Genomic DNA, 72,089 nt, shown 5'->3' with positions numbered 1-72,089 from the left:
CTAATCATTAGGTCCATGAATATGGCCGGTGCATTCGTTAACCCAAATGGCATAACAAGAAATTCATAGTGGCCATACCTCGTTCTGAAAGCTGTCTTAGGTAAGTCCAATTCCTTAACTCTCAACTGATAGTAGCCGAACCTCAAGTCTATCTTAGAGAACATGGTGGCTCCTCTCAACTGGTCGAACAAATTATCGATCCTTGGAAAAGGATACTTATTCTTGATAGTTACCTTGTTCAGTCAGCGATAATCTATACATAGCCTCATCGAACCATCTTTCTTCTTTACAAACAATACGGGGGCATGCCAAGGTGAAAAGCTTGGCCTTGCGAAACCTTTATCCATCAACTCTTGCAACTGTGCTTTTAACTCTTTCAGCTCGGTTGGCGCCATCCTGTATAGAGCAATAGAAATGAGAGCTGTTCCTGGCACCAATTTGATACTAAACTCTATCTCTCTTTCAGGAGGTAATCCGGGTAATTCTTCAGGGAACACGTCAGGATATTCACATACTATTGGCACAGACTCAATCTTCAACTCCATTTTCTTAGTGTTCAATACAAAAGCAAGGTAGGCTTCGTACCCTTTTTTCATATATTTCTAAGCAACCATTGTCGTGATTACAACCGACGGCGTACCCAATTCTTTTGAATCAACCCATAAAATCTCACCATTTAGGCATTTCAGTTCAATATACTTGCTACAACAGTTTACAATTACATCGTGCAGGGCTAACCAATCCATACCAAGTATTATATCAAACTCATCAAATGGTAACAACATAAGGTTAGCCGGAAAGCATTGATTCTGAATCGTCAAAGGACAATTCTTATAGACTTTATCAACCAGGACTGATTTGCCTAGTGGGTTCAACACTCTAATAAAAATTCCGTAAGTTCAATGGGTATGTTCATACTAGACACCAATCTCATGCAAATCTACGAATGTGTCGACCCCGGATCAATTAAAGCAACAACACATGTATTAAAAAGAGAAAAAGTACCCGTGATGACATCAGGAGCAGAAGCTTCCTCTCGAGCGCGTATTGCATACATTCTTACCGGGGCTCGAGCCACTAATTTTGCAATGTATTTGGCCACAAATTGACTGCAACTAGCACTTCCAGGATACCTCGGAGGTCTACCTCGTGCAATAGGAGTACTCAACTTCGGGGCTATATCCACTCCTTTATTAGTTCGCTCTGGGCAGTCTTTGAGGAAGTGGTCAAGAGAACCACATCTGAAGCATGCATCGCTTTTCATCCGGCACTCTCCGAAGTGAAATTTGTTGTAGCTCTTACACTTCGGCTTTTGTTCATCTACACTCCCTACACTAGTCACCATCGGGGAGGAAGACTTTTGATTACGTCGTTTGTAGCCTCTCGCTCTACCTGAATATCCTACCGATAAAGTGGAGTGTTCATGCTGGCTCCTTGACTTTTTTGTGGAAAACGAGAGTGTCTTACCGTTGGACCTCTTGCTTGAAACTTGAGCCTCTCTCTTTGTTTGCTTTCTTTCATTATTGATCTCCTCGGCCTTCTTGGCTCGATCAAATAAGCGGTGAACTCCCATATTTCTAGAATCTCAATCAATAGCTTAATTTCCTCATTCAAACCTTCCTCGAAACGTTTACACATTTCTGACTCGGTTTGAACCCATTCAATTGTACATTACTTAGCCTTACAAACTCCCTTTCGTATTCTGCTAGTCTTATTTCCTTGTTTGAGTTCCAGTAACTCCTTTCGCTTCGAGTCTAAGAACCTTTGACAGATGTATTTCTTCCTAAACTCTACTTGGAAAAATTCCCAAGTGATGTTTTCCTTTGGCACCACTGAAGATACGGTCTTCCACCAATAGTATACAGTACCCTTAAGGAGAGACACGACACATTTTAAGTACTCTTCAGGTGTGTACGATAATTCATATAATACTCGTATAGTATTCTCGAGCCAGAACTCAGCTTTTTCAGCATCATTGTCGATCTTATCTCTAAATTCCTCAGCCCCATACTTTCTAAGTTTGTCCACAGGGGCTTTACTAATTTTTACAGGTGCCATACCTCGTGGCAAATCCTCATCAGGTTGGTTAGGGGGCGGGGGAGGTTGTGGTATGTTGGGGCGATTCCTCAAATAATCCCGAAACCATTCGTCCATCATGTCAAAGAAGATGGCTCGGGCCTCTTCCCAGCCTTCAGACATAAGCCTTCTTCTACTACTAGAGACAACTCATTGTACGGAAGCTGGAGCATGGCTTTCGGCTCCCTCGGACTCATCTTGTGCTTGATTGGAAGACATTTACTATATTCAAAAACAATTTAAACAGTTAGGAGATGTCATACTATTAATATTTGAATAATGACTTGTATAGCGAAACTCAATACTCTCTACCGTAGTCCTAGAACTGACTAAACCTTAGCTCTAATACCACTAAGTGTAACACCCCTCACCTGTATTGTAACACCCCAAACCAGGCCCAGACGTTACGGCTAAATCCAACGTGTCATATTGGAACGTTACTAGTGAAGTCAAGTTTTATTTTAAATTTTTTTTCTTAGTGTTTAAGAATAAATTCGTTTTAAGTTAAAGTGAATGGAAGCTGTGCACCAGGTAAGATGTCAAAAAAGAGGAGCTGAGTCTATTAGACTGCTTAAGTACCAAGCTCTCCACGGATCCACTCCTAGACATGCACACAACCATTGCCACATGTTAACTGAATGTTTGTTTAGGACAACTGATTCTTTTAAAACCATTCGAGTAAGATTATTAAATTTGAAAACGTTTCCGTTGCGGAAGCTTTGTCTTGTTTCACGATATTTTGAAATCAGGTAATTCTTTTTCCTTCTTTTGAAAATGCGCCCTAGAGCTATTCAATTTCAAACATTTAAAAAAATATCATTACTAAGCTAACAAAACATATTAAAAGTAATTAAAAATAATTAAAGCGGCCTTATTACAACTTAAAACCCAAAGCAATTAAAGTAAATAAAACTAATCAAGTCATAAGGAGAAAATGTAGCTTGTAAAACATGTGGCCACTCCGAATCCCTCACAGCTCCAAGTCCACTATGGTTGAGAGTTACCTGTATGGATAAAATTTAGGGGTGAGTTTGGAAAACTCAGTGTGTAAAGTATCCCAACCAGAGCCCAAATCAGTTCAAGCTTTACTGGGCCTAAGCCCTATTTAGAAATCCGAGTTAACTGGGCCTTAGCCCATATCAATATTAATCTGGGCCATAGCCCCTTACAATATCAGAGTATACTGGGCCTAGCCCATATCAGTATCAATCTGGGTGGTAGCCCTATTACAAGTCGAGATATATTGGGCCTTGCCCATATCAACACAGTTGGCCCAAAACAAAACAGTCTCATATGATTAATGCATGATAACCCCATCCAACCCTGCACTTGCCTCCATCCATCCCTACACTTCCTGTGGGGAATAAATCACCCACATCAACCCTACACTTACAGTGTTAGCACAAAGTTGCAAAGACTAACTATAATCCGCATGACAAAAGTCGCTTATATCGAAATATGTGGCACAATCACGAGCGGGTTCTTCCTCCATAACATAACCCGGATCCCATGCAATGATATACATGTCATGGCATACAACAAATGTAATCAGAATATCATGCATTTCAGTCAAAATTAACCCTAGGGGTATAACGGTCATTTTACACCTAGGGGTAAAATGGTAATTTTCATACTTAGGGGTATTTTAGTAAAATTTACTATTCTAGAGTTTACACACATATTATAACTATTAACGCATTGAAAGAAACACTTACCGAGCGTTTTTATCGAATTAGGCCTGTTGGCCCACTACCCCATTTTCGACCCATTAAGCCCAAATATACCGAAGTGCACAAAATTGCGCACTCTGCACTCTTACCGCTTATGATTACCAAAATTAACAAACAAACCACCTCACGAGCACTCGCACGCTCGCAAGTTCACAAATGCTGACTTTTCGGCATTTCAGCTTTTCGGCTTTTTCCGATCTAGTCTATGAGTGGGTGTCGTTTACACACCTGATCTGTAACGATACGCTGGCGAGATCCACACACGCTTTGCCTATAATCGAGTTACTAAACGTCAGTCTACATATCAAAAACAACTACGTACTAGTCTCCTTACCATATTCAGCAACATTGCCTTAGACCTTAAAGTTCTTACCTTTCTGCCGAAATATGGACTAGATCTAGATATCCAATCTGAATCAGTCTTCAAACCCTCCACAGCACGCCCCCTTGTCCACGCTAATGCTTACACAATGAAAAAGAAAGAGGCGCCAACACCCTTAGTCCAAACGTTAGCCACCCTTAAGGGGTTTCGGCTTTTATCTTAAATCATAAATAATTAATGGAAGTTATTCAAAAAACTTACCAATCATTGTTCGGCCCAGAAAAGTGCTCCTATCTATGATCTTAACTCCAATCCACCGTTGTTACGAGAAGAAGTAGATTCAAGTAGCCAAAGGTTCGGCTTCCTATACTACGGGTATGAAGGTTTTCGGCTTTTTAAGGAAGAAAAGAGGAGAGATTCGGCTATGATAAAATTTGACTATTTGAGAAATAATGAAGAAAGAAAAATAAGAGAAGAGACAGAGAGAGTAGAGTATGGGTTCAGCTATGAGGGAAAAAAGAAAAGATGAAAGAAAAGAAAAGAAAATATGAATGAAAGAGAAAGAAAAGAAAAGAAAATATGAATGAAAGAGAGGGGAGAAGGGAAATAATATTCGACAAGGGTAAAAATAAAAAACACCTAGACCTAGCCGAATTGCCTATACTAAAGACCCTTGGCTGGCCAACTCTTGCCCCTCAAGAGTCCAACATTCGGCCAATACCAATTCTTTGATCAGCTCCTAAATTTCCTCCCTTATCTTATCCTTACCCAATCCCCTGATCAGCTCAAACTCCCCCACCGATTAGCAACATCCTTATCCACCCCTTGCATCATTTCAGCATGCTGCTAGGAGAGTTCGGATCAGACTCCAACTCCTTCCCCACGTGAGCAGCAAAAACACAAGCCTTCTGTTCGCGAGGTGAGACTCAAACCCCAGACCTCCGTCCACCCTTGCGCCTTCGCCTATGCTGCTGGCCACTGCACCACGCTTCTTTCTTTACTAATATTTAGTCACAATTAATTTTAACCTTACCTGCTGAAGCTCCGGTCCGCTTAAAAATAAAAGGGAAATTTCGCCTTCCACGTCACTCGAACCTGCGACCTCCAGAACACTCAGCCACACTGCTTGCCGCTGCGACACAACCTCATTTTTGTTATAATACGACTGCATTTACTTATAAGCCTTATTCGATTCAGTCACGGGCTACTTAAAAAAATAAAACAAGTTTCGCTGTCCCTTGCATTCAAACTCGCGACCACTGGGTCTCCTTAGCGCGCTGCTGCCACTGCGCCAAGGGCGCTCTTTGTGTTAAACTTTACTCACAACCTCTTTTAAGGCCTATCTTTATGCCACCTGATTACTAAAAAACCAAACGTTGCACGCGCCGTGCCTCGAACCCCATCCTCCCTTCCTGCTGCCTAGCGCCCCTAGCCACTGGGCCAGGCACTTCATTTGTGTCCAATCCCATTAAACCACTTATAAGGCCTCTCGCCCAGATCCCTTTAAGAATAAAAAATGCTCAAATTTTGCCAAAGCCACAGGTTGAGCCCAGGACTTTTCCCACACTATAAATCTCTCATAATTTATTTAATTACTAACTAAACATACCAAATAATAATAATAATAAATTAAATTATCCTATTTATTCGGGCCGTCTCCTACCCAAACCCAGACTCAAGGCCCAGTACTTTCAGGCTCAAAAATCAGGGCGTTACAACTCTACTCCCCTTAAAGAAATTTCGTCCTCGAAATTATAAACTATCAACTAACCATTTTACTCAAGTCAAACCACTATGCTTCTACTGCGCACTCTAGCTCTAATCGTAAATTAAATAAATAATACACCATGAGAGAAGTACGTACTAGCATCTGCTTCCGGAGCGTGTCCGTCCTCACGACGATATGCTGCATAGACCAAAGCTGGTTGTCTCGCCTCAGCATGTCCCATACCCCTGTCTGGTGGTCCACAACCATGACCCATTCCATTGCTACGGCCTCTTGCTGGCTGCTGACCACCCCTTAGCGGCTGTATATTACCCGTACTAGTAGTTTGTCCATAATCTGATCTCCGATAACACTCTCTGAAACGATGCTCCATCGATCCGCATCTTAAACAGGCTCCAATCTTTTTCCAGCATTCGCCATAATGGCTTTTCCAGCAATCAACACAAGGTTGCAATCTAACAGCAGCAATAGGGGATTCAGCTCAGACCGGCCCATCTGCCCTGGCACTTTTCCTATGCCTCTGATCAGAATTGGAGGGCTTTAAATCTATTTTGTTTTTACTCCTTTTCTCTTCCCAGCTCTGGCGCTCTGGCGCTCTGGCACTCAGCGCGCTTCACATCCTCAACTATCTTAGCTTTCTCTACCAATGCCGCAAAATCTCGCTCCCTCAGTGGAGCTATTAAACTCGTAGACTATACCGGAGGCCATCCTCGAACCGAACACAATGTTCATACTTTGTTGCTACTATTCCATGGGCATATCAGCTAAGTCGCAAAAACTCTGCCTCATACTCAGCCACAGACCGATCCCCTTGAGTTAAGTTTAAGAATTCCTTCCTCCGAGCATCTACATAACTTGCCCCAACGTACTTCCCTTGAAATGCAAATTTAAAGAATTCCTAGGTAATCCACTCAAGTTGGGTGCCCTCTTTTACATTCAACCACCACTGGTAAGCTTCCTCCCTAAGTAGTGATATCGCCCCTTTCAGCTTTTGTTCAGCCGTGCAATCCAGGTCATCCATTATTCTCTCCGTGGCTTCCAACCAGTACTCAGCCACATTCGAGGCTACTCTAGAAATGCCCCTAAAGACTTCTGCTCCATTCGATTGGAGATGTTCCGAAAATGACCCACGGCCTCCGGTACCAGTGTTGAGTCTAGCGACCCTCTCTAGAATACGAAGCATGGCTTGGGACAGTGCGTCATCCCCAGCCGTACGATCATACGGTCCTGTCCCACTATCCGTCGTAGGCGATGCCAGTGTCTCACTAGCGTCCACCACAGGTATAGTATCAGAAGCAAAGGACTCAGCTCGAGCCCCTTTACGGCCTTTACCACGGCCTCTTGTACCCCGTCCACGAGTACCACATGTGTTCATCGTATCTATCGAATTGTCTGTATTAAGAGTTTTATGCACAGATAGAGTTTTAGAGTTTACTTTCGTAAATCTCAGCCTAGCTACAGTTTCAATCTTATAGTCTCAATATAGCTCTAACTACAATGTCATAGCAGAGTCTCAGTAATATGACAGATACTTAGTAAAGTTCAGAAAAGGTACTTACAGACTTGACACCAGGGATTTAGTGTGCCACTTCTTCAGAAATCATAAATTCAAATTTATTCTTTGTACACTTTGAAACAAAATTTAAAAGAATTTCCTAACATTTCCACAAAATCGATTTCAGTGTTTTTCCATGGACTAGATTTCAAAATTTTATGAAAAATGTTCAGACCCGATCCACAGCCGAGTTGTTGTAACCGGGCTCTGATACCACTAAATGTAACACCCCAAACAAGGCCTGGACGTTACAGTCGAATCCAACGTGTCACGTTGGAACGTTACAAATGAAGTCAAGTTTTATTTTAAAAAAATATCTTAGTGTTTAAGAATAAATTTGTTTTAAGTTAAAGTGAATGGAAGTTGTGCACCAGGTAAAATGCCGGCAAAGAGGGGGTGAGTCTATTAGACTGCTTAAGTACCAAGCTCTCCACGGATCCACTCCTAGACATGCACACAACCATTGCCACACGTCAACTGAATGTTTGTTTAGGACAACTGATTCGTTTAAAACCATTCGAGTAAGATTATTAAATTTGAAAACGTTTCCGTTGCGGAAGCTTTGTCTTGCTTCACGATATTTTGAAATCAGGTAATTCTTTTTCCTTCTTTTGAAAATGTACCCTAGAGCTATTCAATTTCAAACATTTAAAACAATATCATAACTAAGCTAACAAAACATATTAAAAGCAATTAAAAATAATTAAAGCGGCCTTATTACAACTTAAAACCCAAAGCAATTAAAGTGAATAAAACTAATCAAGTCATAAGGAGAAAATGTAGCTTGCAAAACATGTGGCCACTCCGAATCCCTCACAACTCCAAGTCCACTATGGTTGAGAGTTACCTGCATGGATAAAATTTAGGGATGAGTTTGGAAAACTCAGTGTGTAAAATATCCCAACCAGAGCCCAAATCAGTTCAAGCTTTACTGGGCCTAAGCCCTATTCAAATCGAGTTAAGCGAACCTTAGCCCATATCAATATTAATGGGCCATAGCCCTTACAATATCGAGTATCTTGGGCCTAGCCCATATCAAGATCAATCGGGTAGTAGCCCTATTACAAGTCGAGATATATTGGGCCTTGCCCATATCAACACAGTTGGCCCATAACAAAACAGTCTCATATGATTAATGCATGATAACCCCATCCAACCCTGCACTTGCCTCCGTCCAACCCTACACTTCCTATGGGGAATAAATCACCCACGCCATCCCTACACTTACAGTGTTAGCACAAGTTGCGGCACTAACTATAATCCGCAGCAAAGCTGCTTATATCAGAATATATGGCACAACCACCAGAACGGGTTCTTCCTCCATAACATAACCCAGATCCCATGCAACAGATATATATGTCATGGCATACAACAAACAAAATCAGAATATCATGCATTTCAGTCAAAATTAACCCTAGGGGTTAACGGTCATTTTGCACCTAGGGATAAAATGGTAATTTTTATACTTAGGGGTATTTTAGTAAAATTTACTATTCTAGAGTTTACACACATATTATAACCATTAACGCATTAACAGAAACACTTACCGAGCGTTTTTACCGAATTGGGCCCGTTGGCCCACTACCCCATTTTCAGCCCATTAAGCCCAAATATACCGAAGTGCACGAAATTGCGCACTCTACACTCTTACCGCTTATGATTACCAAAATTAACAAATAAACCACCTCATGAGCACTCGCACGCTTGCAAGTTCACAAATGTCGACTTTTCGACATTTCGGCTTTTCGGTTTTTGCCGATCTAGTCTATGAGTGGGTGTCGTTTACCACCTGATTTGTGACGATATGCTGGCGAGATCCACACATTTGTTGCCTACAATCGAGTTACTAAACGTGAGTCTATATATCAAAAACAACTACGTATTAGTCCTCTTACCATATTCGGCCAACATTGCTTTAGACCTTAAAGTTCTTACCTTTCTGCCGAAATATGGACTAGATCTAGAGATCCAATCTGAATCTGTCTTCAAACCCTCCACAGCACGCCCCCTTGTCCATGCTAATGCTTACACAATGAAAAAGAAATAGGCGCCAACACCCTTAGTCCAAATGTTAGCCACCCTTAAGGGGTTTCGGCTTTTATCTTAAGTCATTAATAATTAACGGAAATTATTCGAAAAACTTACCAATCATTGTTCGGCCCAGAAAAGTGCTCCTATCTATGATCTTAACTCCAATCCACCGTTGTTACGAGAAGAAGTAGATTCAAGTAGCCAAAGGTTCAGCTTCCTATACTACGGCTATAAAGGTTTTCGACTTTTTAAGGAAGAAAAGAGCAGAGATTCAGCTATGATAAAATTCAGCTATGATAAAATTCAGCTATTTGAGAAATAATGAAGAAAAAAAAATAAGAGAAGAGACAGAGAGAGTAGAGAGTAGAGTATGGGTTCGGCTATAAGGGAAAAAAGAAAAGATGAAAGAAAAGAAAAGAAAATATGAATGAAAGAGAGGGGAGAAGGGAAATAATATCTGACAAGGGTAAAAATAAAAAACACCTAGACCTAGCCGAATTGCCTAACTAAAGACCCTTGGCCGGCCAACTCTTGCCCCTCAAGAGTCCAACATTCGGCCAACACCAAGTCCTTGATCAGCTCCTAAATTTCCTCCCTTATCTCATCCTTACCCAATCCCCTGATCAACTCAAACTCCTCCACCGATTAGCAACATACTTATCCACCCCTTGCATCGTTTCAGCATTCTGCCAGGAGAGTCCGGATCAGACTCCAACTCCTTCCCCACGTGAACAGCAAAAACACAAGCCTTCTGTGCGCGAGGTGAGACTCAAACCCCAGACCTCCGTCCATCCTTACGCCTTCGCCCGTGCTGCTGGCCACTGCACCACGCTTCTTTCTTTACTAATATACGGTCACAATTAATTTTAAACCTTACCTGCTGAAGCTCCGGTCCGCTTAAAAATAAAAAGAAAATTTTGCCTTCCACGTCACTCGAACCTGCGACCTCCAGAACACTCAGCAACACTGCTTGCCGCTGCGACACAACCTCATTTTTGTTATAATACGACTGCATTTACTTATAAGCCTTATTCGATTCAGTCACGGGCTACTTAAAAAAATAAAACAAGTTTCGCTGTCCCTTGCATTCGAACTCGCGACCACTGGGTCTCCTTAGCGCGCTGCTACCACTGCGCCAAGGGCGCTCTTTGTGTTAAACTTTACTCACAACCTCTTTTAAGGCCTATCTTTATGCAACCTGATTACTAAAAACCAAGCGTTTGCTGCAGTGCCTCGAACCCCATCCTCCCTTCCTGCTGCCTAGCGCCCCTAGCCACTGGGCCAGGCACTTCATTTGTGTCCAATCCCAGCCCAAACCACTTATAAGACCTATTGCCCAGATCCCTTTAAGAATAAAAAAAATGCTCAAATTTTGCGAGCCACAGGTTGAGCCGGGACTTTTCCCACACTATAAATCCCTCATAACTTATTTAATTACTAACTAAACATACCAAATAATAATAATAATAAATTAAATCATCCCATTTATTTGGCCCGTCTCCTACCCGAACCCAGACTCAAGGCCCAGTACTTTCAGGCCCAAAAATCGGGGCGTTACATGTATCCAACACCGGGATAGGGTTCGAGGCATTACCGGACTTAAAATTTTACCAATATATCAAACCGGGTCACTAAATTTTGCCTAAAATTAAAACTTTTCAAACACATACATACCGTCCTTATACTGGCCTTCAAGGCCTAAAACATGCGTTAGGGTGGTTAGGGAAAAAACCGAGAACATTCAATAAATTTTGGACAACTTAATAAATTCTCTTGCTTTAGCGAGTAACACGCCCTTGTGGGTTGGGTCGTGTAGTCACATACGCCCGTATGGCTTGGGATATGCCCGTGCCCTCAGCCCGTGTAACTCTCTGTTTATGATGTCAGGACACATTTAGGGGCACATGGCCAAGACACACGCTCGTGTGTCTAGCCCGTGCTTGAAACTGACTTAAAATTTTATGTGCAGGGGACACACGGCCATAGCACACGCCCATGGGAACGATCCGTGTGTCACACACAGCCTAGACACATGCCCATGTGTCTATTCGTGTGGACCTTGTAAGGCTATTTTTCAAGCCCTTAGTCACCCTCTATCAACCAATCACACTTATAGGTTACCTTAATAGATAATAAAGCCAGATTACACACTTATATATAATTTTGATAAACCTCGTTGCATGTAAACCTCATATCATCGATTTTATACATGCCAGGTTAATTCCGTTTTTGTATTAAGGGTTCCCATCCCTCATTTACACATTTAAGATTGGCTCATTCTTGTAACTCATTGCCAATTATAGCCAAACCATCCTATGCAAACATAAGCATACATAAATTTGTAGGCCAAAGCCTACTTCAAAATAAACCAATTCTCATGGCCAAATACAAGGAGATATGTAAAATTTTACAAGCCTTCATATGGGCAATTCAAATGACACATATCACAAAATGAACAAAGCCCTATACATGCCATTGAACAAAATAAAAGTACCTATATGCCAAAGCTGGACTAGTTGATAGAGTGTTGACTCTCCAACCGTCTTCCAATCTTTATGAGTCCTTGAGCTCTGTAAGACAGGGTAAAGAGAGGGTTAAGCATTTACATGCTTAGTACGCTCGAATAACTGGAAAGTAAACTTGTCGATTAATTAGCATACAACAATATTAAGTAATAGAACCAACAAAACTAAAATGGTTTCCCTATCACATGCACTCAATCAACAAGTTAGTTACAATAATAATGTAACATGTAATTTGTCTTAGATGAGCTCATCATCCAACATTTTCGTTTTTATCTCTCATGTTAATCCCGTTGAGTTTCTTGGAAATCTTGATGGATTTTCCATTTACCATCAAGTCATGAGAGCAATCATCTCATGTACGCACTCCTGCGAACCTCACATCTTACGGCGGGATTACCAGTCCAAGCTAAATCCCCCGCATCATAAACTCATAAGGTGAAGTCAGGATTACCATTCCAGGCTAAATCCCTTATAGTGACAAACACCCTAAATGAGCTCAGATCTGAATTACCAATCTAGGCTAAATTCAAACCCTAATCGGATTACCCATCCGGGCTAAATCCTCAATACACACATATTCTTCGAGAGGCTCGATCACTCAAGGAACACCCGTTCGGGCTGGATGCTTTCTATATTTGAGATCAACGGATTACCCGTCTGGATTAAATTCTTTCTGCAGCACATGCAGGATCTCAAGCCATATGTAAACATGGTTCATCTATCAAACTTCCTTTTCAACCTCAACCGGGACAATTACCAACATGTTATTATTAAGAATGCATTTCATAGATTGTCATGTCATCATCAAATACAATTATCATACATTCATAAATCATGCAATTAAGCATACAATGAGTTTACTTTGATTTATTCGAACTTACCTGGTATTCGTCTCGATATCGTGTTTTGGTTATTCCAAAACCTTTCGTTTTCCTCGATCGACCTCCGAAATTTATTCCTCGGGGTCTATAACAATAAAAATAAATCATTAACACTCACATTATACTTTTTGAGTCTTAATTTCACCCCGGTCTAAATAACCGTGTTACCCCTAACCATTCATATTTTTACGATTTAGTCCCTAGGCTCGTATAATGAAATGCATGCAATTTCTACCTTACCTAAGCCTAGCTGAATGTTTTTCCCTCTTATGGCAGCCCACATTTTTAGGGGTTTTTCATGAAAATCACTTAGGAAAAGATGTTTAACAGACATTCAACTTTCATATTCCTCCATAAACCATCAAAATACAAGTAACTCATGCATGGGTAAATTTCCAATCATGAACCCTAGCATGAAATATGGGTAAAAATAGAGAGAGTAAGCCATCAAGATTTCAAAAATACGAAGAACATTAAAAACGAGGCTTGGGAGCACTTACTATTGAGCTTGAAAATGTTAAAAACCCTAGCTATGGTGGCTTGAGAATTTCAGCTGGAAAAGGGAGAAGAATGGTTGATTTTTGCCTTCTTTTTCCCATTTTCTTTCATTAAAATGCCAAATGACCAAAAAACCCTTAAGCCATTTATTTAAAATTTCATCCATACAAGCCCATTTTTGTCCAAAACCTTAGAAATTGGGAAAATTGCTCTTCAAGGCCTTCTAATTTATAATCTAAATCAATTTCATACAGATTTATTCTAGAATCTAAGTTTTGAAATTTATTCAATTTGGTCCTTATTTCCCAATTGGACTCCTTACTCAAAGAATTTCTTCATGAAACTTTAACACACCCATATTCTCATATTCTAAACCTCATAATAATTATAAAATAAATATTTCAATGTTGTATTTGTGATCCCGAAACCACTATTCGACTAGGCCCTATTTCGGGATGTTACAATGAATGTTTGATGATAGTTATACAAGTTTTATTAAGTGATTTTTTGTGAAAATGAAAATTAGGGATTAAATTGTAAAATATGGAAAATTGGAGGTTAAAATGTGAAATAAATGAAAAATATGGGCTGTGAGGGACCCAATTGTAATTCAGCTAGCATGGGTTTTGGTTAAATTGCATGAATTTGTGTTTTTATGAAATAAGGACTAAATTGTTAAAGTTCTGAAACATGAGGGGAAAATATGTAAAAGTGCTTTAAAGTGAATTTTGAACTAAATTGAATAGGGAGACAATTAAATAAGTTAATTTTGATTACATTTAGATCAAGAAAAGTGAAAATCAAATCTAGATCGAAGAAAAAACAAAGTTCTCGAGTAATCGACCAATTTAGCCGTTTTTACATCCGAAGTAAGTTTGTATGCGATAAATTTCATTATAAATGTATTTTAAATGTTTTGATATTGCATAAATTGTGATTATGAGACTACAGATATGTTTGACAATGATTCAACGACATTATAGCATTTAAAATCCCTGCTGAACATTAGCAATAGATTTAGATACTAGTGACATGTCATTAGGGGATTATTGTGATTATGAGATCCAGGTGCTGGTCCTGTACATCCTACCGGTGGCTGAGTATACCGACATGTGTTGCAGTTACTTGACAGCTTGTGTGAGCAGCACCGTATAGTTACATCTTGACCCACAACTTATGTGAGCAAGGCCTGTTGATAGCTCTAGTGTGAGCAGTATATGTGATACAAGATTAAGATAGTTTCGGCTATATATCTGGCACTTCAGGTGCGAGTTTCCCATGTATCTAATAGTATTCCAAATGGTTCAACGGGTAAATGAAAGACGTGATTGTGTATGAGATTGATACGAGATGGTACAGGTATGTACATGAACCGTATAAGCTTAAATTGAAGAAGTTGTGAAGTTATATATAAGATTATGATTGAAAATGTGAAAGGTTTGTTAGTTACATGAATTACACATTGATAAGTTCAAACTGATGATTTGAATATTCATGTTTAGATTGATTTTATTTCATGCGAGCTTACTAAGCTATAAAGCTTACTTTGTTTATTTTTCCATGTTTTATAGTGACTTCAATGCTAGCTCGGACTCGGGGATTGTTGGAGAAATCGTCACACTATCCAACTATCAAATTGGTACTTTTGAGCTTGTGTTTTGGTCATATGGCATGTATAGGGACTTCTGTCATTTTTGTTATGTGTTGGTAATGAATTTATCCATTTCACTTGGCTTGTAAAGGTATATGTTTTGGTTTGTATATATATCCATGAGTGATGGCTCATTTTGTGTAATTTTGTATGTTTGAATTATGTTTATATATATATGTCTATGTCTTGTGAAATGTGTTGAATGATGGTTGGGTGACGCTCAATGGTAATAGGCATTATGAGTATCAAATGGTTAATTTGTGGATATTAATTTGCTTGTGAAATTAGGCTAAATGATGCATATTTGGAAGTGTATATTTAATTGAATTGTATATGTGATTTTGGTCTAAATGGTATGGTATATTTTGTGTCTTGTGTGTATTGAGAAAGGTGGTATAGATTATGCATGAATTAAGCTTGAATTGGTTGGTTAAAATGTCATAGTATGCTATGTTTTGGTGCTATTTGGGTTGATGTAGGTGTGCATAAGATAGGGTGGCAAAATGGTTTGGTAAATAGCCTATTTTTGTCCACACGGGCAGAGACACGGGAGTGTGTCTCAGCTGTGTATGATACACGGTTATGTTACACAGTCATGTGTCCCCTAGTGTTGAAATTAAAAATCAATTCAATATGCTCCACACGGTCTCACACACGGGCGTGCAACTTGGCCATGTGGCATAAGTCAGTATACCCTACAGGTTTGGCATGGCCTAGCACACAGCCTAGCATACGGGTGTGTATGCAATTTTTAGGGCACATGGGCTAGCCACACGTGTGTGTGTGTGTATTGGCCGTGTGACCCAAGTCAAAGAGTTACACGGGGCCAAACATGGGCTGAGACATGGCCATGTGATCCCATTTCGAATGTCTACACGGCCTGTAACACAGGCGTGTTTATTGGCTGTGTGAGACACACGACCGGGCCACATGAGCATGTGTCCCTTGTTTTTGAGAAAATTTCTTAAGTGTTTAAAAAGTTCCCAAAGTTATTGGTTTGGTCCCAAACCACTCCTAATGTATGTTTTGGCTTCATAGACTCGTATTAGGGACAAAATGTTTAGTTGTGAATGAATTGTATATGAATTGACTAAATGTATGTGAAATGTATGTTTAAATGTGTTGTAAGTCCGGTAATGCTCTGTAACCCTATTCTGGCATTGAATAGGGTGAGGGGGTGTTACATTTAGCCTAAGTTGATTTTAAGCCAAATTCATGTCCCAATCTATCTCTTGGTTGTTGTTATTCATAAAAATAAAAGAGAAACCAAAAACCAACCATAAGTACAACAAGAAGAAACCATCTAAAATAAGTCCTTCCCATTAAAATTTTCCCTTTCTAATTGAATTGATGCTCTATTTGCTTTAAAGCTGGTTGACGCTCTAAGTATGTCTACGAGTGAATTGGTATCCAAAGTTTAATGTTTCATGAAATTCGTTTACTATGTTATTTTATTGGTTGTGTTCAATGTTTCTATAAGCCTTTCAGAAAAAGAAGAAACTCTTGTATGGGTTTGGTTAATTCATTTACCTTCACTATGCTTTTGCCTTTACATGTCACCTACAAAGTGTTTTTCTTCTTCTTATTATTATACTTCGATTAGGGTTAATTTATATAATATTAATTGAATTTGGAGTTCCTTTTAATGTTAAGATATGGGATTATCTTAATTTGGATTAGATATAGAATTAGTCTTGATGTTGGTTAGATTGATAAGTAGAGATGGTTAATTTGCATATTAGATTTAATATGATTATCAATTAATTTTATTAGTTAATTTCGACAATCAATGTTGATGTTTGATTTTGATAATTTAAGCTTATATTTAGTTTGCTTAGGATTAACTTTTATTTGATTAATTGGTAACTTAGTTTTAGTTTTAATAACTTTTAGTTTTAATAACTTCTTACGTTTAGTTTTAGTTTCAATAACTTCTTACATTTAATTCTATATTGAGGTATGAGAATTGTTGAAAACAAATGACATTAAAGATTGATCGCTTCTAAGAAACAAGTATTAGAGAACTAATTCTCATAGATTTCTCTATATTGTAATTAGTTGTAACCTCATTAGTTGTAACCCCCTAATTCTAGGACAGTTCATATTTATGTTCCCCAATTTGTTTGTGTATACTTATATTCCTTCTTAATCAATTAAAAATCAAGCCATTGTTTTCAATATTCTATTTTATAGTCTCAACATGGTATCAAGAGCCTAATCTTTTTGGACATATATATATTTTCAGAAAAACCACAATCAGCATCCTTAAATAATATATATATATCATTCTTCAACGGCTACGAAACAACCTTACCAATCATGCCCCACCACTACACTTTCATCTCCTGATCAACACTAACCTAAACCTTATTTGGGTCATTGTCAAGCTTGTGACATTCAAGGACACACTTCCAAATGATGCTCGATGTTTCAACTAGTCACTTACCAACAATCCCCAAAACTTCATCCTCAAGGCTCTCAGGGATAGTGGCCCATCCCACCATATTACATTTGACTTGAACAATCTTTCTTAATATAACTTATATCAAGGATCTGATGATGTTATGTCCTGCCCTTCACATCACCCACACTATTTCTACCACCATACCTACTTCCCCTCACACCTTTACTTTACAAAATGTCCTTTGTGCCCCTTCTATGAAAAAGAACTTAATTTCAATTTATCAATTTTGCACTAATAATCATGTTTCTGTTCACCTTCTACTAGGATCTAAACATGAGAGCAATCCTTTTGAGGGGTGGACCTAAGGATGGAACATATAACTGGCCAACCACATCTCTTTCAGTTTCCTCTTGACTGGTGCTTGCCTTTTCCAATGTTAAGACCACTTCGTTAGAGTGGCACTCTAGACTAGGTCATCCATCATTCCCTATTATATAAAATATTGTTTCCAATTTTTCTTTACCATTATTTAGTCCATTGTCTTATTTCACACATTTTAATGCATTCTCATATAATAAAAAGTCATAAAATTCCATTTTCTTCTTCTACCTTAACCTCATCCCATTCTCTTGAACTTCTCTTTTCTGATTTATAGACCTCTCATGTTTATTCTGTTGATAGTTTTTAGTATTATGTTATTTTTTTTATCATTATACTTAATATGTTTGGTATTATCCACTTAAGCTTAAATCTCATGTTTATGATGTCTTCGTGCACTTCAAGGCATTAGTTGAAAACCAATTTAAACATTAAATTGTTACTCTCTATTTAGATAATGGTGGCGAATACCAAGCTCTTAAAAATTTTCTCTCCACCAATGGTATGTCTTATCGTACTACACCACCCCTTACACCTGAACATAATGGTCTTTCTAAATGGCAACATCATCATATTGTTGAAACTAGTTTATCTCTTCTCACTCTTGCATCCATGCCTCTAACTTATTAGACTTATGCCTTTGTCACTATTGTATATCTTATCAATCATATGCCCACACCCACACTACATCTTTTATCTCTTTTTGAAATACTCTTTGGGTCTTTACTCAACTACACTAAAGTTCGAGTGTTTGGTTGCTTATGTTATCTGTGGCTTCGTCTTTATTATCAACATAAACTTGATTCTCGTTCCATACCTTGTGTTTTTCTCAGTTACCCTTCTACACAAAGTCTAAATATCTATCTTGATCTATCCACTTCTAAAACATATATTTCTCGTCACGTCAGATTTCTTGAAAACTCATTTCCTTTTACTACTCACTAGTCCCATCTATCTCGTACCACTCCAGATATCATTTCCAAATGGCTTCCCTCAATCCAAATTCTCCCCATTTCACGTGGCTCTCTCAATATGTCTTCACAAACGGATTTCTTGTGTCAACATCCATCATCACATGCCCAAACAGTTATCGACCCCCTTACCAGTTGGTTGCTCACCTCAATTCTCAAATCTCTCTTTACCTGGACACAATTTGATTAACAGTTTACCACTTGTACCCTACAATTTTGAAACTTCCTCTACTTCAACCACAACTCAACCCACCCATCAAAATACTCATCTCATAACCACTAGAGCGAAAAACAACACCCATAAACCCCTAACCAAGATGACTCTCACTATTATCCTTCCTCAATTATCAAGCACTGTTCTGTATACTGTTAACCAAACCCGAAAAGATCCCAAATAAGGATAAGCTATGAATGATGAGTTTGATGTTCTTGTTCAAAATAGAACCTGAGACCTTGTTCCATTCTCTTTTCTACAAAACCTTATTGGTTATAAGTGGATCTTTTGTATTAAACGACTTGCTGATGGTTTGTTCACAAGTACAAAGCTAGACTAGTTGCCAAAGGTTTTCATCAGCGACCTAGTGTGGATTATCATGACACATTTAGTCCAGTTGTCAGGCCAACAACAATACGCCTTGTTCTAAGCCTGGCAATCAGTGAGGTTGGCAATTGCAATAGCTAGATGTTAATAATGCTTTTCTTCAAGGTCAATTTCTGAAGATGTCTACATGGCCATGCCTTCTGGATTTTTTGATCGAGACAACCTAACACATGTATGAAAATTAAAGAAGGCTATATATGGAATCAAGCAGGCCACACGGGCTTGGTACCTTGAACTTCGCCAATTTCTCATTGCATTTAGGTTCACAAACTGTAACAACCCGAGTTGGGGCTAGTCGGAATAATGGTCTCGAGACCATAAATTCTAAGTTAGGGAATTTATTTTATTGTTATTTTGGAGTCATAGCATGTTTATATTAATGTATGGAAAATTTGGTGAAGTAATTTTAACGTTTGCGAGTCCAATTGTACAAAAGGACTAATCGCATAAAGTGTAAAAGTCTTAAATTGATAGGTAAGGGTGTCAAGTTTGCCATGTATCATAAATTGGGGGTCTTTAGGTGATGGCTGGTCATGAGACAAGGAAAATCAAAATAGTCAAATATTAGGTGAAGTTGTTGGCTTATTTTGACCAAAAAGAAATAAAATATAAGAAAAATGATATCATCCTATTTTCCATTTATTCTCCACCGATTTTTCAGCCATTGTTAGGGGTTTTGAGCTTCAAAAATTTCATCAACTTGCTCCTCTTGCAAGTAAGTGATTTTTATGGTTTCTCTTGAATATTTTTGTACTTTTGAGACCCTCGAAGCATGAGCTTTCAAATGAGGGTACTATTTTGCAAAATGATTAAGAGTTTAGGGTTTTCCATGAAAGGATTGGTAATTTTTCTGAGTTTTTTGTGGAATAAAATGAGTCTTGGGTGTCTTATAACCAACTTTTGTGAAAGGTGTTAGCATGAAAACACCTAAAATGACCATTTTGCACAAGTTGTAAAATAGATGTTAAATATGTGAAATAGTGAGAATTTTGGGTTGCTATAAGAGTAAAAAGGATTCGGCTAAGCTTAAGATGTGAAGAAATTCGATAAAAATCAATTTTCGGACTTAGGGGTAAAATGGTCATTTTGTAAAAGTCTAGGGGCAAATTGGTCATCTTGCCCAATTATGAATTGTAGAGGGCCTAGATTGATAAAGTGACTAAATAAGTTCATTTTGCTATTATAGATCAAGAAATACTGAATCCGAACCTAGACTGCGGGAAAGCCAAGTAAATCGGTTAAATCGACTAGTCGCCACATTTTGTAACCTAAGGTAAGTTGTATGTGAATAATACAACTACAATGTTAATGTATGTGTTGAATTGTACTTGAGATTAATATAGCATGAATTGCTTGATTTTGGAATTGAGAAAGCATTATGGTAATAAAGATAGTAGAGTTCTCGAATGAACCTTAAGAAATAAATCGGATATTCAAGCTATGACGTTTGGGCCACTTGTGTGAGCTAGTGTAAGACATTTTTGGGACATGTATTGGCCACATTACGAGAGGTGTAAGACCATGTTTGGGACATGGCATTGGCCTCGAGACTTAAGCTAGTATAAGACATGTCTAGGACATACATCGGCTACGAGATGTGTCAGTGTAAGACCATGTCTGGGACATGGCATCGGCACAGATATACTAGAACTTGTGTAAGACCATGTCTGGGACATGGTGTCGATGTCTGACCCCATATTAGAGGCTAAATGAGTATCCGATAATGTTCCAAATGGTTCAATGGTGAAAGTATAATTTAAAGTTAACTAGGAAAGTATAACCGTGTTGTGAGTGGTACAGGTACCTATATGATATGTATGAAATGTGAGCTTAATATATGTTATAGGAGGTGTAATGAATATTGATGAGTAATTTTTTCTTATGCCATTTGTGTATTATGATACTTGTTTATGAATGGTAAAGATATGTTGTATATTTATTTATGTGCAACTTACTAAGCTTTATGCTTACTCCCTCTCCTTTTCCATTTTCTTATAGTGCCGCCTATCTAGCTCAAGGATCAACAGAAGTCAGAGATATCGATCACATTATCAATCAAAGGTTTCAATATAGTTTGATTTATATTTTTTAATATGGCATGTATATGGCTTAGATTTTTCTATTTTTTATGTCATTGAAAACTGGCCAAATGTGTTGGCTTGGGTTGGGAACCCTTCATTTTGTATTAAGCCTCGAATAATGGTTAATATTCATTTTGATTTATATACAAGGATGTTAGCTTCATAGATGAGTAAAATGCACAAATGGAATGTTGTTTATTGTGGCTGATTTGGTCGCATGGGATAGTCTTATCTTGATTGTGGTTGCTATTATGCAGGTTGTGTAAGTAAGGGTGGCAAATAGACTTGGTAAATAGCTTTATATTGTCCATACAGGTAGACACATAGGTGTGTGTTTAGGCCGTGTGTGACACACGGTCTGCCCCATGGGCATGTGGTCCAGTCGTGTGTCCCCTGCATGTGAAAATTTCAAGTCAGTATACATGATAGTAAACACATGGGCAGAGACACGACCGTGTGTCTCAGCCGTGTGATAGACACAGCCTAGCACATGGGCATGTACCTTGGTTGTGTGGCATTTTGGGGATGCTGACGTCAGAAACAGAATGTCCATGTTTTTACACACGGGCGTGTCATGGCCGTGTGAAGCGCATGGGCTAGGGACACGGGCGTGTGCCAGGCCATTTGAAAACCCCTGTAGGTGTGCATTTAGAATTAATTTCTACAAGAGTGGAGGACACCGGAGTGTCCCTATATTGCCTAGGCTGTGTGACCCACACGATCCATCAACATGACCATGTTGAAATGGCCACACGGGCATGTTGCCCTTCTACATAGGCGTGTACCCTGTTTCAAAGTCAAATTTTCTATAGAGGGTTGAAGGACCTCAGATTGATCCTGAATAGTTCCCAATGGTCGATTAGGGGCTCGTAGGCCCATAGCAAGAGGTTTAAAGTAGAAATTGAAAATGTTTTAAATTGGACGAATCGGGTGACTTGTGAACGTTTGGGTGTATGAGATCGAGTTAAGTAATGCCTCGTATTCCACTCCGGCGTGGGTTACAGGTATGGGGTGTTCACAAACTTTCACGCAAACACTTATTTATTCATACTTCACTATGGTGCCACTACTATATATCTACTTGTTTATGTAGATGACATTATTATCACAAGTACCGACACTAATGTTGTTTAATGCTACATTGGTCTCTTGGCATAACATTTTTCAATCAAGGATCTTGGTGCCTTGTTCAATTTTCTTGGAATTGAGGTTCTCACCACTCCGTCTGGTCTATTGCTTACTCAAAAGCACTACATCACTGATATTCTTGCTCAAACAAAAATGTCTGGTGCACACCCTGTTGCTACACCACATGCTACCAATGGAAATCTCACACTTCATTCAGGTACAACACTGACTAACTACAAAGAATATAGAACCATTGTTGGTAGTCTAAAATATTTTTGCCTCACTCACTCAGACATAACGTATGATGTAAACAAGCTATCCCAATTCATGTATCACCCAACATTTGAACATTGGAATGTTGCAAAACGACTTCTTCGGTATCTATGCATCACACTGACTTATGGATTATTTCTTCATAAACAAAATGAACTTTCCCTTCATGCCTTCTCAGATATAGTTTGGGCTGGCAATAAAAACAATTATACCTCTACAAGTGCCTATATTATCTATTTTGGTCGTCATCCTATTTCTTGGTCATCTATAAAACAATGCACAGTTGCTCGGTCATCCACAAAGGTTGAGTATCAATCAGTTGCTACTACTACTTTAGAAATCAATTGGATTTGTTCTCTTTCACAGAACTTAGAGTCACTCTTCCTACATATCATGCTATTTATTGTGATAATATTGGTGCCACCTACCTCTACTCTAATCTAGTCTTACATTCACGCATGAAACATGTGAAATTTTCCTATCACTTTATTCGGGATCAAGTTCAATCAGGCACTCTTTGTGTTGCACATGTTTCCTCAGCAGATCAACTTTGTCGATGCTCTTACCAAACTGCTTCCACAGAAACACTTCTAAGAATTAAGGGTCAATATTGGTGTCTCCTTTGGAGCTCCATCTTGAGGGGGCATATCAAAGAATTAATTCCCACAAATTTTCTCTATATTGTAATTAGTTGTAATCCCCTAATTCTAGTTTTAATCCCATTAGTTGTAGTCCCCTGATTCTAGGATAATTCCTATTTATGTTGCCCAATCAGTTGCTACTACTACTTTAGAAATCAATTGGATTTGTTCTCTTTCACAGAACTTAGAGTCACTCTTCCTACATATCATGTTATTTATTGTGATAATATTGGTGCCACCTACCTCTACTCTAATCTAGTCTTACATTCACGCATGAAACATGTGAAATTTTCCTATCACTTTATTCGGGATCAAGTTCAATCAGGCACTCTTTGTGTTGCACATGTTTCCTCAGCAGATCAACTTGTCGATGCTCTTACCAAACTGCTTCCACAAAAACACTTCTAAGAATTAAGGGTCAAGATTGGTGTCTCCTTTGGAGCTCCATCTTGAGGGGGCATATCAAAGAATTAATTCCCACAAATTTTCTCTATATTGTAATTAGTTGTAATCCCCTAATTCTAGTTTTAATCCCATTAGTTGTAGTCCCCTAATTCTAGGATAATTCCTATTTATGTTGCCCAATTTGTCTATATATATTCCTTCTTAATCAATGGAAAATCAAGCCATTGTTTCCAAAATTCTACTCTAATAGTCTCAACAAGTGCTTAGAATTACGGTTTGTGATCCTTATGTTTTAAATTATTTAATGTTGTAGTTAAATTATTAGCTCAATAATTTTGATTTTATGATATTAAATTGCATAAGATATGCATTATAATTGCTTGGTAAAACTTATCAAAAATCTTTTAGATATAGTCTGCATGTTGTAGACTATAGGGATACCAACATTGTTATATTGTGTTGTAATGACCCGTATTTTGTCAATGTCGAAAAAGCTAGTTTTGGAATCAAATCTGTTAAACCAAGCTGTTCAAAATTTTTATCGATCAATTACAAAGCGAGTATGGAATTAAGAAATAAAAATATTGATAATTAAATTAGAAATAAAATTATTTAGTAATGAATTAAATAGAACATTAAAATTAGTAATGGACTAAATCATATAATGATCAAAAGAAGTGGAAATTGATTTAAATTTTGTGGGGTTTAAATGAAAATTACACCAAGGATTGGTGGATAATTTTTACATGATTAATATTAAGTTAGTAGCCTAAATTAATTCAGGCGATCTATAGCAATTAAGTTATTTTAGATGAAGAATGGCCATTGATTTTTATTTTTATTAATTAATTTTAATTAGTATATATACATAAGTTATAATGGAAAGAAAGATTAATATCATCTTCCTCATCATTAGTGTCGTACCTAAGAGATGAAAGAACAAGAAAAAAAAAGTTGTTTTCATTCTTCTTAGTGCCGTTCCATATTTTACAAGGTAAGTGAACTTATTTTGTCAAAAAATTTTCATAGATTTTAAACTAATGAAGGTTGGAATGTTTAACCAAATAGTTAAATTTTATTATTATGAAAGCGAGCTTAAGTTACCATGATAAAAAAAAATATAGAGAAATTGAGTTTGAAATCATAACATGTTTGAATGTTGAGCTTGGTTTATGAGAAAAGCATGCTAAAGATGAATTGTGTTAAATAGAAATAAAGGTTAATTAAGTTAAGTTATATGGTTAATGATGGATTTTTAGGAACCTATTTGAAAAAAGTGAGAATTTTTGGGTTGAATGTTAATGGTTAAGCTTGGTTTAAGTAAGAGCATGTTAGTAGCTAGTGGATATTGTTGAGATAATTTTGAGTAAGCCTTATCTAAGGAAATCATTATTATGTTGTTAGGGACCAAATTGAATAGAATGAAAGCTTTTGGAAAGTAATGCTATGAATAGATAGATTGAGATCCCTAAAGCATAAATGTAACAACCCGTCTTTAGTCAAATCAGAACAATAGTTTCGAGAACATAAATCTGAAGTCAGAATAATTATTTTATTATTATTTTAATATTTCCAACGTGATAATATGTTTGTGTGAAATTTTTGTTAAGAAATTTTATCGTTTGAATGCTCAATTTGGCAAAAAGGACAAAATCACGTAAAGTGCAAAAGTGATGTTCTATTAGCTAAAGGTGTCAAATAGCTATGGAATATTAAAGTAAAGGTCCTTAAGTAATAATTAGACCATTATAAATGTTAGTGACATTTATGGACTTATATTAAGTGATTTTAGTGAACATTAATAAAGGTTAAATAAGTAATTTGATAATTTAATGTAAAATAAATAAATAAATAACCATTTTATCATTTTTTATCATCCTTATCAACCAAAATTTGAAGAAAAGAAAAGCCATAACTAGGTTTATATAGCTCATTAAGGTACGATTTTTGTCCTGTTTTTAATGATTTCTATGTTTTTGAGATCATTGCAGCTTACTCTAGTTAGCCCAGGGACTATTTTGCTAAACTGTTAAAGATTTTAGATGTTTCCATTGAATACATGAGTATTTTGATGTTTAATGATAGATTATGAATGTTTGATGATAGTTATACAAGTTTTGTTAAGTGATTTTTAGTGAAAATGTAAATTAAGGTTTAAATTGTGAAATGTGGAAACTTTGTGGTTAAAATGTGAAATAAATGAAAAATATAGGCTGCTAGGGACCTAATTGAAATTCGGCTAGCATGGTTTTGTGTGGAATTGTATGAATTTGTGATTTTACGAAATAAGGACTAAATTGTAAAAGTTGTGAAATATTAGGGGAAAAAGTGTAAAAGTGCTTTAATTTGAATTTTGGATTAATTGAATAGTGAGATAATTAAATAAGCTAAATTTGATATTATATAGATCAAGAAAAGCAAAGTTCAGATTTTGATTGGGGGAAAAATAAAGTATCGGACTAGTTAGTTCATTCCATCGTTTTTGTGAATCGAGGTAAGTTCGTATGTAATAAGCTTCGTTATAAATGTATTTTAAATGCTTTGATATTGCATAAACTGTGAATATAAGACTATGGACATGTTCAACAATTATTCGACAATGATTCGTTATTGGAAATCCCGGTTGAACCTTAGGAATAGATTATGATAAAAATGACATGTCATTAGGGGTTGTTGTGATATTGTGATCCGAGTGCTGGTCCTATACGTCCTACCAGTGGCTAAGTATGCAGGAATGTGTTGCGATTACTTGGTAGCTTGTGTGAGTGGCACTGTGTAGCTACGTCTTGACCTACAGCTTGTGTGAGCAGGCCCGTTGATAGCTCGAGAATGAGCGTATATGTGATATGAGATCGAGATAGCATTTGCTATGTATGTGGCACTTTGGTGCGAGTTTCCCGTGTATCTGATAGTATTTTGAATGGTTCAACGGGTAAATGAAAGATGTGGTTGATTATGAGATTGATACGAGATGGTACAGCTATGTACATGAACCGTATAAGCTTTAAATCGAAGAAATTATAAAGTTCACGTATAATCTTATGATTGAAAATATGAAAGGTTTGTTAGTTAATTTGAGTTACATGTTAATATGTTCAAATTGTTGAATTGTGCATTTATGATTAGTTTGAGTTTATTTTATACGAGTTTACAAAGCTATAAAGCTTATTTTGTTTTATTTTGTTGTGTTTTATAGTGACTTCAAAGCTAGCTCGGATTCAGGGATCGTCGGAGATTACGTCACATTATCCTACTATCACTTTGATACTTTTGAGTTTATGTTTTGGTTATATGGCATGTATAGGATTATGGTTATTTTGGTTATGGGTTGATAATGATTTTGGTCATTTGATATGGCTTGTAAATGTTAAATGTATTGGTTTGTATATATATAGTCATGGAAGTTGACTTAACTTGATTAGTTTGGTTATGTATATATAGGTGTGCATATAGCCTATGTTATGCGAATAAGGTTGGTGTTGTGATGTTTATTGGTAGTTGGTATTGTAAATGTCAAGTGGTTGATATTAGAGAACATACATGTTTGTGAAATTGAGCACATTGATGCATATTTGGAAGTGTATAATTAGTTAAATTGTAAATGTGATTTTTAGTGTAAATGGTATGGTATATTTTGTGATTTGTGTGTATTGAGAAAGGTGGTATATAATATGCATGAATTAGGCTTGAATTGGTTGGTTTAAATGCCAAATTATGCTATGTTATGTGCCAATCGGGTTGATGAAGGTTTGCATAAGTTGGGTGGCAACATGGCTTGGTAAATAGCCTATTTGTTTCCACACGGGCAAAGAGACGAGCATGTGTCTCAGCAGTGTATGATACACGGATATGTTACATGGTTGTGTGTCCCCTAGTGTTGAATTATAAATCAAGTTAGTATGCCTAACACGGCTTGGCACACGGGCGTGTGTGGCAATTTTTAGGACATACAAACGTGTGTGTTGGCCATGTAACCCAAGTTAGAGAGTTACACAGGGTCAGACACGGGCTGGGACACGGTCATATGTTTCCATTTCAAATGTCCACACGGCTGGTGACACGGTATGTCTTTGGCAGTGTGAGACACACAGTCGGGCCACACAGGCATGTGTCCCCTGTTTTATGCAAAAAAAAAAAAATTAAGTGTTTTAAAAGTTTCTAAAGTTATCTGTTTAGTCCCGAACCACCCCGAATGCATGATTTGGACCTTGTAGGCTTGTATTAGGAACAATATGATTGGTTGTGAATGAATGGTATTTGAATTGATTAAATATATGAAATATGTATGTTTTAATGTGTGATAAGCTTAGTAATGCTCTGTAACCCTATTCCGGCGTTGAATACTGGTGAGGGGTGTTACAATAAAGATGAAGTCATATTTTGATTCAATCAAGTAAATAACGAGTTACAGACATTTCAGATATACAAATTAAAAAGGGACGTAATTGTAAAATAGTCATTTATGTTTGATTATTTGATTATGTTTTGATTAGTTGTGAGGCTAATACCATTTCGTAAACAAATTATCAAATGTAGCTAATGGTGAGGTCGGAATTTTGAGGGCCAAGGCAAAAGCGGGCAATAAATAATGAAATTGATTTGTGCTTGCATAATATGTTTTCATTGTATTTTTATATTTTGTTAAATAATTAACTTAAGGAAAAATAAAAATATAATTGATTTCATGTATATGAACTTAAGATTTGAGGATGATTGATATAAGTTGGAGTATACTTAGTTAAATACAAATGGTGAATTATTAGGTATGTGTATAAGAATTGGATATGTATATAACTATGTCTATAATTCTAATATCTATGCTTTGATTTGAATTGATATGGCAATTAATATGTGTAATGGCCCATTTTTGCCTGGCCCATTTCAGTATTTAAAATAATAAACCCCCAAAAAATAAAAATAAAACAAAGTCCAAGTCCAGTACAAAATTACAAACATATAATTTGGCCCAATCGGAATGGCCCAATCGGAATGGTCCATTACTTGAAAAGATTTAAGGTCCATCTATAAGCTTGACTCATATGGAAATATAATCTTTAAAGATATGCAATCTTAGATATGATATGCAATCTTAGATATGATACAATCTTAGATATGATATGCAATCTTAGATATGATATGCAATCTTGAAGATATGATCTTGTAATATTGAAGGTTTAATTTGTAGATATCCTTTAATCTTAACCGTTGATGTAATTGATCTGTACCGTTGGATTTGGAGAGACTCAACTATAAATAGAGGCCTCTCCCTTCATTGTAAATCACTTGAGTTTTGGGAAGCAATAAGAATTCTTGAGAGCATTCACTCAAATTTCTCTTCCTCTTGCGTTCTTACTCTCTGTGGTTTGTTCTTATTTTATTCTTCGTCTATTTTAGTTTTTCAACCTTTTTTTTTATTTTAATTTCTTCATTTTTCAAATATGTATATTTATTCCTATCTTTTATACATTTGATTATGTATTTTATATATTATAATATTTAACCTTTTATATAGTTTATTTTCAAATATATATTTTCTATGCATGTATATATATTATATTATCATTTCATGTATTTTGAACTATTGTATTATATTTTTATAATTTGTAAATGTTCTATTTATTCTTTTTTTTTAGTGTATGTCATTTATCTTATTTGTGCATAGTTTTATTTTTTTTATATGCTATGTTTAATTATTTCTTTTATGTGCTATTTTATGATATATATTGTTGTATAACTTTTGCATGTATTATGTTTTTCTTTTAGTTTACTCATGTTTTTATTTGTTTATTATCTTATATTTACCCTAGTATGATTTTTTTCATTAAACGTATGTTCATGTTATTTAGTTTTGTCTTAATGATATTATTTATGTTTGTATGGAAATGTTAGAATATTTTGTACATCTATGCTTCATGATGCATTAATATGTCATCCTAAAACGTCATTTAAAATAATATTCCAAGGTTTTTTTAAAATAAAAATAAAAGGCAATACTTGATGTTTGGAAACTTCGAGAAAGGTAGTGCCCTAACTTACTGGGCTGCGACTTTTCTCGTTGAATTCGAATAGTCAAGCACCCTTCTAAGTGATTTTGAGTTTTCAAAACTTAAACAATTATTTCGAGATTTCAAAACATAGTGTCCTAACTTACTGGATATGGTGTTTTGTTGTTTCGAGATAGAAATTTTCGAAAGACGAGCTTAGTTTTGAAGGTTTTAAAATGTTGCGTCCTAACTTACTGGATGTGATGTTTTGACTCGTTTGAAATAAGTGAGCCTTAATTTTCAAAATTGAGACATTCTAATTAAAAGAGGTTTGCATCTTAAAACTTTCAAATTTCCGACATTAAAAACACTTGATAATCAATTAGGTACCAATTTTTTGGCGTTACGAGGGTGCTAACCCTTCCTCGTACGTGACCGACTCCCGAATCCATTTTCTCGACTTTCGTAGACCAAAATTAATGTTTTAAAACAAAACATTTTATAAGGTGATCCAATCACACCTAAAAAGATTGGTGGCGACTCCCGTTTTCGTTTTTTTTAAAGTCGATTCCCATTTTCCAAAACTCGATTTAAAAATGGTTTCGACAATATGCATGAGATGCATGGCTAGGTTTCGATATTTAAAAGATGAAATGCACCCTAAGTTTTGGTGGTTAAATAGGATTTGTTTAAGTTAACTATTTATGTATGTGAGAAACTGTGCTATTATGATAAGTTATATGAATTCATAAGATATTAAAGTAAAATGGTGTAGCTTTGACAAGTTTATGTGATGAAAATTAAAAATGATACATGTTATGATGGTATTCAATTTTGAATGTTACTATGCATTAATAAATGAATATGTTTTGTATGACATAATTAAGTGATATGGTTATTCGTAAATGTTATTAAATTTTATAATGAAAAGGTGAGATTGTGATGCTACTCTCTTTGTAATGTGATTTGATTATAAATGAAAAAAAAAATACTCTATTAATGGTGTCGGCTAGAGATATAGATATAGTTGGTGTACAGTTATATTTGCTTCTATGCACAGGTTTCGGATAAGCTTTTAGTAGATCGCAGTTCTAAAACATCCAAGGTTAGTAGTTCAACTTAACTCTGATAAAGTTTGTACTCCTTTTGTATGTAAATTTATAATTAATAACATGTACCTAGGTTGAGTCTCGTAAATTAGTTTTTATTTGATGGTTTTGGTATGTTTTGATAGGTTACGAATAAAAGGTCTTATTTGATAAATTTTCAATGCTTAAATAGTAAGTTAATATGATGCTTATAAGTGATAGCTTATGTAATTAACCTTGTCAGGCTTGATGAATTAAATGTCATACTTGGGAAGCGTGTGATCATGTTTAGTATGTTAAAATTGATGCAAATATATTTGGTAATAAGTTGGTATAATTTAGGTATGAAATTAGTTGCAAGTTAAATGCATTAAAATGTTCATATTAAGTCCTTCTACGTTAGTGTCTCGAAACAACAAGATCATGTATCGAGACCATAAGAAAATTTTTTACCATATGGCACACGTTATAGGCTTAGGTTTTGAGACTACATAAACAAGTCTCGAGCCAACATGGCTTAAGTCTCAAGACAGAGTGGTCTCTATTTCGAGACAAGAATACATTAAAGCTAAATTAGAAAATGAGGGGAAAGGCGTCTTGAGACCAGTCTTGAGACATGAACCCTAATGTCTCGAGACAATACCACATCGAAGTAAATATAGTGAAACATGGGAAGCCTGTTTAAAGACATGAAATTTTCTATCTCGAGACATATTGTTGAATTATGGTATTTAGAATTTGGATCTAAATCCTAACTTCGTATTTGACCTTGATGAATTAAATGTCATACTTGGGAAGCGTGTGATCATGTTTAGTATGTTAAAATTGATGAAAATATATTTGGTAATAAGTTGGTATAATTTAGGTATGAAATTAGTTGCAAGATGCATGCATTAAAATGTTCATATTAAGTCCTTCTACGTTAGTGTCTCGAAACAACAAGATCATGTATCGAGACCATAAGAAAATTTTTTACCATATGGCACACGTTATAGGCTTAGGTTTTGAGACTACATAAACAAGTCTCGAGCCAACATGGCTTAAGTCTCAAGACAGAGTGGTCTCTATTTCGAGACAAGAATACATTAAAGCTAAATTAGAAAATGAGGGGAAAGGCGTCTTGAGACCAGTCTTGAGACATGAACCCTAATGTCTCGAGACAATACCACATCGAAGTAAATATAATGAAACATGGGAAGCCTGTTTAAAGACATGAAATTTTCTATCTCGAGACATATTGTTGAATTATGGTATTTAGAATTTGGATCTAAATCCTAACTTCGTATTTGACCTTGTACAACCCCTAAATACTTTAAATGAGATCAATTGACTTTCATGGATGATAAACTGTAATATATACATATTTTTACCCCATGCTTGGCATATTTATGAATTATTTTTCCTTGGTTTTAGTGAATTTGATGCTACTAATCCTTTAATTTCAAGTTTTATACTCAGGAGAGCTTAGGATAGCAATAGGAGCGAGAAACGGGCCAAAAATAGACAAATTGGGCTTAAATCAGTGTTTCACACGGCCTAGGCACTTCCACACGGGTGATCCTCACACGGGCAGGCCACACGCCCGTTTGTCATGGCTGTGTCGACTAGAAACCAACTTAGAATTACACACGGTTTGAGCACTTGCACATGGGCATGGCACACGGCCATGTCCCTGTCAAGCCCAAGTCTAGTTCTACTCGGAAAAGGTCACTTTTGAAGGTTTGGAAGCACTCTAAAGCCTATATAAACACCCTAGAAAAGGATTAAAGGGACACACAAAGTTGGAGGTAGAAAATACTCGCGAATAGCCATCAGAATCACCTCGGAGCCAGGATCTACATCAAGACTGAAGATTTCCATCCAATTTCCTAGAAGTTCTTTGGGTTTTTTTTATGTTTTGTTGTTTTCCAAACTTTGAGATGTTTTCCATTATTATTATGAACTAAAATCCCTAAATACCTAAGGGAGATGAACCCTATGACGAATCTTATTACTATTTGAATTATATGATAAAGACTTATTTTTATTCTTAATTGTGAGTTCTAAATTCTTGTTTTAATATTCCAGGGTATTAATTCGGGTTTTGATGTGCTTAATCAATAGAGTAAAAGTCCCTATTTAAGGGTAGATCATCCATAATTAAGCGGAGTTGAATGCAATCCTAGAGATAGGACGACATAAATCTGCCGGATTAGAGTCAAATCTAATAAGGGAATCCATAGACCGAGTTAATGTGACAATAAGGGTTTTAATTAGAAAGAGATTTCTATTAATCAACCTAAAGTCAGTTGTTCTTACTCTCAGAGAGATATTAACATAAATTAGGGATTTCTACTGATTAATTTAAGTGAATAAATTGTCTAATTCAAAAGTAATAAGTGAAGTCTAGGTGGATTCTTCCTTGGGTATTGCCTTCTCCATCGGTTTTTCCCAAAGTATTTTCCAAACTTCATCTTTGTCGTAATCTTAGTTAATTAGATAAATAGTTTTAGTTTAAAAACACACTTTGATTCTTAGGCTAGATAATAAAAAGATAGTAATTACTAGTACTTTTAGTCCTCGTGGATATGATATTTCCGGTCTCACCATAACTATACTACTATTTGATAGGTGCGCTTGCCTTAAGTCGAATTTTTAGATAGTTTAACGACCATCAATGGAATATCTTATGTGATGGATTGGAATTAAATGTGATTTATTAGATTGAATGTCATGTTTCTTAGTAAATTGATATCGAATAGGTTTTAGGGATCCGATGAGTAAGTTAGATGTGGAGAGTCATATGTATGGATTGTTTTATGCATCCAGGAGTATTGTTATTGTTGCGCTTTGCACATTTGGTCTAATGGTTGGCTAAGTTACACATAACATGCACTGGAATATTTCTATTGTTTATTAAATGTTATGCACTTCATTAGTCATTTGTTTTTCAGTTGGATAATAATGTGTCCAAATGCCTTTCCACGTAGTGTTACTTGAGCCAATAGTTATTTTCTTATTTTTTTATGATTGTATTATGCTTTTGAAAATTTTTATTAAATATGACTTTCACTTTTCGAATTATTGCATAAATATATAGTTGTTCGTGATTAGAACACTTTTAATTCTAACTATATGAATTGGTAGCTTGAAATGTATCGAATCGTCACTAAGAAAACCACGGGTTCGTGTTTTTAATTCCATGACCATGTAATAATTACATCGAAGAGTTTGTAAAAGGGTAACATTGCAAAGAGTCTTCGCAACCCATATTCTATTAAGACATTTCTTCTTACTTTTGGCCTTGGCATGTACTTAAAACCATATGATTAATTGGTAATTTTTATGTTGATTAAACATTTGGTTTGAGGCATATGATCCTTATTGGATGTTTGAACTGAATGATTACTTTATTTTAAGCTTTTAATTATGAATTTTGTAATTGGATTTGTTAAAATGAAATGGTTGATTAATTGCTTTGAATGATTGAATGTTTGTGCCACTCCAACGACCACTATGACATTCTGGATTCGACCAGGTTTCCAATCATGTTTGGGGTGTTACAATTTCTTTACTTAGGGACTTAATTATATCATCAACTATTGATTTTAGGGATAATTTCAAACCCCCCACTATTGCGAACAACCACACCTTTCTTAACGGCTCTCGATGAACCTTTTTCCACTTCACTAATCTCCTTTACGATAAAACCAATGATGAAGGGCCCCCTACTACAACGGTCCTTCATCACCTTCCCCTAGCTTTTGCTCTATAATTGTCAACAAATAAGGGTCTTGGTTTTCATCCACCTAAATAACATAATGCTAATCCTTATTAAGTGATGAAAATAATCTCTGAGCTTTAAAGTGCAGTCGACTTAACTCCTCACTAGCAAAAATGCCTTCCTTTAATAACAATTGACTTCAACCTTGGCCTATCATCATAAGCTCCTCATCAGTCAGTTTCGCTCCTTTTATAGATATTTGGCTTGGACCCTGGCCCACATTCTCAAGCTTAACATTAATTTTAGTAAAGATCATTCCATCTTTAGGCTTAGCAATATTCATTTCATAGTTCTTGGCCAACTCACTTTAAAGGCCCCATTATTGTTCCTTATGGCTTCTTTATTCGTCAACTTACAAATTTATTTATTTACTCCATCTTCTGTAATATTCTCGATAAGATTTGCAATAACTATAAATCTTGATTCTCATAATTAATGCAACCATCCATTGATCTAGCATCATTGGGTCCTCTAATTGACCTCCATGGGCACCTCTCCACAAATATCCAAGGTCTATAATTCTTGTTTTAAAGTTGGATATCGACGTTGACCTTCAATCCCATTGCCATTATTGATTATTATGATAACCTCGCATCTATCCTTTCTGTAACACCCCGAATTTTAGGGTTAGAATTTTTTGGGTTTTGTGGTTAGGGTCAGTGAGAAGGAAGCGCTAATCTGTTTAGTGGCACTAATTTTGGGAAACTTTACCACAGTAAGTTGAAATTATTTGTATTTCAGGAAATATTTTACGAAAATGAACTGTCTGAGACTCCGATGCTGGTCCAGGTGGGAATTTGAAACCATAAGATTAGAAATGTAGATTCTTATACTTATTTTGTGTTTGTTTTCTGAAAGTGTAGATATCCTAAGTTAGCCACAGGACTGATATGGATTCTGAAAGTAAGCAAGGTCGCGAGGAGCCATCTGTTTCTCCGAGACGTGTGTTTATTTAAAAGTTAGAGGACAGTGCAATTCTGCCAACTTTGAATAGCGATAACCCAGAGCTTGGTATGGAGGCATTGACTCGGGTAGTGAGGGAAGTATTAGAGAAGCTGTTCAAGGCTAGGATGAGGCAGACTAGTGAAACATTTCAAGCTAGGTGCGAAGATTGTGAAAAGAAATGAGACCGTAGTCCTCCGAGGTTGGAATCTCGTTCTGTGAAGCATGTTAGAACGCATTTAAGTGGCAATGGTGGTTTTTCGAAGGGTGCTGGTAGTGGTGCGATCACTTCGTTTTGTGAGCACTGTGAGAAATGTCATTTGGGTAAGTGTTAGAAGAAGGCGAGAGCATGTTTTCGATGCGGGTCCATCGAACATCGAATTTAAGAGTGTCCTCGACGATTTTGAAACAGTATGGTGTTGAATGTTTTGACATTTAGATTAAAGTATTAAAATTGTGGGTGATAGGACAATTGTGTATCTGCCTTAGTAGTTAAGTGTTCTGGGTGTGTGTATGAGATCTTAGGTTTGATTTGGTTCTGTTCAGGCTAGAGAGCACAGCGAAAGCGTGGTGGTGGTTGTGTTGTGCCATTGTTCTATTAGTTGGAAATTTCGGGGACAAATTTTTTTTAAAGAGGGGTGCGTTGTAACACCTCGAATTTTGGGGTTAGAAGTTTTTGGGTTTTGTAGTTAAGGTCAGTGAGAAGGGAGTGCTAATCTATTTAGTGGCACGTTCAAGCGACAGAATCAGCCTATTGGTCTGGTGGTTGTGTGGGTGATAGTTTGACCCTTGGTTCGAGACCTTTTGGGAGGGTTTTGGAAAAGTTTTAATTTTTTTTATGTTTTGTTGGTTAAATGGTGGTTTTATTTGAAGCTAAATTATTTAATCATTTTTATTTTATTTTATTATTTTTATTTTATTCCTTTCTCGTTTTTCTGCACATTTTTTCCCCTCTCCCTCTCTTGGTTTTTCTTTTCTTCTTTTTTTTTTTTTTTTGGAAAAGGGTTGTGTGGTGGTTTCGGCGAAGCTTCATTTTTCATGGTCATCAGGTCGACATCTGAACATTTTCGTTTGCAAAACAGGTGTGGGAATTCAAATCTTGTCAACTTTTATTTTTGTGAATTATTGTTTCGACAAATTCTCAATTGTGCTTTAAACTGTCAACTTTGGGTTTAGTTGCTGAAAAAGGTTTGGGAAATACAACATATCCCAACCCTCTTATGTCATTGCGAAGGTTGGGGCTGTTACGAAGGCTGAAACGGTATTTTTTGGCTTGTTCCGAAGTGGTTTCGTGGCCATGGGGGTTTCCACACGGGCATGTTTCAGTTCACACGGTCGTATGCTTTAGGGAATTAGGTTTTCGGGGCTGAATTGGATGCCACACGGTCGTGTGGCCGATTTGAGGATTTTGTCAATTTTCACACGGCCGTGTCCCTCGAGTACACAGGCATATGTGATTGGGAATTGGGATTGTGTGATTTGGGTGCCACATGGCCTGGCCACATGGTCGTATGGCTAATTTGGAGATTTAGGGATCCCACACGGGCATGTGTTTTGGACACACGGCCGTGTCTGATGGGTACACGGGCATGTGAGACCCTCACACCACCATGTCAGCCGTGTCTATCCCCACGGTCATGTACCTCTCTTCACATGGTCGTGTGCCTCAGTCACACGGGCGTATGCCCCTCCTCAAACGGGCTTTTGATCTCCCACATAGCCTAGGCATTACGACACGGCCAGAGCACAGGGGCGTGTGGTTTTAAGACACTTATATTGGTTCTGTGTGCAATTCTAATCTGAATATATGTTTGTGTGTGCTCTGACCCTTAGCTAAGTTTAGTGAGAGTGTTCAAAACTCGATATCTGTGATGATTATGTGTGATGTATGATTTTGAATCTGGTCTGTGGGGTGTGTTGCATATCTGTTCCGTCTGACTGACTATGTAAGTGTCTCTGTTCTCTGAATTTGTGTGCATGCATACACTTGCATAAAGTTAAGAATTTTTTGGTGGGTTTGTGAAGAGAAGGGAGTCTGATTCTGATCTGATCTGGCAGTTCTATTGCAATTTACTCGTACAGTGATTTATCGCATTGTACTGCATGTGCATCAGCTTTGTTGCGTACGGTTATTTGTTCTGGCAGTTAATACTACAACTTGTCTGTACAGCAGATTACCATATTTCACTATACGACACATACTCCAGCATTGTTGTGTATTGTTATTTGAGTGGCTTCGTCCACATATATGGTGTGTAGGGTTAGATGGGCCCTCGAGGTCCTATGTGGTGTGTTTCGGTTGGATGAGCTTAAACAGCTCTTATGGGGTGTGATAGGGGGACGGAGAGGTATTTTGGCTGGATGGGTGGGTTTTATTTGACGGCATTTCATCCATGTCTATTTGTATGTTCTGGGTGCTTGACTGTTTGCCTGTGCTATGTCTGTCTGTTAGTTAATTGATGTGAGTGCGATTTCTGTTCTATTGGGACGTTAGTTCCAAGTTTCTTTCTGACACGATTTTTATCTGTAAATCTAACGCAATACTGATTTGAAATCTGAATATGTGTGTTTAGTCTTGTTTCGGTCTCACACTGAGCTCGAGTAGCTTACCCCCTCTTAGTGTTTCCTTTTCAGGTATCTTCTCAGAATTTTAATGCTGGACTCGTTTTGTACGGAGGTCTCAGACAATCTTGGTGAAAATTCAGTATGAGTTATATTTTCAGATCTATTTGTCATTCAATTTCGAAATGTAAAGTTTATAATACTGTGGTACAAATTCCGATTTAAGTTTTATTCGATTTATTCTAAGTTTTATTTCGCTTATATATATACGATATTAACTGTAATTTTTCTGACTGGTTATCAAACGATGAAATATCATAATTTGACATATCGGTTGTTTTGTAATATTTACCTACGATCACTTCGGTAATGAATGTGACATCTGGATTTGATCCAAACTTTTAGGCCGGGTTTAAGGTGTTACAATTTCTATGACCATAGCGATCACATTAAAAAAATGTTAGGCAAGACTAACTCATTAAAGATTCCCATCAATTCTAATTTTTGAAATTAATGGACCATGAAAATCGATAAAACAACCCTCTTTTAAAAAAAAAAAACTCTAGATTCACTATGAGTATTATAGTCAATTCTAATAACCTTTCCAATAGTGTCACCAAGCACTTTGAGGATACATTGCTCTGGACAAACCTGGTAACCAGATACACATCATAACCTGATGTGAATGCAGTTGAGTAATCAAGAATGATGTACACTAAGGTTGCAACATTAGATATTAACTAAAGACAATTTAGGGACCTTCCGAAAGCACTTTCGTATAATCAGCTTTTGATGTAAACTTTGCTTAGTAATAATCATCTTTAAGTCCATTAATTGAAATTGTTGAGTTGGCTTCCAAAAAGCATAACATTTGTTCAACAAGGCATTATACTTGATTACCTGCTTAAGAGTTTAACAATGACTATCCAGGACAGGCTCTTCTTCATTAGATTTTGAGCCCAATCAAAGAACTTTATAGATGGAATTCCATCTTCAAAACTAGTTAACACATCTCCATCCGAAATTTCGATATCATTGTAATCAATAGACTCATCCATTGTTTATAGCATACTTTAAGACCTAAGTAATTTCTCCTTAAATGACATCTTAGGGCTTCTGGAATCCTTTGAGGCCATCATATCATCGTTAGGGAGATCTTCCTCCCTTAGTCTAACTTTCTTTATGACTCTCCTCCCATTTAGAAGCATAGAGCATAAGCATTTTTTTTTAATGTTTATAATCTACAAATAAATCTTTGAAGAACATATATAAGCAGATAAAACTTAAAATTCTTTACTAATTTTATTCATATAAATAAATTTATTTTTTTAAATGAAAATTTTCTTTTAAATCTCTCCTACAAACACATAGTAAAAGGATAATGGCCTCTCCTAACATATAAGTAAGAGAATAATGTACTTCAATGCACTCGAACCCACATCTTCCTACATTGACAACAATACTCGTGTCAATCGAGCTAATATTCAATTGACTTATAATAGTTTTAGATACAAACTAAACACTAAAACTCAAAAAAAAAAAAAAAAACCTAACTGTTATTATTATTATTGTTGTTGTTGTTGGTTCAAATAAAGAAACGTAACTGTCAAAGAGAAGGAAACAGAAGAACATGCAATTGACAGACACAGAATAGAGCAAAAGTCACCAAAAAGAAACAAGTAAAGGGAGGAAAATGAGCAGCGGAGCAGGAAAAACCGTGTGTGTAACCGGAGCCTCTGGCTACATCGCGTCATGGCTTGTTAAGCAGCTTCTACTTCGTGGTTACACTGTCAAAGCCTCTGTTCGTGACCCAAGTCTGTTCCTTTTTCATGCTTTTTTTTTTTTCGTTGCGTTACTCATTGTTGCTCTTACTTACAAGTGATATTTCATTAGATGATCCAAGGAAGACACAACACTTGCTTGGACTTGAGGGTGCTGAGAGCAGGCTCATGTTGTTCAAAGCAGATCTATTGGAACAAGGTTCCTTTGATTCTGTGGTTGAAGGTTGTGTAGGTGTTTTCCACACTGCATCTCCCGTCTATCACCATGTCCTTGACCCACAGGTTGACCTTCCCTTCTTGATCTACATTGAATATACCCCTTCTCTTTCCACCCTATATACAATCAAGGTTATGAATTTTGTTTATCATGATATCAGGCAGAATTACTCGATCCCGCTGTGAAAGGAACACTGAATGTTTTGAGCTCATGCGCTAAGACCCCTTCCGTTAAACGAGTGGTATTGACATCTTCTATAGCTGCAGTCGCATATAACGGAAAACCTCGAACTCCCGATGTTGTGGTTGACGAGAATTGGTTTAGCGATCCTGATTACTGTAAGGACTTAAAGGTGCGTATGTCTTCAATCCCATCTGCTGAATGTTTTGTGTTTTCTTTTACAACTTCAACCTGATATATTGAAATAATTATGGAAATTTGAGCAAGAAAAGGATTGTATTCTGATAATATTTGTTTAGTTGTTGAACAAACAAGGATAAGATCATGAAGAATCAAGATAAGTTTCTCAGAATCTCACATTTGGTTTCATAATATCTTAATCCATGCTTGATGATTGGTGGTCCAACTTGTATCGAATATGAACTTTTTCCAGTTCGTGAACTCTTAAAGCCTATATGCTTGCTCCATCGTATTGCAAGAATGGGTGCCAATCCTATCATTACTGCAGATTTCGAATCTCAGATATTTGAGTTTGGTACACGTTATGGAACAATTTTTGCAAGGTTGCATAACCGGCTAGTTGTTGCCTTGTTGCTGCTATAATTTGCATTTCATTTCTATGTTTGTGAACTATACAATTTGTTCATGCTACAGCCCCTAACATTTAAGTGAATGATAAGATTGTATATGTAAATTAATGCTGAAAATTTGTCCTCTTTTTACTTAATGTTTCTTTTTTGTTATAATTTCTTTTTTAATTCAGCTATGGTACGTAGTCTCAAAAACAATGGCCGAGGATTCTGCCTGGAAATTTTCAAAGGAGAAGGGCATTGACATGGTTGCGTTAAACCCTGCAATGGTGATTGGCCCTCTTTTACAGCCAACACTTAACACCAGTGCTGCAGCAATTTTAAAATTGATTAAAGGTATTTTAGGCCACTATTTCTTTCTCCATTTAGACATTGTCATTCACGTCATATATGGCGGTAAGTATTTTCTACCTCAGTGATGGAGAAAATAAATTTAAAAAAGGAAAACTACAGAGACAACTTTTGTTTACGATCTTTCTGTTGTTTCATTGTGCAGGAGCAGAAACTTTTCCCAATGCAACTCTTGGTTGGGTGAATGTTCAGGATGTTGCAACTGCACATATACAGGCATTTGAGATTCCATCAGCAAGTGGCAGATATTGTTTAGTTGAGAGAGTTGTACATCACTCAGAAATTGTCAACATCTTACACCACCTCTATCCTTCTTTGCAACTTCCACAAAAGTATGTTATTAACTTCCGATCGAATCCGGGAGTGGTGTCAAGTCTGAACACTTGATATCAACCCGCCATGATTTGCTATTTCTATTTTTTAATCTAAAATGATATCTTATCTGTTATGTTACATGGTGGGGGTTGGGATGTATACTTAAGCAGTGGTGATTTGATAATAAAAAATAAAAAAATTTTGACAGATGTGCGGGTGATAAGCCGTATGTGCCAACATATCAGGTGTCAAAGGAAAAAGCAAAAACCTTGGGTATAGAATTCATTCCTTTGGATGTCAGCCTCAAGGAAACAGTTGAAAGCTTGAAGGAGAAGGGATTTGTCCATTTGACCTCTCTTTATTAGCTTCTTCTACACGCTATTATAATACATATATTAGGGTTGTTTCTGGTTTTGATGTCACACTTTTCTTGTTTTCGTTTTACTTGAATGGAGAATTGTGGAAAGAACTGATATAATCAGCTATATTTTCCAGGTTCAATCCTGTCTAGTTTTATAGTTCAGTGTTTTGAAATTACCTTACAATTGCTCTGGAAAAACCTGGTAACTGGATACGCATCAGAACCTGATGTGAATACCATTGAGTAGTCAAGAATGGTTGCAACATTAGATATTGACTAAAGATAATCCGGGGAACTTCTGAAAACACTTTCATATAATTCTCTTTTGATCTAAACTTTATTTAGTAATAATCATTCTTTAAGTCCATTAATTGAAATTGTTGAGTTGACTTCGAAAGAGCATAGCTTTTTCTTCAATAAGAAACTAAACCTGATTTCTTAGCTAAAAGTTTAACAATGACTGTCCTCCATTAGATCATGAACCCAATCAGGAAACTATATGAATGGAATTTCATCTTCAGAACTAGTTAACATATCACTATTTAAAAGTTTGATATCATTGTAATCAATAAAATCACCTATTGTCTATGACATACTTGAAGACCTAACTAATTTCTCTTTAAATCATATTTAAGGGTTTTGGAATCCTCTAAGACCATTATATCATGGTTAGAGAGATCTTCCACCTTCACCCTAACTTTCTTTATGACTCTCCTCCCAATTAATTGCATAGAAGGAGTGCCTTGATTCCTACTTTTGCATAATGACACAAAGAGCATAGGTTTCTTTTTTTTTTATATAATCTACCAATAATCTTTGAAGAATATATATAAGCTAATAAAATTTAAAATTCTTTATTATTTTTATTGTACAAATAAATTTTTTATTTTAATTTTAAACCTTTTAATTTAAATGAGAATTTCCTCCGCAACCTCTCGTCCAAACACACTCTAAAAAAATTTAAATATATATAATAAAAAAAAAAAAGAAAAACCTTGAAGCCTTACTCATAGGATGGGCCTAGAAGGCTAGGCCCAATGCAATAAATAATGGGCTGTGATACAACATTTCTTATCAAATATAGTAAAAATGACAAAAATTAATTTGGTTTACTGTTGAGATTAAGTTTAAATTGGATATAATTTCCTACCCTTGTTAGTAAAAGATTAAATTAGAGCGCAGGCAGTGAACATTTTTATATAATAAAGTTGATACTAAATTAAATAATGTGACATTTATTGAAATATATATGACTTCTATTATCTAGATTCGGCCCAATCTGACAAAAGATTCCAAGCAAATGTGATCTCTACATTTGTTTGATGGAAGAAACTCCACACTAAAATAAAGAGAAGGAAACAAAGATAAGAATATGCAATTGACAGCCACAGAATAGAGCAAAAATCACCAAAAATAAAAAAGAAATATTAGTAAAGGGAGGAAAATGAGCAGCGGTGCAGGAAAAACCGTGTGTGTAACCGGAGCCTCTGGCTACATCGCTTCATGGCTTGTGAAGCAGCTTCTACTTCGTGGTTACACTGTCAAAGCCTCTGTTCGTGACCCAAGTCTGCTCCTTTTTCATGCTTTTTTTTTTCGTTGCTTTACTCATTGTTGCTCTTACTTACAAGTGATATTTCATTAGATGATCCAAGGAAGACACAACACTTGCTTGGACTTGAGGGTGCTGAGAGCAGGCTCATGTTGTTAAAAGCAGACCTATTGGAACAAGGTTCCTTTGATCCTGTGGTTGAAGGTTGTGTAGGTGTTTTCCACACTGCATCTCCATTCTATCACGATGTCCTTGACCCAGAGGTTGACCTTACATCCTTGATCTACATTGAATATACCCCTTCTCTTTCCACCCTATATACAATCAAGGTTATGAATTTTGTTTATCATGATATCAGGCAGAGTTACTTGATCCCGCTGTGAAAGGAACACTGAATGTTCTGAGCTCATGCGCTAAGACCCCTTCCGTTAAACGAGTGGTATTGACATCTTCTATAGCTGCAGTCGCATATAACGGAAAACCTCGAACTCCCGATGTTGTGGTTGACGAGAATTGGTTTAGCGATCCTGATTACTGTAAGGACTTAAAGGTGCGTATGTCTTCAATCCCATCTGCTGAATGTTTTGTGTTATCTTTTACAACTTGAACCTGTTATATTGAAATAATTATGGAAATTTGAGCAAGAAAAGGATTGTATACTGATGCCAATAGTTTTGTTGTTGAACAAATAAGAATACGATCATGAAGAATCAAGATAAGTTTTTCAGAATTTCACAATTGGTTTCATAAGATCTTAATCCATGCTTGATGATTGGTGGTCCAACTTGTATCGAATATGAACTTTATCCAGTTTATGAACTCTTAAACCTATATTTACTAGAATGGATGCCAATCCTATCATTTCTGCAGAGTTCGAGTCTCAGATATTTGAGTTTGAGTACACGTTATGGAACAATTTTTGCAAGGTTGCATAACCGGCTAGTTGTTGCCTTGTTGCTGCTATAAGTTGCATTACATTTCTATGTTTGTGAACTATACAATTTGTCCATGCTACAGCCCCTAACATTTAAGTGAGTGATAAGTTTATATATGTAAATTAATGCTGAAAATTTGTCCTCTTTTTTACTTTTTTTTTTTTTTGGTTTTTTTTTTTTTTTAATTCAGCTATGGTACGTAGTCTCAAAAACAATGGCCGAGGATTCTGCCTGGAAATTTTCAAAGGAGAAGGGCATTGACATGGTTGCCATAAACCCTGCAATGGTGATTGGCCCTCTTTTACAGCCAACACTTAACACCAGTGCTGCAGCAATTTTAAACTTGATTAAAGGTATTTTAGGCCACTATTTTCTTTCTCCATTTAGACATTGTCGTTCGCACCATAAATGGCGGTAAGTATTTTCTACCTCAGTGGTGGAGAAAATTAATTTAAACAAAGAAAATTACAAAGACAACTTTTGTTCACGATCGTTCTGTTGTTTCATTGTGCAGGAGCAGAAACTTTTCCCAATGCAACTTTTGGTTGGGTGAATGTTAAGGATGTTGCAACTGCACATATCCAGGCATTTGAGATTCCATTAGCTAGTGGTAGATATTGTTTAGTTGAGAGGGTTGTACATTACTCAGAAATTGTCAACATCTTACACCGCCTCTATCCTTCTTTGCAACTTCCACAAAAGTAAGTCAAACTTCCGATCCAATCCGAACACTTGATATCAACCCGCCATGATTTGTTATATCTGTTTTTAACCTAAAATGATATCTTACGTGTTATGTTACATGCTGGAGGTTGGGATGTATACTTAAGCAGCGGTGATTTGATTAAAAAAAATTGACAGATGTGCAGGTGACAAGCCGTATGTGCCAACATATCAGGTGTCAAAGGAAAAAGCAAAAAGCTTGGGTATAGAATTCATTCCTTTGGATGCCGGCCTCAAGGAAACAGTAGAAAGCCTGAAGGAGAAGGGATTTGTCCATTTGTCCTCTCTTTATTAGCTTCTTCTACACGCTATTATAATACAAATATTAGCGTTGTTTCTGGTTTTGATGTCACACTTTTCTTGTTTTCGTTTTACTTGAATGGAGAATTCTGAAAAGAACTGTGTAATCAGCTATGTTATCCAGGTTCAATCCTTTCTAGTTTTATAGCTCAGTGTTTTGAAATTGCCTTACAATTCCTGCCCAGTCAAGAAGAAATATCTAAAGGCACAAAACTACAACACTGGGAATTGTATTTTTTAAAGCAAATTCGAGAAACTTCTCCTGAATATAGAGAACCCAGATCCTGTATAATGCTAATACAATACCAAAACTGGAATACAAAATGATTTCATCCGCTTTAGATGTTGGCTAATGGTATCGAAGTCCAAAAGAGAAAATGCAGCAGTAATAGTTTCTCAAATGACTCGTTCACTTTTACCATTTTGCTGGGAAGCAACAAAATTGCGAATGACTTCAATTGCCAGCTGATGAGCACTCTTGTTTTGCAGCTTTGCAAGCTCATCCATGGCTTCATATGTCTCTTTATCGGCAAAAAGCTTTAGGTTATACCTTGCTGGTGGCGTTTGCACTACACCTTCCCACTTGTCCACGAGCTCTTTAAGTTTTTCAAATCCCTGCAAGAAATCAACATCCTCATCAGTTTCTGTGCCATGAGTTCACTGTATCATAAATGACTTTCACAAAGGAATATGGATAAAAATTGACAAAGGAAATAGAATACTTTCCTACTATTGTGCCTGAAGAGAATGATAGTTGTTCGAGTACTTACAATGCGGGCTGTGAAGTCACCAAATGATTCTTTTGGTTGTCTTTTTTGTTTCCAGTAGTAGAACAAAGGTTCAAAAACATTTTCAAGATCCTGAACTTTGACTTTGTCCATAAAACTTCTTGCTAATTGGGTTTGATTTGGTGTTCCTCCAAGCCAAATCTGATTTTAACAAAAAAAATCCCAATGACCCAGTTATGCTAGGAATTGATTAGGATGGAAAGGCATCACTTCATATGATTGAACTACCTGATAGCTGTTGGGACCATCACCAACCAGTCCAAGCTCAGCCATGTACGGTCTAGCACAACCATTAGGGCAGCCAGTTATTCTGATCACCACAGAATCATTGTACTTCAGACCGACCTGAAATTAGGCAAGACCTCTGTTTAGTAAACTTCCGAACCTGATTTCATACCAAGTTAAATAATAGATAGGGAAGAGGATTTGCAGAATTGACTAGATTAGGAAAACTTGAGACAAAATTAAATGAGGGCCATGCACAAAACATCTTGAAAAGGATCATGGAGAAGTTAAATGTCAGTTTGAAAATAATTCAGCAGGTTTACTTCAGTGTTAAGCCAGTCCCTTTTTTTTTTAATTAGAGTGTTAAGCCAGTGTTGTTGTTTGGGATAAGGGGTCTTTTAAATTTAACAAGATTGTGTATTTGATAAACATACCTTCTCAAAGACGGATCTGACACGCTTGAGGATGTCGGGTATGCCTCGTTCAGCTTCTGTTATTGCCAGTGGGCAAAGTGGGAAAGCTGGACATGCCATAGCTGTTAAGTTCAGGGGATCTACAAATTTAGGATGCTGCTCAGACCAAGAAGCAGTCAGCTATACATCTAATTTGAAGTGTAAATTATAGCATAATAAGAGAGAATAAGGTAAAGAAATTCTTAGAATGAATATTAAGAAGCAAAGGAAACACTTCTTAATGAACCATATAACATTACTGCAACCCAAGGAAAATTTAAAAAGAAAATAATAAAAGGGGGGGGAGGGCAGCAAAGTGCAGACCGCATAGGGCATATGTCCCTGAATATTATTAACTAGGTGAAACCCATGCTACCAAAAAAAAAAAAAAAAGTTTCATGAACACCATATGCTTATGCAATCTGATTTTACAATTGGAATATTGTGTAACAATCATATACTCCCAAGTTTTTCATTTGAAGTAAACGTGTCTAACACTCTTGTTACAAATATATCTGTACATAGGTATAGGGATATAACTCTCCAAGAACCCTCCAAATACATGGAAAAACTTGAAAAAGAAAATTGAACATATCCTAGTCAGACACATACTCATACGCGACACTTACACTAGAGTCCAAGTAACATAGGTGAAATCTACTCTAGCATTGAGGTTTTGTAACTTGAGAGCAGATTTGCAATAAATCCAAGGTTTTCAGTCCATGAGCTGATGCCTTTAGGGAAACAATAATAATGATTAACATTATTTACGCTTGACTTTGAAGGGTGAAAACCATCTTACTCTTGCATGCACCTAATTGTCCATTAGGCAATATTTGAGCAATATCCCACTAATCATATCAGAGCCCTTCTTTTTTTCCTCTTTTTCTTTTTCTTCTTCTTTCCGGGGACAATTATGCTTAAACACATTATTGCTGCTTATAGAAGACATAAAGAAAATGCTCACATTCCTTTATTACTAGGGGCCTTAAGCTGCCCGTCATTACACACTGCAAGCACCCCACTTAACCCACATTGGGGTTTCTCATCTGGAAACAAAAAGCAACTGAAAAATATAATGAAATGTCATCTCATATCTTCTGTCCAATCTTTTTAGTGGTATTCTATGAAATGTCTTAACTGGTTCATCCATTCATATGATCCCATACTATCGGTCTTCTCTAGCTACTAACATGCCATAAAATTATGGAACTTTTAAGTGAGCTAACAACAGCAGCTAATTCTTAATTAATCAATTTTATTATTTCTTCAAAATCTGTATTACAAAGATTGGCAACTACAAGTACCACAACAGACAAAGCAAATCTTCTTCTGATTAAGATGCTCAATTCAAACTTTTGCAGATATTGTAGACTAAAGGTTCAGAAAGCTATAGGCAATTATAGCAAGTAATAAGCATCTTACAAGCAGGCCAGCTTGAGCAAGAACTGTGGTAATGGGACGCCTCCATGCACTACGAATGTCGCACAAAATAATATTTTGGTTTGGGGTAATTCGCACATTTAAGTTATACTTCTCTATTACTTCCCTCAGTGTCTTTTTCATTTTCCCTCCAACACGACCGTTATCTACATGAAGCCCGCAAAACAAAGCACCATCTCCCTGCCAAAAGTTTCTAACCAGTCAGAAGTGACCAAGAAGGTCATCAAATGCACTATAGTATACTCTAAGGATCGTATTTAAGTTGAAACCACTCTAGGCCAGGCATAATATCAAAAGATCAAAACACAATTAGAAATTAAGCAATGCAGAAATTGATAAGTGAAACAAAAGTCATCGTGTACAACATCTCCAAATAGAAACACAAACCTGCTCATGCCATCCCAAGTAACTCTTAAACTCCCATTCAGGCAACTCACGGAAAGGCTCAAATTTCTTTCCATAATATTGCTCAACAACAGTTTTAAACTCTTCAATCCCCCAAGAGCTGATCAAATATTTCATTCTACTATATCTACGGTCATCCCTTCTGCCATGATCTCGTTGAGTAGCAACAATGGCTTTAATAGCATACAAAATGTCCTCTTTTGGAACATAACCTAACGGTTCTCCCAGCCGAGGAAAAGTGGCCTCCATTCTATGAGTTCTTCCCATACCACCACCAACCTGCAATGAAAATAACAAGAAATGGATGCTTTTAGATATAAACACTTTGAAAAAAAAAAAAACTTGACTTCTTAAGTCACACAGTAGGCTTACATAGATGTTGAATCCCTGAGGCTCCCCGTTATCATCAGAAACTACGACAACACCAATATCATTTGTGAGGATATCCACCGAGTTATCAGTTGGCACAGTGACAGCAATTTTAAACTTCCTCGGCAAGAACTGAGTCCCATATATTGGCTCAGGCGAATCTGGAAAATTCGTTTTATGAGAATTATCATTCCTTGCCTTCACTACTTCCGGAGGCTCTGATGTCATGAACCTCTCCCCGTCCACCCACACATCATAGTAAAAACCTGACTGCGGGGTTAACAGAGCAGCTATGTTATCAGCAGTTTCCTGGGCAAACAGGCACTCTTTTGTCATCAAGGGAGCAGCAGGAGCAAGCACATTTCTATTGAGATCCCCGCAGGCACCAAGAGTTGAACCCATGTTCTTAATAATCGTGCTCATTACCGTCTTGAGGTTCTTCTTCAAAACTCCATGGAGCTGAAACGTTTGCCTTGTGGTCAATCTAAGTGTTCCGATACCAAATTGATCAGCAAGATCATCCATTGTCAAGTAGAGCTGGTTTGGGACTTTTCCACCGGGGTTTTTGGTTCGGAGCATGAACGAATAAGACCTTGTACCACGCTCATCTCGGTTATACTGTTGATAGCTCCCATGGAACTTAATTAATTGTGTTGCAGCCTCGTTTATATTGGGTGTATCAGTCAATATCTCCTCATTAAGGGGGTATCTAATGAAATTGCTTTGTTCTTTGAATATTTCAACTTTACTTCGCTTTGGCTCTGTTGTACTGGTTTCGGGTTTCACTGGCTGAAACGGGATTCAACAACTTATTTAAAACAATCACGTTCATACATAAATTTACAATTTTAGATTCACAAGGAAAAAAGATAATAAAAATTATTCTAGCGTAGATATATACATTGCAGGGAATTAAAATATATCCAATTTTTTTCACCAAAAAATATATATATCCAATTATATATATATATATATAAAAGGAAAGGAATCCTTTTTGTAAAAAGAAAAAAGACAAACTGAGAAAAAAGAAAGTGAAAAGGCATACAAGTTGTAAAAAGCTGAAAAATGTTCTGAGACTCACTTAGCTTCCAAACAACAGTTAACATTCAAAACAAAATTAAATTTCATTTTTTTCTGAAACAAAATGAAACTGACCGTAGAGACAGCTCTAATAACAGAAGGAGCGGAGAAGGGAAGTGTAAACACGCGATGATTCCTCGCCAAAGCTATAGAATGCAAAGATTTCAACCCCGTAAAGCTTTGCATTCTAATCTTGGGATCGTTGGGTATCACGGTACTCGTTGCACTCCCAAACGATGTCGTCATGGTCTCAATGGAAAGCTAAAGCTAAAGCTAAAGCCTCAACCTTCAATTTTATTTTGGAAAAAGATATCAGCTAGGGTTCCTCAACCTTCTCTTTAAATGAAGAAGAAAGAAAAAGAAAAGATGGCGCTGAGAACGACTGTAGCGAAGGAAAAAATAAAAAAGCAGTTATAGAAATATCCACTCTCTGTAGGTGCTAAATAGAGCTGGCTTTTGTTTAATTTTGCCAAAGGTGCATCATCACGTGCCTCGCACGGGACTTTCTTTTATGAATCTGGGCCCACATTCTGTCTAAATACCGAAAGGAACACTTTTGATTTATTCTATTTTTTATTATAATTAAATAAAAATTCATTCAAAATGAAAAATTAATTCAGGTGATTTTTATCCAAATCTAAAATTAATAATTTAATCACAACTCTTTAATTTAAAAAAATGTTATTCGACATCATATTTTCATTTTTCTACATAATTTAAATTTTTATTGCTAATAATGTGGATTTAAATTAAGATTAATTGAAGTTAAAAGTTTATATATATATATATATATATATATATATATAAATTAAAGATTAAAATATTATTTTGTATGCAATAAAAATATATCTTTTATTTTCATTTTAGTCTTAAACTACGTTTTTTAATTTTAATTTTAATTAATTTTTAAAACATTATACTTTCAATTATTGTAATTAGTTTTTAAATTTTTATTCGAATTATTTGGCATAACTAAAATATTAAATATAGTGCTAATAAGAAAATTCATCATCATTACTAAAGAATTTTTACAAATTTTAAAATTTTGATATATTATAAAAATATTTTTTTATTTTTGCAAAAAAATTATTTTCCTAATGGTTTGTAGTTAATAATGCTTTGTAGTTAATATATAATTAATATAATATATAAAGTTAGATTATATAAATTTATTATTAATAAAATTTTATATATAAAATATAAAAATACTTGTTATATAAATAATTAAACTAGAGTAATATATTGAGAGAAAAAACTAGAGTAATATAATTTTTAATGGAAACATAAATAAATGTAAAATAATTCAATATAAAGTTTAAATTTTTATTTATTATACAAATTCATTTAAAACAATTTTAATAAAATCAAAATTATTATTTATAAGTATGATAAATATTATAAATAATTTAAATATCACATTTAGTAATATAATTAAAAAAACAAATATCATATGGTCCCATTTGTAGCTTCATCTAAATTTGTGTTTTCATGTATATATTTAGATTACAAGTATATCATATCCAGGGTCACTAATTTATGTTCTATTTTAATCAAATAAAATAAGTAATTGGTTAAATTGAGCTTTTTTTTTTTTTACTATTAGGCACAAATAAGTTTGTTAGTGACTGAGTCATCCGCCTAAGTCCGAAAGTCCATTCAAAAAATGAGTGAGTTTAGTGAAAATATAAGACTTAAAAAATGGATTTTGATAAAATTTAAGCCTCATTTTCTATATTTATCGAGCCTTGGACAAGATTCTTTTTACCCAACCCAACCCAAATATATTATATTATAAAAATTAATTATATTAATTATATATATTTATTTATATTGAATTATTAACCCAATAACAATTAAATTTATTGCCCAACCCCAAAAAAAATTTACCTAAATAACCTAACCTGAATATAAAATTTTAAAACTATATTTAATACAATAAAATATTTATTATATTTATAATAGTATTTTTTAATATAAATAATTTTAATGTATTTTTATTGTGTTAGGAAAATTTTATTTTATTCTTTTAGTACATTATAATTTTTAAAAATTTATTTTTAAATAAAAATTATTTTAAAAATTAAATATAGGCAAGCGGGTCAAATCTGAATTTACATTAGTTCGAGCTTGAAAAAAATTATTTTTCGAGTCAAGTCAAACTCATGCTTAAAAATTAATTTAAATACCTTATATAATCTGAGCTCAACCCAATTTATAAACACTTCTAAATGCAATATAACATTTAACTTGTTTGATATTTAAAATAGGGTAATCTACAAAAATAGTCACTTTTGTTTGGCTCAGGTTACATTTTAGTCACTTATGTTTAAATGTTACGTTTTAGTCATTTATGTTATTATTTTGTTACGAAGTGATCACTCTACCGTTAAGTTCCGTTATCTCTCTAACGGTAATCTTAGGTGGCAGTCCAACTAAATTTTAGGTGTCAACTTGGATTTCTAAATGGGATGAAAATAGATTTTTAATTAAAAATTTTAATTAATTAAAATTTTCAAACCTAAACCTTAACTAAAAGAACTGTTCATCTCCTCTTTTTAATTTTTCTTCTGTCTCTTACTTTTTTCAATTGGTTTTTTTTATTTGAGTGGAAAAATTATTATTAAGATCAAAATAGTTGAAATCAGCAATAAGAAAGAATAATCTGAAATACCCACAAATAGATTGTGAACATACAAGTTGATTCAGATCAGAAAAAATTTGATTGAGAAACCAATTATTCAAGAACTGTGAAAGAACTAAAAAATATAATAATTAGGAACAAGAACAGTGAGAGTAACAACCCTTTTCTGAAAATTTTAAAATTAGCTTGAATGAAACATGTTCATGAAACATGTTTCTGGTTGCATTTTATGGGATGTCTACTGACGCAAAATAAAATACATGTTTACAAACAATTTCAAAAAGTAGAAGAAAATATCAAGAATTTTAATTTAGGGTTTTCATTAATCAGTAAAAAATCTAATCTTTTGTTTTTCAGTATTGAATAAAAGAGATAGAGGAATGTAAAGAAGACATACCTGAACCCTCCATTGAATCCATCTGTATGAAGCAATCAATTTTATTTCAACTATTTTGATCTTAATAATAGTTTTTCCAGTCAAATGAGAAAAAAAAACCATTGAAAAAAAGAAGAGATTGAAGAAAAATTAAAAAGAAGAGATAAACAGTTTTTTTAGTTAAGATTTAGGGTTAAAAATTTTAATTAATTAATTTTTAATTAAAATATATTTTATCCTATTTAGAAATCCAAGTTGGCACTTAAAATCTAGTTGAACTGCCACGTAGGATTACCGTTAAAGAGATAACGGAACTTAATGGTAGAGTGATCACCTCGTAACAAAACAATAACATAAGTGACTAAAACATAACATTTCAAACATAAGTGACTAAAATGTAACTTGAGGCAAACAAAAGTAACTATTTTTATATATTACCCTTTAAAATAATATATAAATAAATTATGGTAGTAACTTCTTTTCCTATATTCTTATATGCTAAATTCTTTCTTTTTATAGTCACTTGAGAATTAAAATTAGCAATTGATAATTACATTATTTATATGTAAATGTCCAGTACAGTGTGAAATAATTGAATTTAAATAACTTACGGCTCTTCCATCCAAGTCCTGTATTAGAAATAGAGTTATTTATAGTTCGGTTAAAATTGAATTAATTGATCGAATTGATTTAATTTAATTAATTGATTGGTAATTGAATTTAGTTCAATCGAAAATCAATTAATGAATTTTAAATTGATTAATTTAATTTGAAATTAAGTAATTAACTAAAATAAATAATATATATTATATATAATATATTTTTAATTATTATTTTTATATTAATCAAGTAAATAATATATATTATATATAATACATTTTTAACTATTAAAAATTAAATATTAGCAACGTATTTTTATATGTTTTATATTTTTTAACTAAAAATAAAAATATATAAATTTCAATTAATTCAATTAACTTATCGAATTAGCTAAAATATTTCAATTTAATTAATATATTTAAAAAAATTAATTCAATTAAGGTTAAAAAATTACATTTCAAATTATTCAATTAAAGACGATTCAGCTCAATTAATAACCAATCCAATCGCGTTTCAACGTCGCTAATTAGAAATACCCATGAATTTTCACAACTCAAACAGATGATTAAAAAAAATGCAAATAAACAAAACGACATATTAGCGCGTTATAGAAAAGGCAAATGAAAGCGCGTGAAAGAACTGTGGATAAAAAGGTCAAAGATGCGAAATCAGATTTGGATTTCAGCGATACATTGAATTTGGATGGAATTACGTTTTAGCCATTGTGAAGGAAGGTCTGGCTGCGGAGGCTACGGTGTTCAGACCAAAATAGCAAATAAAAATAAAATGATTAACTGCTAGATAAATTTTGGATTGAAAATATTATTTTCTAGAAAATGTATAATGATACATTTGGTCCTCTAATTTTACAAGATAGTTATTTTAGTCATTCATTTATTTTTAACTCTTTTATTTTAGCCCTTAAACTTACGTTATTTGTCAAATCACCTAAAATAAATAGAAAAATTAACATTTGTTAATTTTACTAACGTGTCATGCACATGAATGCTACATCAACAATTAATTAATTGTTAATTTTAAAAATTTAAAAGTATAAAAATAAAAATTATTTAAAGTATTTAAAGTATAAAAATATTTTTAAAATATTTTAAATTTAAAAATTAATTAATTACTAACATAGCATGCATGTGGATGTCACGTCAATAAAATTAACAAATATTAATTTTTCCATCCATTTCAAGTAATTTTTTTTTTTTGTAATAGCCTAATTTTGAGTTGTGTCGGAACAGTGATTCGAGATCACTAAATCCGACAAATGAGTAGGAAATATTATTAATTTAGTGAGTATAAGTTAAATGTGAAGTTAAGAAAAATTTTGAAATAGTGAATAGTGTACTAAAAATAAATACTAAAATAATTAGAATCGAAAACAAGGTATCGAGACCTTTGGAATTTTAAATGGAGCCATAAATATTTTTATAAATATTTATGGAGTGTTAATAAGTTAGTATTAAAGTTTCGTCAAGAAATTTTAAAGTTCTGATAGTTAATTGAACAAAAAAGGACTAAATTGTATCAAATGCAAAATTGTGGAAAATAATTAAATAGCTTAAATGATAAAAGAAAGAGGGTTTAAAAGGCAAATAGACCCAAGGTCTATTTGGGCTGGACGGCAAGGGCATGAAATCAGCAAGAAAATAAGGAGAATTAAGGGAAAAATTGCAAAATTGCAAAATTGCAAAATTTACTTAATAAAGCTAGGACTGAAGTGGAATTATCTAGATTTCTCTTTATTTTTCTGCATTCTCATCAGCAAAAATGCCATGGAAGAGTTCCCTTAAGCTTTTTTTTTCATATTTTTACTTCAAGTAGGTTCAATTCTTGATTATTTCTTAAAATTTTTGTGTTTTTATGACTTTTACAACTAGATCCACTTGTTGAATTCATTAGTTTTTAATTCTATGAAAGAAATTAAAAGTTGTTATGAATATGTGCTGGAAGTATATGATGATTTGGCATGGAATTAGAGCTTTAAATTGTTTATATGCTGATTTTATTGAAAGAAGTGAATAGAAAGTGAATGTTTGGGACCTAATTGTAAAAGAGTTTGAAGTTAGAGTTTTATGTGGAAATTTTAAATTTCAATAGTTATGAAATAACTTATAATGTCTAGTAAAATTATTAATTGAGAAAATTATCTTAATTGAGGGGTTAATTGAGCAAGGACTGAATTGTATGAATTGTGAAATTTGGGGCAAAATGGAAATCAACATTTTGCATTAAAACTGTTTTGGACAGCAGCAGTAGTGTAACTTTGAAAAATCATCAAAAATTGTAGAAATGGAATTAGAGGATGAATAAAATATGAAATTAAATCTTATTGAGTTTAGTTTCTTATAGAAGAAATTATGTAAACAATGGAAATGTAAATCATGAGATATGATAAATTTTGTGAGATAAGGTCAGAATGATTTCGGGTTCCCCTATTCTGAATTTGTAAAATCATCAAAAATTGGATAAAAATAATTAGGGGCTTAAATTTATATTTTTAGAATCTTGAATGAGTCTATTTTCAATAGAAACAAACAAAAACATCATTCGAATCCTATATGAGGAGATAATTAATTTTTAGTGAAGAAGGGTCGGAACTGTCAGACAGCAGAACAGGGGAGACTTCAATGAATAAATTGTATTAATTGGCCCAACCAAAAATTATGAAATTTTTATGGTAAGAAGATATGTGAGTATAGTTTTAGGGAAAATTAGCGGACCTTAATTTTTAATTCCGTAGCTTCAGATATAAATAATTTAGTGACTATAACACAGGTGGATAGCTTGAATATTCACATAAGTAATTAGTGAAAGTTATGGCTAAGGTTACTCACAAGTGTGTTATTTATACTAAGGATGTGGATGGAGAGGAGGAGGAGGAAAAATATACATATATATATATATGAATGACTCGTGTATAAATTGATCACATGCCCGATTATAATCGATAAGTGTTGAATTAGAAATGATATAATAATTTATTTGGAATATTTATTATGAAATTATGATTATCGTTATAATACAAAATTCGAACTTCTGAGTTTATATGGCTAAATTTTAGTGATCATTCGTTAATTTTATGAATTTCATGATGTGTTATTTCATATGTATTGATGATAAAATCGTGAATAATGTAAAAGCAAGAAAATTGAATAAATGATCAAATTGAGCATTTCAGTTCAGTGACAAGATGAATTGAAGGAAAAGACCATGGTTGGACCATGGCAACAAGTGATAAGTGATAGCTTCGGCCACACTTATCTGATCAACTTATCTGATCAAGGACAAGTGAAAGTGATAAGTGATAGCTTCGACTACACTTATCTGATCAATGACAAATGACAAGTGAAAAGTGGTAGCTTCGGCTACTTGATAAGTGAAAAGTCGTAGCTTCTGCTACCTGATCAGTGAAAAGTGGTAGCTCCGGCTACCTGATCAGTGAAAAATGGTAGCTCCGGCTACCTGATCAGTGAATAATGGTAGCTTTGGCTACAAGTGACAAGTGACAAGTGATTTCCGTATAAGACCATATCTAGGATATGGCATCGGTGTGATATATGCTACTGTATAAGACCATATCTGGGATATGACATCAGTGAGATATGTGATTCGTGCAAGACCATAGCTGGGCTATGACATCGATATGTGATATGTGATTACGTGTAAGACCATAGCTGGGCTATGGCATCGATATATGAATATGTGTAAGACCATAGCTGGGCTATGGCATCATTATGTGAAGATGTGTAAGACCATAGTTGAACTATGGCATCGAGAAAACGAAGTATTCAATTCCGTAAGATGTTCACTAATTTGAAGAAGTTTGGTAAGTATTACATGGAATTATGTGACATAAGGAAATACGAGTTGATGAGACATGAGCATAAAACTTGGTTGATGAATGAGTTCATTTGTGATTATATATTTTTACGCCTTGAGTGTATTATCCGTATGAATTGGTATTCCAAATGAGTTAATGAGAAAACTTCTAGTATGAAATAATCTGAGTTCGAAATGAAATATCATGAAAATGTACTTGAAATACATTGGTATGTCTTGTATATGCTATTTGAATTCATAAACGTGGAAAGTAAATGTATGTGGAAATATGAGATGATGATATCTATACATGGAATTTATTGATGAATACGTACATCCAAATTTGTATGATAGATTTTAGTGAACATTAAAATTGGGCTTAATAAGTGATTTGGCAATTTAAATCGTGATTGGTAGGAAGAGTTAATGAATTGCATATTTATGAATTGTTACACATATTTATCTGAAATATGAGGAAGTGATGGTAATTGATACATGGAAATATGAAACTATGATATATATAAAAACATGGAATATGTTTGATAAATGTGTTCATTCATAATTATGGAATTATGTACCTCATATGTACTATTTGCATAAAGATGATATTTCAAATACTTTGGTGAATAAAGCTTAAATATGAAATAGTATGAAATCGAAACAAATTGTTATGAAAATGTATTTAAATTATCTGTAAGCGTTTCGTGCTTCTCAGTAATGTCTTGTACTCTATTCCGGTGACAGATACGGGTAGGGGGTGTTACATTTTTGGTGAAAAGAAAAAATTACAAATAAATGAAAACTAAATCCACAAAGGAGGATCCTCTATCAATTGTAACCCAAGTCTCCTAGACTGAACTGATTTGGCCAAACTGTCTGCGATTAGATTTTCTTCACGAGGAATATGCTGAATCCTCCACTGATTAAGAGCTTTAAGAATAATAAGGATTCTTCTGACGAGAGCAGAATTAGATGTCCCTGAATATCCTTCTTGAATAGCATTAACAGCTTCAATTCTATCAGTTTGGATAACTACCTTTTCGAGACTTTTATTCAAAAGAAGATTTAAGCCATCTAAAATCCCCCAAAGCTCCTCTTCGACCACCGTGCAGTTACCTAGATACCTACAATACCCTATGATCCACCCATCATTATGATCAGAAAGAAACCCTCCAGTAGCTGCAAAGCCATCATCAAATCTGACCGAACCATTAGATTTCAAAATTACCCAATTGTTGTCTGTATGCAAAAGGTGTGAAGAAGCATGTGCCTTATTATGAACTAGCTTTGTGGCTGATGAATATTGTCTTGCCCAACTATAGGAACCCTTAAGGATCTCTTCGTAACTCCAAGAAAATTCTTGAAAAATTTCGAAGTAATTTGATAAACAATGGAAGTACATGGGTTAAAATAGACAAAAATTAAATGAAAGACTAAGATGATTTATTTTTTATATTAAAGAACCAAATAAGTGGTTATAAGTGATTATGCTTTTAAAACAAATTTTGTTAAAAAGAATATATATAGTTTAAGATTTGAAGTGTTTATAATTAAAGCAAAAAATGTGTCGTAAAAAGTGAAAATATTCATTTTAGATATAATGTTTGAGAGTAAAATATAAGTTAATTTGAATATCACATAAATTTATTAATATTAATTTATTAATATTATATATGAAAAATAAATTTTAAACATTTTTAAGTAATTAATATAAATTATCTATAAAATTCAACTTGAATAATTTTATAAAACGCTTCGTCTCTTTTCTTAAAAATTCAAAGTCCAAAGTTGCGATGGCATCAAAAAGATCGTCATCAACAAGCCCACTTAAGCTAATCCTCTTGCTCATTTGGCTTCATCATTGATAATATGCCCAATTTACTATTATGCTTAATTTTGATAAATTCTTAAACAAGATGCCACTAATTTTAGACCTATTATTTGATTTCTAATTAGATGCAAAAGCAAACCTCAAAAGTAAAAAAAAGTAAAAATAATACTTTTAATATTTCATTAATATAATATCTTAATTTTTTTTAGCATATTTGGATAACTCTTTGATACTTAGAGCTTTATACTTTATTATATATATGCGTGAGAAGAGTGAATTACATAAAAATACTGATTTTTTTTAAAAAAATTATTAAATTAGGCTATTTTTTTCCAAAAATTATGGGATTAGACTGAAATAACAAAACGCTTTCAACGGGAAGTATTTTTAACTGATTTGCAGAAAAACGCTTCTAACTGGAAACATTTTCCCTCCAAACAGTCACTCCTAATGACTACCTACTTTAATGGCTATAATTATTTTTCTATATAAACTCCCCCTCCACCATTTCATTTTTTTTTCAATTCAATCTCAACTATCTCTCTCTCAGATTCTCAAATATCTCTCAAATTTTCCTCAATTCCCTTCTAATTTCTCACTCAAATTTTATTTCTCTCTCAACTTTATTTTTTATTAAAATTGTATTAAGATTTTCTTAAAAAAAATTTCTGTTACAATTTATTTCATGTTTTTCGATAGCAATGGTAAAATCTCTAACTTGTTTGATGGCAATCACATTCGGTCGATCAATTGCACTGAAAAATCTTACTGACCTCAACCTCTCATGAAAAAAAATGACTAAAACTCAGTTGCATTAAAAAAATAAAAAAATTTACAAGCTAAGATTTAATTAAATAGAGTAGTTTGAGTATCGATTATGAATCGAGTTGAATTTTACAATTCAAATAATTTGAATATACGATTGGTGTAAATACGATGCTTCTAAATACCAAATTAAATAATTATTAACTTTACATCTCAAAAAATTATAAAAAAACTTAAAAAAATATAATAAAAAAACCTCAAAACCCTACACAACCCTAAGCCCTAAATCCTAAAATCCACAAAACTCTAACCTTACTTTAAAAAAGCAAAACCCTTACCCTAAAAAACGAATCAGAAGGAAAGCACTTCTAATTGGAAACGATTTTTTTGCCAATACGCTAAAAACGCTTCCAGCTATAAGCATTTTCGTTATTTTGGCCCAATCCCATAATTTTACAAAAAAAACAGCCTAATCCAGTAATTATTTTAAAAATCGAGATTTTTTATAACGTTTTTGTTATTTTGGCCCAACCATGTAATTTTACAAAAAAAAACCAAGCTAATCCAGTTATTATTTTAAAAAATCAAGATTTTTCATAAATTAACTCGCATGAGACGGCCTTCCAATACCTTTCTTTTATTCTGATTCTTTTCTATTATTTATTTTTGCCTACGCAATATTACGTCAGGCCCCTTTCAATTTTCATTTTTCTATTTTTAATTAGTCTTTGTTAAACCTTTAATCTAAATTTCCTATTTAGCTTTAGGTCGATAGCCAATCCGGTAGAGACTCGTGAGATCCTAAACCGCACCTAAAAAATTTCATATTGGTATTTGTTACTTCTTCAATTTAAAAGATAGACATCGTCATCTCATAAAGTTGTATTGACACTGTACAGCCCAATTTTGGGCCCAAACTAAAAAACCCTAAGCCCAATTACAGCCCATAACCTAAACAGAGAACAGAAACCTTAGGAGCCGCCTCTGCCCCCTGTCCCATCGCACCATGCCTGCTCCACCGCCCTTGTCAGCCACCTGCTCCTCAACTTGCTCCAATCGCCTGCACGAAGAAAAGATAGCAAATAAATGTTGTAACAAATCGGCTATAAAGCCGAATAGAAACCAATGTAAAAAGGGGGGCCTTTTATTGAAAAAAAGAATCAAAAAAAGATCTATCAATAACAGAGATTAATCAAAGAAACATTTCAAAGGTTTCATTTTTTTCTATCTTCGTTATCTTTTTTTTTTTTTGAATCTATCGCATAAACGTATACAAAAGGGAAAGTTTTACCGGGATTCGGCGTTGATACCCTCAGCACACGCTTTTCTGGTTCGAAAGCCGACGGATCCCTAGAGATCCGGTTAAAGCTTCGACGGAAGAAGTCAAAAGTCAAGGCGTTTTCGTTGTTTTAAAGGGCTTTGGGGTTTAGTTTATGGTTTTCTAAGTCTTAAATCTTCTTCTATGTAAAAAAGGGGTTCAAAGGAGGGAGTTTTGAGCTTCCCGGCCACCGCGTACGGCGACGCCGTCGCCAGTGGCCGAAGGTCGGCACGACGGCCATTGACCGGAGCTAGGTCGGAGACTGAGAAGGGGAGAGAATTTCAAAGCTTCATTCTTTTTTTTTCTGAAGTAAGAAAGAAATGAATTTTTTTAAAAAAAATGGTTTAAATAGCCTTAGTGAAACGACACCGTTTCACTTAGGCCCCTATAGTATAAAACGGCGCCGTTTCAATGAAGTGACCCGATGACTCGACCCGGCCCGGCCAACAGAGGATCCTCGTGTTTCTGCTAAGCGGGATCATCGCGCGCGTGGTCCTTCCGCATTTTTGTTTCTTTTTATTTTCCTTTTGTTTTTAGATTTTTCCTTAGATTTTGCGCACTTTTCAAATTGGTCCACGTTAAAACGTTTCGTTTCAGGGTTTGGTCTATTTTCATTTTTCATCCCTATTAGTTTATGCATGCCCTATTTTAGTCCCTAATAGTTTCTATTATTTACGATTTTTATCCCGCAATTTTACTTTGATTTTAATTCAGTCCTCAAACTCTTACTTTAAATCGTTTTATTATATTATTTTAAATATCATTTATTTTAGGCTTTTGTGTGCAATATTTATTTTAAACTTTTACATTGTATATATTTTGAATTTGTATATACATACATATATTATATTTTAAACTATTATATATATATATATATATATTTTTGTCTACTTTAAATTTCATATGTTAATTGTTCTATAGGTTAATTATTTGAAGTTCCTTTTATTGTTTATTATAAATCTTTTATTATTTATTTTGAGATTTCTTATATTGTTCATATTTAGATATTTTGCTCCATCATCATTATTACATATATATTTTAGTATGCGTTTATTTACTTATTTATTATTTCTTATGTATACGTTAAATTTTTATTATTATTACTTTTATTCTTTATTCACTATTATTATTCTTACTAATGCATTATTATTATTCTTATATTCTACTTCATTATTATATTATTACTATTGCTATCATCATATTATTAAACTAATTAATTTTATATTGATTTTGTCACATTATATATTTTATTTTGTATATATTTATTATTATTATTATTATTATTATTATTATTATTATTATTATTATTATTATTATTATTATTATTATTACTATATCTTCATGTTATATTTCATCTTTTATTATTATGCATGTTAATGCTACGATTTGTTTCTCATTTCTCCATGCGATTATGATAACATTGGTCTTTTACTTGACGCATATAACTGGGTTTTCTAAAATAAAACAAGTTTCGTATTTAGACAATTCGAGAAAATTGTGCTCTAATTTACTGGGTTTCGGTTTTTCTCGTTTAATCTAAATAACGACATAATCTTCTTAAATTGCAATACGAGTAAAAAATGCTTATTCTCGGAAGTACGAGGTGTTATGCCCTAACTTACCGGGTATGACATTTTGTCACCCCGAAATAAGAATTTGTTTTAAAGTAAAAGGCAATATTCGGTATTTGGGAAATTCGAGGAAACGTGCCCTAACTCACTAGGTTTCGATTTTCCTCGTTCGCCCTAACTAGCCGAATATCCTTTTGAAAAGTAGTTAAAATACACGAATTTTTTTTAAATAAAAGTAAGCTCATTCTCAAAGCTCGAGATGTCGTGTCCTAACTCATTGGATGTGACATTTTATCACTTCAAGACGAGAATGTCTTTAATATTCGAGTTTTTTTTAAAGAGAGGGATCGCATTTCAAAGTACTTTAAGTTTTCAATTTTCGACACTAAGACACTAATTAATCAACTAGGTACCAATTTTTGGGTGTATCGAGGGTGCTAATCCTTCCTCGTGCGTAACCGACTCCCGAACTCATTTTCTGATTTTTGTAGACCAAAAATTATCGTTTTAGTAAATCTTAACTTTTATTAAAATGATTAATTTAAGGTGACCCGATCACACCTCATCAAAAAAGGATTGGTGGCAACTCCTATTTTTTCGCTTTCGTTTCCAAAACGAAAGTCGATTCCCCTTTTTTTCAAAAAATGGTTTCGACAGACACCAAGTCATAAAAGCTTGTTGATTCGATGTCGATAGGCATACAGTTGGAAGAACCGATATCATTGTATGTTGTATTCAATCTACCGAATAACATATCGGCGTGTCCAATCAAGTGGTTGGTTAGATATGTCAAAGGAAATAACAATTGGATTTAAATGACCCACATGGTTAAATCTATTGGTTCGAATTGGGCCTTTCTAGTTTGCAAGGCTATTGAAGAGTTAAATCGTGGACACGTATTTTGTGGTTGTTCGTTCAGTAAGGGTTAGTTGTTGGGCATTCCCACAATTAATTTACATTACTCATAATTGGACTCGATGTGAGAGAGGCCCAAAACCCCTCATATAACATGAATGGGGCAACAACCCTAGTAGGAATAATAGGGTGTGTCGTTCACCCCACTCCTACTCTAAGTAGGAAGTTGTTTTTCTACCTTCTCTTCCTATAAATAGATGGTACCTGTAGAGCTATTTACACAAACTTAAGATATTGTTACTCTATCGAAAAATAGAGAGAATTTATTCTCAACTATCAAATATATTTTTCCAAATAACAATTCTACCACTTTCTATTAAAAAGAGAAAACTTTTGTTTTCACCCCAAATAAAAGAGAGAACTTTTTCTATTTCTATGTTTCAATTCAATTGGCCCAAGCCCACATTCGAAGCAGTTTGTGGTACGAGAATAGCAGAGAAGATCATTTGGTTGAAAGCCAGGAACATCGAACGTTTGCTAAGCTGAAAACACAAGTATGAATTCGGTTGGGGTTTATTGCTATAAATTTCACAAACTAGGTCTGTTTTCAAATTTTTAATTTTCCGCTGTGCTAGAAAACTGTTTTCAAACTAGGATTTTACCAACAATTGGTTGGTAGTCTAGGGCGTTCTCGATCACTATAACTGACCTATAGATTGAAGGGGAAGACTTGTTATCAGGGATCGGCTCAAAATCGAAGCAAAAATTGAGTCTGGAGCTAGAATTTTATCACATCCGTTTATTCAATTTAATTTTGTTTCTGCTTATTTGTACTATTATTTCGATTTTAATTATTTTTACTTTTATTAGATTTAAATCCAACCTTTTATTTTTGTACAGATCGTCACACGTCGCGGGTACAAAACTGCCTAGGCACTCAACCTGGTTAAACCAGACAATAATTTTAGATATCCCAATCTTTGTGGGATTGACCCTACTCCATAAACTATTGTTTACATAATGTTTAGGCGTAAGAATTTATTTTTGTTAGATTCGACACCCATCAATTATCAAGCACCAATGTTCCTACTCGTCCCTATGTCACTAGGCAAAAGACGAAAACTCTTTTTGGAGTTATTCAAATAGACTTCTTTGATGCTAATTGACAATCCAATTTATGATACTTCTTCACCAATTCATTACTTAGAAGAAGTTTCTCCGCATGAATCAAATATATCTCACTAATTATCATTCAAGAAGAAAGGTATTCAATCAAGAGATCATGCCATTCCAACATCTCCCTCAAACCCAAAGCCAAATTCCATAGTGATGAATGTCATGACGACTAACACCATATCCTTAGAAGAACATGTGGGAAACGATGGAGAGTCTCCTCGCAAGCCTCAAAGAAAAGGATGGCCATATGGCCTTCACAATAAAAAAGATTCTTGATCTTACTAGGAAGAGGCCAGCCAATGAATAGATTCAACATAAGAGTCTACTAGAGGAGCTTGGTGATCAAACTAATGTGCAAGTTGCCAAAGATTCTCAACCAATAATCAATGAAGTTGTCACTGCCGATCAACTCAAAGAGCTCATCAAATAAGCTGTCAAAGATCACGTTGGTTGTGTACTCAACCTTCGTACAACTATACCAAGCCATACTCCTACAAGATTGATCACCTCAAAATGCTAGTAAGCTATCAACCTCCAAAATTTCAACAATTTGATTAAAAAGAGAATCCACACCAATATTTTGCTCATTTCGTGGAGACATGTAATAACGTCGAAACTGATGACGATCTAATGGTGAAGCAATTTTTCAAGTCACTAAAAGGAAATACCTTTAATTGGTATACTAACTTTGAGCTTAGAACAATTGATGATTGAAAACAACTTAAACATAAATTTCTCAATAAATTTTATAGCACTCGTCACATTATTAGCATGATCACTGTACGACAATAGAAAAATTAACCAGCCATTGAAAATCTTGGAAGAAATGAAACCATCGGCTTCTTTTGCCACTGTAGAGATGAAGTTGAAGGCATCGTTTCCTATTAACGTAAATTGAAATTTTGTTAACAATAAAATATGAAAGGAAGCTGCAAAATTGAGATAAACTGATGCTTTGGTATCAAAGTTTTGATGGAAAAATGGGAAATTTGATTTCCAATGCAAAACCACGATCAAAAGTTGACAATTAAATCTTGGCCGGCCATGGCAAAAGTTGAAAATAGAAGATTTCAGGTAAAAAGAATTTTTAGGTCCCTTTCAATTTTAAAATCGAATAAATTAGTCATTCTAAAAAAATTAATTTAATCTTTATTTATTTTGAAAGTGAAAAAAATGAAGAAAATTACTTAAGGTATTAATAATTTCCATCCAATTTATCTTATGCGGTGATAAGGAAAAAAAGATAAAAAAGTTTAAAATAAAAAACCCACTTGTCAAATTTCTATTGGTCGATGAGAATGATTTTATTACTTAAAAACTTTAGTTGCAAATTAAAAATTATTAACACGGTAAGTAATAATCTTTATTTGCTCATTTTCAAATAAACAAGGAACTAAAAATCTTTTTATCAATAAATCAATGTATTTAATTTTAATTATGTTAAATAAATTTAAAATATTTATTTTAAGCCTTTCAAAAGAAATTTTATATTATTGATGGATGAGGTGTCAAATTGTGAGTTATGAGCTGCATCAAATATAATCATTAATAAATAAAAATAATCCTTAATAAAAACAAATAATTACTATTATAATATATGAATTGTAAAACAAATTAATATAATTTAATTATATTAAATAATTCAAATAAAAATTTGTTTTACAATATTTGAAAAATTAATTAAAAATAAAATGGCGTAGGAAATAAAAAAGTTGATTGTTACAATTATAAAAGCCTAATTCATTAAGCACCACTTGTAAAACGCTTCATTTTATTCCTCTTCTGCGACTCACTCATCACAAATCTTGGCTATTCATACATCAATCTAACCCTACTTTATGTTCCGTCCCAAATTTAATTTCACAAAAGAAAAAAAAATTGACAACAATTTTTCCAACCAAAAATCCTTTCTTCTCTCTTTCTATGCCAACATTTGTTCCTTTGTTCAAGTGGCCACTACCTGCATCAACTTCATGCTTAGACTGTTAAATCTTTCTCGTGAATATTGTCTTGATGCTTTTCTCCAATCCGTACCGGCTTTCATCATTGCAGCAAACTCCTCATAACTTATGCGCCCGTCCTGCAATTCAAATGTAAAAGCTTTTAACGGTACTTGTAAAAGAAATGCCTGGTCTGATATTATGCATTACAGCAGGATTCATTCACCTTGTTAGTGTCCACATCATGCATAATGGCATTGATAACTTCTTCACTACAGGGGTCAACTTCATCATTTAAGGCATCTCGCAAATCTTCTTTCTCTAAATACCCACTTTTATTTAGATCCAAGAAGGCAAAAGCTTTATGTAAGTGTTCATCATTCGCCATTTTCCTGAGGTGAACCGAAACTGCTACAAACTCTCCATAATTCAGAGTCCCATCACCATCACCACCAGCCTGTTAAAACCAACATAATATGGCTGGAGCTCAAATATACCAGTTGCATTACTTCTCATTAACTGACGAGACAAAAAATCTAAAATTTTATGGTTAAGCACAAATAATCTTACAGCTCCCACTAGGATCTGCAAATCTGCATCAGGAATCTGCTGGCCAAGCTTTTGCAATCCTGCCTTAAGCTCCTCGAGGGTTATTTTGCCTCGTTGTTTGGTGTCCATCATGTCAAATGTCTCCTTTATATCAGCTACTTCCTCCACAGACAAATGCTCAGCAATCACCTGGCAAATCAAGAAAAACTCCAAAGGTTAAGACTAGAGATATGTACAGCCAGTTACTAGGAGATGATTAAATTATTACCCTTAGAGCTCTCTTCTTAAGCTTGTTCATTACTGAAAACTGTTTAAGCCTAGCTTTCACAGTCTCACCCAATGGTACATTGGGAACTTTCTTGGCATGTTGTAACCACGGATGTTCTGCACAAACAAGTTCAGATGATTTATTTGTATAAACTCAAAAGACATCAATGTAATAAAACACGCAAGGAAGGCGCCTAAAAGGTTACCGAGCACTTCCTGAGCAGTAAGCCGTTTCTTTGGATCAGGATTAAGCATCTTCCTTACAAGGTCCTTTGCATTGTCAGAAACCTTAGGCCATGGGTCCCTCTTGAAGTCAATAACAGAGCGAATAATTGCCTCCGCCACTCCCTGCTCAGTCTCTATATACAACAAATTTATTTATATCTATTTTTCTAAAAGCACAAGAATAGATTAGGGAAAATGTATGCAAAAACACATATGAACCTCTTGATCACATAATATTTAAGCATTTTAAAAGAAAAAGCACATTTTTTTCTTCATCTTTGCCAACAGGCTTTGAAAGACGACACAATTATCCATCAAGCCAAGTGAACAAAGAAAAAGTCCTCAAAGATTAAAAGACCAACCTGCCCAGAATGGTGGGACACCACAAACTAAAATATAAAGGATAACTCCGGCACTCCAAACATCAACCTCAGGGCCATAATTACGTTTAAGAACCTCTGGAGCCATATAATATGGACTTCCCACAATCTCATTGAACAGTTCACCTGTTACAAAGAGCATTCTTGCAATGTTAGTCCCCAATATAGAAAAGGAGATGCTAAAGCAACCCAACAGCTGATGTGCGATACCAGGTTTAAAGAAGACTGACAACCCAAAATCAATTGCCTTCAAGGGGGAAGCTTCCTTCTTGTTTGCAAATAGAAAATTTTCTGGTTTGAGATCTCGATGCATGACTCCATGTTTATGACACATCTGCAACAAGTTCGTGACCAAGTTATTTATCTTCATCAGACATAAAAAGCACTATCATCCAGATAGAGAGCAATTGCATTCAAGTAATTCACTTTTTATCGACAGCAACTTCGGTGCCCTGAAAGCATCCTTATTATTTTATTACCTACCATGAGGTTATGCGGACATGAAGATTATATACCAAAGGAATGGCTAACATTGGCCAGACGAGTGGATTAGTAGGTGCAAACAAGAACATCCACAAAGGAAGATTATAAACCAAACCAACAAAAATTCAACCTAGCAATCAGAAAATCTATTCATTCATCACTACCAAATGTAATTCAAAGCAGAACTGCAAGAATGTAACCGGGGCTTCTGTAATGCTAAAACCGTTGTTTAACAAACATATGATGCATAACTACAATGTAAGACTAAAATATGAAGTGCAAGATTATATATCAATTCAGAAACAGAAAAATAATTCAGAATTCGACCTGAACAACTTCGACAATGGTCTTCATGACCCCAGCAGCTGCTCGTTCAGTGTAGTGTCCCCTTGCAACAATCCTATCAAACAACTCCCCTCCCTCGCACAATTCCATTACAATGTGCACAGCATCATCATCCTCAAAAGTATCCTTCAATGTAACCACATTAGGATGCTTAGGCAAGTGCTTCATTATCTGTACTTCCCTCCTCACATCCTCGATATCCACTGCAGTCCTAAGTTTCTTCTTGGATATGGATTTACAAGCAAATTTTTCACCTGAGTTGGGATCAGTACACAAATATGTTACACCGAATTCGCCACGACCCATCTCACGGCCTAGATCATATTGAGCTGAAATGTCACGGCCAGTGAGTTCGTTTAAAACCTGCAGCTTGAACGTAGTAGATCCATGGGTGACACCATATTCATCTGCAGAATATGGAATAGCTTTGTTCTTTTTCCCCTTTTTTTTATTACTATTAGTATCCACTAGAGGACCGGTGGTAGCACAGCAATTTCCCATGAATTAAAACACAACGTTAAACAACCAACAACTCGCTCTGGTCCAAGTTTCCTGGAATTTCATCCCCATAAGCAAAACATATAAATATATAAAAACTTATGAGGTAACCATACATCAATAAGCCAAAATTAAACTCGCAAATCCATAACATTAAACAACTTTAAATATTTGTCTCTGTTTTGGGCAAAAATACAAATTAAAGACACCAAAAATGGAAAGAAAAGAAAAAGGAGAGGAACTTCCAAGAAAGTTGGAAGATTTGAAGTTGAAAGTATTTCACAGAGAGAACCAAAAAGAAAATCTTTACAAACAACCCTCTCAACAAGAGAGCCGGAGAAAAAGATAATCTGCCTAAAAAATGAACCACATTAAACAAAGAGAAGAAATTTGTTTTAAAATAAAAAGGAGGAAATTTAACTAACTCACCTTCAAAGAAAAAAAAAGAAACCCAGAATCTCGTGGCAATGAAAAATGTTAAAGAATGTTGAGACAAATGAAAAGGGTTTTGTAAATTTTCAGCTGAAATGTGATTCAATGTGTGAGAATGAAATGATATAAAAAGAAACAATGAGAAAGAGGAAGAGAGAAGAAGGAGAGTCAAAGCTCTCTCCTTGCGAAGACTTCCTCTCTATCTCTCTGCAACCTCTCTCTTCTTTCTTCTTCTTCTTCCTCCCTGAGAAATTAAAAATCCAAGCTTTTCTTTTCTTTTTACCTTTTTTAGTCTCTTCAATTCAACGATTGAACAAGAAACAGACAGATAAATATCTCTGTTGTCTTTTTTTTCTTATAGTTATTTACTTCCAAAAATACCTAAACAAACCTCAAAATAAAATGTCATCATTTTTAAAACTCAATTGCCTTTCTATTTTGGATACTTTCCCTTTTATTTTTTAAATATTCTTTTATTTTATTATTATTATTATTATTAAATATTAACAGTGCTCTCTTGGAGTCCATAAACAAAAATTAACCTTTGGTAATAAGAACGAACATCTAGATAATAAATTGAATTTATTTCAAAATATGAGTATATGAGGTCAAAAGTTTAGTCATAGTTTGACATCCTTTTTCTTTTCAAGTTTGTTGCGCTTATTTTTCAAGTTTGACATCCAATACATTTTTTGCGGTTGTTTCCTCATCTAGAATGTCTCTTAACTTACCAATAAAATGACATTAAATTTGGATATTCTACGAAAATAATTGTCAAATATCATGTATTTAAATATGATTAACACATTATACCTAATATATTTATTTTTAATTTTATTTAAATTTTGATAATATAAGACAAATACATTTAAATAACTAATATAAAAATACAATGCGCAACATATGTGTATATATATCTGCATTATCATGCAAAGGTAGAACAATAAATGGCTGTTGGTACAAATATGTATTCTATTCCTCATACAATATATAAAGTTCCGCAGTGATGTTTTGGAGTACTGAGTCATTGATATAGAGAGAGAGGTCATATACAGATATAAGCTTCTCTATTTTGAAATTTTAGCGGTCATATATAACGACTTGAGGTACAAATATAATATCATCACACAAAAATTACAATCATTTAATGAAAATTCATAGTTAAACAACACTCAAAATTAACTTTAACAAAAATAAATTATGTTTTATTCAATCATTTTCCCATTAATCATTACATGTAGAAGATCATGTTAGATACACGAGTATCTACCCAAACCTCATTAAAATATGTTTAATCATATTATAATGCATGCAACACGCAACTTACACAACTGATCCCCCAATGCAAATCACAATAATATGATACTCCCGTACACTATTAGCACCCCATAAAACAAACTATGAGAACAATTTACACCTGAGCAATTTCTGAAAACATTTACAAGGGTCAATATGTGATAACTCTTAATCATTATCAATTTATACAATTAATGTAAACCTCATATCCGATCCGAAGTTTAATTTAGACATGAAATTACTTCGGCTCCTAAGATAACCCAATCATTCAATCATACAATTAATTTCGTGCTCAAATCATCCTAACTTGCAATTAACCCATTTCCAACATAATTGTATCATATGAGCCATCCTATAAGTGTTTTACAAATTCTTAACATTTATTTAGTAAGAAAAATTGCTCATATAAGTAAAATTTTTCAAACAAAGC

General features: G+C 34.5%; 4 protein-coding genes across 7 annotated transcripts; 2 read left to right on the top strand and 2 right to left on the bottom strand.

Moving 5' to 3' along the window:
• The first annotated feature begins 39,657 nt into the window (after nt 1-39,657).
• LOC108450416 (phenylacetaldehyde reductase-like) lies at nt 39,658-42,151 on the top strand. Its single transcript, XM_017748033.2, has 6 exons — nt 39,658-40,030; nt 40,110-40,279; nt 40,375-40,566; nt 41,158-41,320; nt 41,481-41,667; nt 41,859-42,151. The coding sequence occupies exons 1-6, from the start codon at nt 39,910-39,912 to the stop codon at nt 42,013-42,015; spliced, it is 990 nt and encodes a 329-aa protein (XP_017603522.1). The 5' UTR covers nt 39,658-39,909; the 3' UTR covers nt 42,016-42,151.
• A 1,137-nt stretch (nt 42,152-43,288) lies between these two features.
• Nucleotides 43,289-45,665, top strand: LOC108450403 (phenylacetaldehyde reductase-like). Of its 3 annotated transcripts, none has more exons than XM_053030534.1 (6): nt 43,289-43,563; nt 43,654-43,823; nt 43,919-44,110; nt 44,686-44,848; nt 45,010-45,196; nt 45,357-45,665. In XM_053030534.1, exons 1-6 carry the CDS (start codon nt 43,515-43,517, stop codon nt 45,511-45,513), a joined length of 918 nt encoding a protein of 305 aa, XP_052886494.1. In that variant the 5' UTR covers nt 43,289-43,514; the 3' UTR covers nt 45,514-45,665. The 3 variants fall into 3 exon arrangements, with proteins under 3 accessions (XP_052886494.1, XP_017603510.1, XP_017603501.1); XM_017748021.2 differs by having other exon boundaries at nt 43,290-43,576; nt 45,365-45,469; XM_017748012.2 differs by having other exon boundaries at nt 43,293-43,576.
• On the bottom strand, nt 45,635-50,744 carry LOC108450396 (sulfite reductase [ferredoxin], chloroplastic-like). The gene is made up of 8 exons (XM_017748000.2): nt 50,356-50,744; nt 49,204-49,989; nt 48,814-49,110; nt 48,409-48,606; nt 46,966-47,100; nt 46,535-46,651; nt 46,289-46,447; nt 45,635-46,133 (listed from the first exon to the last, which is right to left on the bottom strand). The coding sequence occupies exons 1-8, from the start codon at nt 50,524-50,526 to the stop codon at nt 45,915-45,917; spliced, it is 2,082 nt and encodes a 693-aa protein (XP_017603489.1). The 5' UTR covers nt 50,527-50,744; the 3' UTR covers nt 45,635-45,914.
• A 16,254-nt stretch (nt 50,745-66,998) lies between these two features.
• On the bottom strand, nt 66,999-70,773 carry LOC108482300 (calcium-dependent protein kinase 8-like). Of its 2 annotated transcripts, none has more exons than XM_053031208.1 (9): nt 70,647-70,773; nt 69,416-69,985; nt 68,816-68,939; nt 68,588-68,731; nt 68,207-68,359; nt 68,002-68,117; nt 67,755-67,922; nt 67,411-67,641; nt 66,999-67,324 (listed from the first exon to the last, which is right to left on the bottom strand). In XM_053031208.1, exons 2-9 carry the CDS (start codon nt 69,932-69,934, stop codon nt 67,190-67,192), a joined length of 1,590 nt encoding a protein of 529 aa, XP_052887168.1. In that variant the 5' UTR covers nt 69,935-69,985; nt 70,647-70,773; the 3' UTR covers nt 66,999-67,189. The 2 variants fall into 2 exon arrangements, with proteins under 2 accessions (XP_052887168.1, XP_017640916.1); XM_017785427.2 differs by having other exon boundaries at nt 70,361-70,759.
• Between the last annotated feature and the right edge of the window lie 1,316 nt (nt 70,774-72,089).

This window comes from Gossypium arboreum, chromosome 7, assembly GCF_025698485.1.
Source record: "Gossypium arboreum isolate Shixiya-1 chromosome 7, ASM2569848v2, whole genome shotgun sequence".
NCBI classification, from domain to species: Eukaryota; Viridiplantae; Streptophyta; class Magnoliopsida; order Malvales; family Malvaceae; genus Gossypium; species Gossypium arboreum.
The sequence above is the reverse complement of the archived record's forward strand: the minus strand, read 5'-3'. Positions and strand labels throughout refer to the sequence as shown.

Excerpts from the sequence above, each read along its gene's own strand:
- LOC108450416 (XM_017748033.2), top strand. The coding sequence starts at position 39,910 with ATGAGCAGCGGAGCAGGAAAAACCGTGTGTGTAACCGGAGCCTCTGGC. Across the intron at positions 40,031-40,109 it reads AGCCTCTGTTCGTGACCCAA|ATGATCCAAGGAAGACACAA; the intron begins GTCTGTTCCTTT and ends ATATTTCATTAG. Across the intron at positions 40,280-40,374 it reads ACCATGTCCTTGACCCACAG|GCAGAATTACTCGATCCCGC; the intron begins GTTGACCTTCCC and ends TCATGATATCAG.
- LOC108450403 (XM_017748012.2), top strand. The coding sequence starts at position 43,456 with ATGAGCAGCGGTGCAGGAAAAACCGTGTGTGTAACCGGAGCCTCTGGC. Across the intron at positions 43,577-43,653 it reads AGCCTCTGTTCGTGACCCAA|ATGATCCAAGGAAGACACAA; the intron begins GTCTGCTCCTTT and ends ATATTTCATTAG. Across the intron at positions 45,197-45,356 it reads TCTTTGCAACTTCCACAAAA|ATGTGCAGGTGACAAGCCGT; the intron begins GTAAGTCAAACT and ends AAAAATTGACAG.
- LOC108450396 (XM_017748000.2), bottom strand. The coding sequence starts at position 50,526 with ATGACGACATCGTTTGGGAGTGCAACGAGTACCGTGATACCCAACGAT. Across the intron at positions 46,652-46,965 it reads TCAGATCCGTCTTTGAGAAG|GTCGGTCTGAAGTACAATGA; the intron begins GTATGTTTATCA and ends GCCTAATTTCAG. Across the intron at positions 46,448-46,534 it reads ATGGTCCCAACAGCTATCAG|ATTTGGCTTGGAGGAACACC; the intron begins GTAGTTCAATCA and ends TGTTAAAATCAG.
- LOC108482300 (XM_053031208.1), bottom strand. The coding sequence starts at position 69,934 with ATGGGAAATTGCTGTGCTACCACCGGTCCTCTAGTGGATACTAATAGT. Across the intron at positions 68,360-68,587 it reads TGTCCCACCATTCTGGGCAG|AGACTGAGCAGGGAGTGGCG; the intron begins GTTGGTCTTTTA and ends TGTTGTATATAG. Across the intron at positions 68,118-68,206 it reads TACTGCTCAGGAAGTGCTCG|AACATCCGTGGTTACAACAT; the intron begins GTAACCTTTTAG and ends TTGTTTGTGCAG.